At 42.4% G+C, this 72,089-nt stretch overlaps 6 protein-coding genes across 6 annotated transcripts in view; 4 read left to right on the forward strand and 2 right to left on the reverse strand.

The window, feature by feature from the left end:
* Positions 1–2,594, reverse strand: part of stoml2 (stomatin (EPB72)-like 2) — a 3,872-nt gene extending 1,278 nt beyond the window's left edge. Inside the window, exons 1-9 of the mRNA XM_083669813.1 lie at positions 2,469–2,594; positions 1,809–1,961; positions 1,567–1,666; positions 1,419–1,477; positions 1,178–1,279; positions 943–1,077; positions 415–559; positions 184–263; positions 1–28 (exon numbers count right to left, since the gene is read on the reverse strand). The exon at positions 1–28 is cut by the window's left edge and continues 101 nt beyond it. Coding sequence (XP_083525939.1) covers positions 1–28; positions 184–263; positions 415–559; positions 943–1,077; positions 1,178–1,279; positions 1,419–1,477; positions 1,567–1,666; positions 1,809–1,961; positions 2,469–2,510 — 844 coding nt within the window. The 5' untranslated portion in view covers positions 2,511–2,594. The remainder of the gene's footprint in view (positions 29–183; positions 264–414; positions 560–942; positions 1,078–1,177; positions 1,280–1,418; positions 1,478–1,566; positions 1,667–1,808; positions 1,962–2,468) is intronic.
* Positions 2,595–5,627: 3,033 nt separating this feature from the next.
* Positions 5,628–7,035, forward strand: ccl19b (chemokine (C-C motif) ligand 19b). The gene is made up of 4 exons (XM_083669457.1): positions 5,628–5,757; positions 6,042–6,162; positions 6,304–6,428; positions 6,604–7,035. The coding sequence occupies exons 1-4, from the start codon at positions 5,697–5,699 to the stop codon at positions 6,633–6,635; spliced, it is 339 nt and encodes a 112-aa protein (XP_083525583.1). The 5' UTR covers positions 5,628–5,696; the 3' UTR covers positions 6,636–7,035.
* Positions 7,036–28,275: 21,240 nt separating this feature from the next.
* phf24 (PHD finger protein 24) lies at positions 28,276–38,329 on the forward strand (the record flags this gene model as incomplete). The annotated part of the gene is made up of 8 exons (XM_083669824.1): positions 28,276–28,710; positions 30,698–30,883; positions 34,197–34,275; positions 34,645–34,847; positions 35,069–35,235; positions 36,913–36,945; positions 37,849–37,950; positions 38,233–38,329. 8 exons carry the CDS (start codon positions 28,276–28,278, stop codon positions 38,327–38,329), a joined length of 1,302 nt encoding a protein of 433 aa, XP_083525950.1.
* Positions 38,330–43,081: 4,752 nt separating this feature from the next.
* Positions 43,082–48,096, forward strand: prkab1a (protein kinase, AMP-activated, beta 1 non-catalytic subunit, a). The gene is made up of 8 exons (XM_083669402.1): positions 43,082–43,194; positions 43,930–44,109; positions 44,338–44,507; positions 44,644–44,737; positions 44,908–45,022; positions 45,593–45,726; positions 45,920–45,988; positions 47,023–48,096. Exons 2-8 carry the CDS (start codon positions 43,960–43,962, stop codon positions 47,098–47,100), a joined length of 810 nt encoding a protein of 269 aa, XP_083525528.1. The 5' UTR covers positions 43,082–43,194; positions 43,930–43,959; the 3' UTR covers positions 47,101–48,096.
* A 1,075-nt stretch (positions 48,097–49,171) lies between these two features.
* Positions 49,172–49,909, forward strand: LOC310804702 (phospholipase A2-like; the record flags this gene model as incomplete). Its single annotated transcript, XM_083670020.1, has 3 exons — positions 49,172–49,278; positions 49,456–49,589; positions 49,791–49,909. The coding sequence occupies 3 exons, from the start codon at positions 49,172–49,174 to the stop codon at positions 49,907–49,909; spliced, it is 360 nt and encodes a 119-aa protein (XP_083526146.1).
* A 6,038-nt stretch (positions 49,910–55,947) lies between these two features.
* On the reverse strand, positions 55,948–58,057 carry ppp1r3c2a (protein phosphatase 1 regulatory subunit 3C2, duplicate a). Its single transcript, XM_083670621.1, has 3 exons — positions 57,944–58,057; positions 57,557–57,634; positions 55,948–57,404 (listed from the first exon to the last, which is right to left on the reverse strand). The coding sequence occupies exons 2-3, from the start codon at positions 57,568–57,570 to the stop codon at positions 56,357–56,359; spliced, it is 1,062 nt and encodes a 353-aa protein (XP_083526747.1). The 5' UTR covers positions 57,571–57,634; positions 57,944–58,057; the 3' UTR covers positions 55,948–56,356.
* Positions 58,058–72,089: the final 14,032 nt, after the last annotated feature.

A 72,089-nucleotide genomic window follows, 5' to 3' on the forward strand; every position in this document is an offset into this window, starting at 1 on the left:
TGCTGAGGGAGGCTGCTGCATTTCCATTCTGTCCAAAACAAAATCAGTGCCCCATTAGAGACTATGAACAACACTCCACCTCCACCTCGATAACACAAGTTGCACACTGTGTAGACCGTATGTGTTCTGGAATGCCTTAGCTACATCATCCATGATGTAGTACTCGAGCTACAGCTACTTTACCCGTTCAGTCAGGGCGTCTGACAACAGCCGAATGGCCTTAGACTTGGCCTCTGCTTTGGCTAGGACAGCGTTGGCCTCGCCTGGATAAAGACAGCAAAAGTCAATAACAATCCATAGAAACAGCAGTCCAGCCTTTCGTAGCATCTCTACTTCATGAAAGCCATGAGACTCCATCAGGTCCTTATTGACTCATCTCACGAAGTTAACCTGACACGCATATCATCAACCTACCGGCTGCTTTGTTGATCTGCTCTGCTTTCTGTCCTTCGGATGCCAGGATCTGAGCTTGTTTGTGGCCCTCAGCAATGTTAATGGCTGCTTCCCTTGTCCCTTCCGATTCCAACACGGTGGCTCTCTTCTTGCGCTCTGCCTCCACCTGCACAATGACAATGAATAGGAGTACACACGTACACAATGTCTCCACTGTATGATTGATCCTATAATGGTGTACTGTAAACTGTCGTTCATCTGTAGAGCAAAAACTAATAAAAATACTAAAAAATAAAATAATAATCCTTCCTTTTTCTAGCATTGTGACTGCCAATGACACCTGGTCATAGCATAGATTGTTGCTTATGATGAATCAATGATTCACTTACTTTAGACAAATGTACTTGTAAGTCGCTTTGGATAAATGCTGAATGTCAAATGTAAACGTAATCTCAAGTGCACCAATGCACTCTTCATTTTGGTTCACAACTCGCCAACTGGAGTGTGGGGCACAAGGCCCCATTCATTCTCAAGGTCTGCCTCTCTCACCTGCATCTGCATGGATTCTTTGACACGGGGTGGAACATGTATGTCCTTGATTTCATAACGTAGGCAACGGATTCCCCAATCATCTGACGCCTGATTGATGGAGTGAACTATGTTGGAATTAAGGGACTCTCTTTCCTGGAGAAAAAGGGGAAAGGAAAGACAATAAGGACAATAATAAGGCAAATCCAAATCTCAGTGCAACATCCATGATTTGTATACCAAAGGGCTCCCTCACCCTGAACACTTTATCCAGTGTTAGTTTTCCCAGCTCTGAACGCATGGTGGTCTGAGCCAGTTGTGTGACAGCGTATTCTGGGTCTTCCACTCCATAGCTGGCCTAGGAGGAAGCATATCTCTCTTATCAATGTTTTGCCTCCAACATATCCATAACTGTAATCAGTTTAGTATAACCCAGCAAACCTTTCCTTTCAGTTGCATCTTTAAGACTCAGAGATCAACAATCTTGACAGACATACCTTAAAAGGATCCATTATTCTTAGATAGAGGACTCCATCAATCTGTAGCGTCACATTATCTGTGGGGACAACGGGGTAGCAGTTAGGCTAATCCAGGGATGGGGATTGGCAGTGAGAGGGACAGTGACATTACAGAGATGTTACTTACCTAAAGAAACAGAAGACTGCTCTGGAACATCAATAACTATCTCTTTAAGACTTTGCACATAACGAATTTTGTCCAGTATTGGGATGAGGAAATTCAATCCCTACAGGAAACAAAGAACAGAAAAAAACCCACATACATCTGAATAATACAGTGTCACTGTGTGAGAATGTCAGATAATAATACTGCATAACAATCATCAAGCATCAGCAGCTAGCTAGTTAGGAGATGATTTGACAAGCTACCGGTACTAGAATCCGGTGAAAGCGGCCCATCCTCTCCACAACCCAGGCCTCCTGTTGTGGTACAAAGAGAACCACAGTGTTCATGGGCAGGCTGGAGGCCCATCGCTGCTGGGCCGGTGTCACCCACAACTGTGGAACAGTCCTCTGGGAATGCTGCAAGCAAGCAATAACAAACACATTACCTAGACATCATGTTATACTGACAGTTACCTAGCCTGTACTCACTCACTCACGGTTGAATGAAAGCTCTGACAGTTTACTATGAACCATATTAATAAAGGCATAAAACCTGTAACATTCATGAACGTACTCAATATGCATAGAATGGTTGTAACAGATATATATGAAATTATATAATGTATCTGTCTTACTGTTCAATATCACCACTTTCACAGACATTAGTTAGCAAGTTACCTTTGCTACTATATACGTTTTCATAATATGGAATGTCTGGGATGCCAATTTAGGATCTTTGTAATGGTAAGTATTAATGAGGTTGCAGCCAACTTATCCAGCTTGTTGACAAACTTCTCTGGGCATACTTAGACAGACAAACACGTGACAGCTAGCTAGCTAGCTACGTAGTTGGTCAGCTAGCTGGATATCTAAAACCTCACGAAAGTGTCTATATGGTGGCAAAATAAATACCCTGTGCCATACCTTTAGAACGGCACCGCCGGTCCGCAACAATGTTCGCAGCATATTCTAATCCTAAATATGTGTTTGACCTGAAAGAATGAATGAATCTTCTGGCCCGCTCTCTATTCTCATGTGTTTGACCCTCTGCCGAACAGGAAACGAAAGTTACAATATCAAAATATAGTGCACGATAAAACACGCCCCCCTTCTGAGGGGGAAACAGAAGAAGTTCAACAAGGTTCCATGCGCACCCAGACTCAGCCATGCAAGCATCTCTGGTCCACTGGCCAAATTCACTAGCATTTCATCACTCAGATATCATGGACATTTGTATTTGTAGGTATGGGAAATCATGGAATCTTTGTGTTTAGTTTTTTTTTTTTTTGCTGTTGACATTTTTTTGTTGGCAGGACTCATGTCATGATCACATTTTGTAATTTAACATTTAATCACCTTCCATTGTAAAAAACCCTAGAAATTAAAGGGATTCAGTCTGAAATAAAATTCTGTGATTAATCACACACCACTCCAGTCATACACCAAGACTCTTTCTATGATTCCCATGAGCTATTTCTCTGTCTAAACCTGTCCTGAATGTTAGACTACATTGTTTTATCTAAACTTAGATAAAATAATGTAGTCACCCTGTGCGTGGCAATAGTCTGTGCTCTATTTCTCACATCCTTCTTCCTTGTGTAACCGGGTTGAAATGGTAAACTCACTCCTCAAATTGAAATACTTCCAGATGCGTTGCTGATTAACATTGGGGCATTTTGGTGACGGTCACATGTGTTGGCAATACGGAGAACGCAGGTTTGAGACGTGTGCACCTGTTACAATCGCTTCCATCTCAAAATGCATTGTAGGAGAAGATCAAAGGTTTCTCCACTGAGATATTCTCCTGCTTTTTCTCCCCTGAGATATAAGATCAAATGTTTTTGAAGAAGGAAAGAAAGAGGAACAGAGGAAAGACTATTGGGATAGTATTGACATGCAGTAACACAAGATGGACTCAGAGAGGAGCTATCGACTTGTGTTGCACAAGTGTCTGTAAAAAGCATGGAACCACATCACTCCCTGGTAAACTCCATTTAGCTACCACATCTATCCTCTCCTACCGTCTAACATCCATAATTCCACCCCACCTCTTTACATTCCTTCATCCAGTTTAGACAACTGAAGTAAGCACACACATTTTCTTTAGATAAAAATTAGGACTCCCTGTCAGTTAGACTCGGAAAAGCTGCTTTGACATTTTATATAAGCTCTGTAGCCAGCCAACTCAAGGACCACAACGGCTTGAGAGTTTAATGTGTCACTAAAATATGAAACAATGTGTCTCAACATCAAAACAACTGGGCCTATTTCAGTTGCTATATAGATACAATTCTATTGATTAGCACACAACATGCACCATTCACGATCTCCCATCCAGAGCCATGCAGTATATTGCCATAGAGGCTCTGCTCCTATCTAAAAAGCATAGAGAGAGTCCCTATATAGCCTATTTTCACAGCTTAGTTGAGCTGTTGATAGTTTTTTGATAAATCACAGTTGGATCAGCAGTTTCCATGCCATGAGGAGAAGGTTGGGAATCCCCTGCTGGTTGTGTGAGGGAGTCTGGTAGCTCTAGCTAATTGACCCCTGGTCAGCCAGGGTGGTAATTAGGCAGCCTTATCTCACACACTGTTGCAAAGCTAGCTTGGGACTTTCCAGAGCTCTGGCTCTTTATCACCCAGTAGAATATTAACCTTGTGGAAATAAACAAATTATCTCCAGCAGCCTCTCCTTAAGCACACAGTATAAGATCAAATCACACACATTATGACTGACCACGTCAGACTGAAGACTAGAGCACAAGATAATTTGTGATTGAATACGTTGATAAGGGCAAGATAAGCCTTTTTATAGGCTTATCTCACCTCTGGATCAGAGTAAGTGTACCATTGTTCTTCCGCACTGGCAAGATCCCACAAATTCTTGGAACTGCAGGGAATTTTTATTTCGGACTTTTGGCAATCCTGTTAGTAGCCTTTATTATTTGATTGTTTCTGCACTTAAACATTTGCCAATAATCATGAGTTGATTGGACAACTGGGGTTTTTTAAGGTTAATGTTAAGCCACAGCACATTTGTAGCACCGTTAAGTGATGAAAAAGGGAGAGCCTTCATCGGTACTGCCGTCCTCCATTGGACATCATCATCAGCTTTCTGCAGTTCTAGACCTTTTATTAATTACATGCCATTGTCGTTGCAGACAAAACACTGACCTCTTCCTGGATTGCTGCCACTGTGCAATGGGTTACCGAAATATCCTGTCCCTCATGCCAGTACAATATCAGGTTCAGGTTCTCTCTTCTTGGAATATGTTTACCCAAGATCAGAGCAGAGATCTGGCAGCTGTTGAATGAGACTAGGAGTCAAATTGTGAAATTGTGACACAATGGTGTATAGGTGGCAGAGTTTGCAGAGCTGTCACAATGATGGATGCAAGATGGAACTTGATGCAAGAAAAGGTTCATGAGAACTCTTAGATAGGTTGAGCCTTGTCTGAGATGATAACACAAAGGAAACACAAGTGTGCCAGGACAGTACATTCTGCAGTCAGGAGCCAGGATACGTTTTGGGTTGTGATATTCTAACCCTATGAGGAAAGGCAATTACACATATTCTTTGCCCCTTTGATAAAACATGCTAAAAAGGCAACTGCTCTACTCACTGGTGTTGGATGAGTAGACTGTCTCTTGCTTGATCCATAGAGACTTGGCAGTATATAATAGGAGAATGAGCTGGAAGGGAGACAGATTTAGCTCCATGCAGGATCAAAGTAAACACTAAGCCTTCACTTCCTTCTTCATCTGTCTTCATAAGCTAACCTTAGATCACATTGCAGACTGCAAAGGCTTGGATGATGTACAGTACCACTGTTGAGTTTCAGCCTAGACCTCCCAGAGGGTTTAGACAGACAGACGGACACGCATGCACGCACAAACACACACACACACACACACACACACACACACACACACACACACACACACACACACACACAGACATGCCCACACAAGAAATATTCCTTAATACTTCCTGTAAATGTGGGAGTTGAGTTGTGGGAATAACTGGAAATGGTTGTGTAGGAGAGTGAAAGTGAAAGTGTGGGTGAGTATATAAGGTTGTGCCGCAGGACCAGAGTAATCAACTGTTCCCCAGAAGCTTGTCTGACTGATTCACAGATAGAAGTGAGACAGGATGACTCCACGGGTGGCTGCTCTTCTTCTGCTGGCCTCAGTCCTATGGAGCCATGCAGTAGGTAAGTTCTTCTCCCACAGAGTTGCCGCAAAATATTTCAACATAAATGTGTCTATTATAGCTATTGTTTCTGCTGCCAGTTGTGATTATAGTAAACTTCTGTACCAAGCCAATTGTGCATGTTGAGATGCAACTGAAAAATCTTTCCTCATCTCCTCCTGTGATGTGCTGTGATTTTAGTTTCCACAAGTTGTGTGCAGAGAGATACAGAACACAAACAGACAGAAAGACAAATCATCTAACCTGTGTTTTCATTTGTGTTTGTCTTTATTGCCGTCCCCACAGCAAACACAGATGAGGCGATTGACTGCTGCTTGAGAACGACCAATCGCAAGCTCTCCATTGCAGTGGTGAAGTCATACAGCATCCAGAGCATCAGCGGAGGTTGTCAGATACCTGCCACAGTGTAAGCAACCATGTAGATTGTGCAGAACAGTCTTTGGTTTTTATTGAATTCATCAGTTGCTGCTGAGTGAGTCAATGTTATCTGGCTGTGTTTGACTACATGTTTGCCTTTGTATCTGACCTGGGCCAATTCTTCCAACAGGTTGATAACACAGAAGGGTTTAAGATTGTGTGTTCCACCTGCTACCAAAAACAACTGGGTGGCTAAAATCATCAGGAGACTGAATAAGAAGAGGGGAGGAAAAAAGCCCAGAACAAAGAAACATGGTGAGACTAAGAAACGATGATACAACAATAAAGCAGTCTACATGAACTTGTTATTATTTAGCCGATAGATACTGTACATGAAGTCTATCAATCAGAGAAATAGGTACACTGTCTTTACCCATCTGTCTCTGTTTGACAGTAATAACATTTTCCCATGTGTATTATTTCTCCTCAGGAGACATTAAACGTGGAAGAGGCAGTAGGTGATGATGTACTATGGAACCATGGAACCATGAAGACTCTGATCGTTGAAATGTTGACCATTCATTTGACACATTTTGTGTTTGGCAAAGAAACAGAAGCTCAGAGGCTCTTAGATGGATGGACACAAAAGTTGTCATGGACACTGGATGGACTGTGTAAATGAAACTAAAGACTGTTGATTTCTGTGTCACAAAGAAAATAATAGTTCACCAACCTTTTACTGAAATGTGTCAATAGATTCAATAATACACGTACACACCGCTTACCTTTCAGGTGCTATCCACCGTATAGTTTATCACAGTCATTATAAGCTTTATTTTTGTATAAATATATGTTAGAATCAATAAAGTTGATTATTTTACTTGCTGTACATATTCATTAAAACTGTTCAAATTCAGAAAAAGTCTCTCTGGTTGAATTTACTTTGTCTGGCCGACCTATCCTTGGTGTTACACTGGTCTAACATGATTAGAAATAGTTAATACTATTACTACTACTACTACTAATAATAATAAAACAGTTCATACTACTATAACAATGAAGTATGAACACACAGCTTTTCTTCTTCTTCATTTTTTTCTTCTCCGTTTCTTCCTCCTCTCCAATTACTCACACCGGTATGGCCGATTTCTTGTGTCTTGGTGAAGTATTTGGAATCATAAATGCATCCACCTTTTTGGACCCATCTCACCGAATAAGTTCCTCTGGGTGTTACACGCCACCCGTCCCATGAGTATTCCATTACAGGCACTTATTAGTGTTAGATCCTCAAGGGATAGGTAAAATGGCGTGCCACAGCCGTGAGAGCTATAGTCTGTAAGATGTGTCTGAGAATGTGTACAGTATGTACGGTCAGTGAAAACTGATGCTTTCAGTCCTTGGTGTGAATCAGATTCTCTTTTTAAGAGGTTACATAGGGACAATCCAATGCGACAGAGACAGGCCAGAACTGCTCTCTCCTTCATTACATATTATCAGAGACACTTTGGTCAGCCAGTACATTCGTGGGGACAACAGTGTCATTCTTCAACCGTACGAGAGAATCTAGAGTAGCCTACAGTCTGTTAAGCATCAGTAATGTTTTGTTCACCACAGCACACATACTCTCTTTGCACAGCAAATCTGCCCTCTTCTGTTTTTTCCCTCTCCGGCATCACTTTCTCTGATGCTTTTATTTATTTTTTATTTATACTTTTTATTTTATTTTTTAGAAACAGTCATTCTCCTTGCGCTTTCCAAAAGGGCTAAGCACTGAGGTGTGACACGAACACGCCTCCCTGTAACTCACAGACTAATGGTTCAAGAGAAAGTGACACCTCTATAGACGTGTAGGAGGTCTTATCAGGTAATTCCCCTAAATCCTGGCTTCTCACCCAAACCTGTCAGACTAATGGATCTCTCTATTGCATAACTAGGCATAGGCTCCTACAGAACGACAGTTGAAGTACAACCAGTCTGTTCAGCTTGAGATGGAGTGACTGTGTTCCCGTCAGGGGCTATTTATGCTGGTGCCCTCTCATGACAAGGTGAAAGGGTGCCACCTGCTGGTTGATTTACAACGCAAACGTGGTCTTAGAGTAGAGCATCACATACATGCACACACACCCATACGTGCACACGCACACACACCCACACACACACACAAACACACCCACACACACACACAAACAAACATGCACGCACTTACAAAGTTACTTTCTGTCCTTGGGAACATGACATTTTCCCAGCTGGCAGGTAATCCCGTGCATTGGTCTCAGCTGTCCGAGGAGTGAGACTGATTTCCATCCTCTAGGGCTACAGCTAAAGATTTGGAGCTTATACCATATAACACACACGGCTACACACACATCCCAGATGTCCTAGAATCCATCACTGCCTGCAGCGCAGAATGCACTGATTGCTCTCATAAACTCCGAGATAACAAACCAATCTGGTCCGTAATCCAAATTCAGCATTCTTAATGCAACGTTAAACTGCGTTTTCAGCAAGAAGGAGGATGTTACATTATTTGCTCCACCAACATTGAAGATATCCAGGGAATGCTCTTCTCTCATTATGAAATGTAAACTAAGTCTCTTAGTTCTTGTTGGTTCCTGTGTCAACTTTGAAAGAGGGGAACAGGAAAAGGTTTGTAGAAAAATTATGTTCTCAGCTGTTTTTGTGCTCTACTTTCTTGCCTTTCTTGCGTTCAGCAACTTTCAAAGTCACTCAGTATCATCATGTACTGTACCCTGTCTCTGTTCCCACCAGGACTCAATCCTAATGGTAAATGACACACACACACACACACACACACACACACACACACACACACACACACACACACACACACACACACACACACACACACACCTCTCTCTCATTCTCTCTCTCTCTCTCTTTTATCCCTGAGCAGGAGAAATTATTCTCTCTACTCTCTCTCAGGCTGTGAATTCCCCCTCAGCAGTACACTCATGTGGGCCATTCACAGAGCTGCACCCCACCTCCTCACCCCCTTAGACACTCTTAGAGGCGAGAGAGAGTGAGAGAGACAGAGAGAGAGAGAAAGAGAGAGAGAGAGAGTGAGTGAGTGAGCAAGCGAGGGGCTACAAGGGGATACGTATCTACTTTCTCTCAGTTCCCTGGAGACAGTCAGTGCTCAGAGAATGGAGGGGATGTGTGAGAGTGTGTGCATGTGTGTGCTTTTGTGTGTGTGTGTGTGTGTGTGTGTGGGTGTGTGTGTGTGTGTGTGTGTGTGTGTGTGGAGGGGGGGGGTTGTGTGTGTGTGTGTGTGTGTGTGTGGGTGTGTGTGTGTGTGTGTGTGTGTGTGTGTGTTTATGTCTGTCTGCATGCCTGCACGAGCGCGTGCACATGCGTATGTGGATGAGGTACTGAATAAGCCAAAGGAACAACACATTAGGCTAATGGATGGAGCCGGTGGACTGCTCCTTACAACCCCCCTTCCATCCCCAACCTCTGTGCACTAATGCACCATCTACCCTGAACGTGCTGTCTAATAGCTGGACCTGCCTGAGAGGGAGGCTTCTTATGAGTCATTTCTTTCTTAGGTGAATAATGAGTCTGATTTTCAACATAATAAAGAATACTCTGAACTTTGAACCAATGTCTCTTTTATGTCAACGATAATATGAAGAATTCTATTGACATTTTTCAAGGCAGGGCTTTCCTTTCATTACCTGTTTTCACTGGTTTTACCCTTCAGACTCCTGACTGGTTCGGCACTGGGCTTTTTAAAAAATCTACTCCAAACAGGCATCTTAATTTATAAAGGGAATGAATAGTAGAGGACATAAATAAAAGTTCCCAGACAGCAAGTGACCATGTCTGGAGATTTTGTGATTAATTATTATCAGAGGTAGGATGGAGAGGACAGCAAAGCCTCCCTCCCACTCAACAAAGATATAGTCAGAGGCTATGATGGGACAACCATCCATGCGTGTGTGAGCAAGGATGACAGCGGTGGGATTATGGGGTCTGTAATCAGAGCAGAATTATTGATATGTTGGCTGGCTGCAACAGTGAGACCACAGGCTGAAGCCACACAGGAGTGGATTCACCTTCATTCAAGGTGGGCAGTTTCTAATGTCTGAAGGAGAATATTCTGTGTTTTTCAACAGATTTGACACCATTTGAGGGTTCTGACAGTCTCATATCATTCATTTTATACATTCCTGTGAATATGAGAAGAGCACAGCTTTGTTAGAGCTCATGGAAACAAGCCTTTACATCCTGTCACAGTGGCCTACATCTTGGGGGGGGGCATAACATCTGCACTGACAACCATCATTATCAATGCAATGAGAGCAAAGGACAGTGATTGTTCATGGTTCATTTAAAGAGAGAGAGCAGAGCCACACACAGATTACATAATAATCACCAAAATAGGCCTCTTTCCCAGATAGAGTATGTGGGTCATTGTAGATTGCTCCTTTGTTTGTCTATCGAATGCCTCTCCAGATGGCCTACTACTAACAGTGATCTGCTTTTAGGCAAATAGGATGATTGACTCTTTTATGAAATACTGAAGACTTGCCTCCATATAGAGACTCACACCATGTAGTCCTATGGCTATGGGGCATTATGGACGGCAGGAAGCCATGTCTTGCTGTTGCATACTAAATGATGACATACTGTACCCATATCTAGGAGGAGAGTAGATACTCATGCAGTCCCTTATTCTACAATAATCCCTTTAAGTGCTTCTAAGAAGCCTTGTAAGTGCTGGAGGCAAGGCTGGAAGCCTTCAGGGGACCATAATCGTAATAAAGTCTGTCCACGATCACCACTCGTTGGGGGTTAGGTCAGAAAACTGATTCCCAGGGGACTCAAACTTCTGGTGTTGTTGTTGCTGCAGTTCTTGGTAATGTGGACAATGTTCATAGAACAGCAGGGTGAAACCCCCATCTTGTCCTGCCACTCACATCCCGGAACACGCCCGGATTGATACTGTTGGAAAGCATAGAGCTGGAAAAAGAAAAATGGCTTTCTTTGGACGCAGACAGTGTTTTGTTTTGTAAAGTGGTGTGTTTTGGTCAATCCATCTTCCTTTGAAGTGTCCCTAGTCTGCTGTCTTGATTGCTTTCCCTCCAGCCGGATGGCATTTTAGAATTCCACAGCCTTATTTGACCTTAAAACATTTTATTAAAAAATAAATTGTTTTCTATTAGAATGTTGAGGCAGGGATGTCCAACTTCTCTGGCTCAATAACTGAGCCTAAAACAGCCATTGGGCAGCTTATATGTCATCAGATATCAATAAACCATGGGAAATATGTTTTTTCAAATACAAATTTACATATACAAATCACCCAACAGTCAACAGTGCAATACAGCATGGTATAGCTTTTAGCTGACTATCAAATCAAAACGACTGTAGATTGTTCTCTTAAAGATATGAATGAAACATGAATAGATATTTGCCTATGTAGACTCATATACACTAACATAGTGAATGTGTAGTGAATGGCGGGATAGAGTAGCTTGCCCTAAGCAGGGATCAAAGTCACAACCTTCCACTTGCCTACCGGCTGTGCTAGCTAATGCCCCACAAGAGTTAATATAATATGTGCCATTTAGCTGACACTCCAAAGCGACTTACATTGCAGTGAGTGCATACATTTTTCAGTACACGTGGTCCCAGTGGGAATCGAAGCCACAACCTAGGCGTTATTAGCACCATGCTCTACCAACTGAGCCACAGGGCCATAGCCACAGAGTTAACTCACTTGGGTGAGATGCTAATGGGCCTTACACAGGGTTGTTACACTATCCCGTCCATTCAGGACAGCATGTCCTCACGCTTCACTATACCAAGTCCTCTCTCCGATGGCACATGCGGTCACATCCCACATCTCACACCAGTGCAGCAAACAGCAGGGTAGAATACAGTAGCTTGCCATTTCTGTGGTAAGCTCCATGCTAAACTACAGCAGAGTGAGAGGATTCATTATCTTTATCGACGTTTCTCCGCAGCCACTCTCTGCACAACAGAGAAAAAATAACAAAGAGAGGACACGAAGGGAAAAAAAGCGACACAAAATAGAGCAATTATTCAGCATAATTCCGCTATTCAGCTAAAAAAAGGCATTGTGGCTATTCATAGCTATCCTTTGGATAAGTCACATCACCATTGTTAGATCCACCATAAAAACATCACAGAGGAGTCTAAGCAAAAGTAAAATGACAGCATTCAGAACTTTACTACACAAGCAAAGAGAATCTACAATATCTAGGGGTGAATCTACTGACCAATCTCCAAGAATCATCTAACAATATGCACTACAGAGACCATTCTTCATCTATCTGATTCTAGTAGCTGTATAAACTGTCATGTTTAGTACTGTATGTCATGTTGTTTGTTTCCAATTATCCACTTCTTAGTGTTTCCAAACTATTTTCCCCAGTCTTTCTAAACACAAGTAAGTGCATGGACTTAAAACTTAGGTTAATGTGTCCACATTTTCTATTTTACAGAGAAAAACCCCCTGCAGGGTATGATGCAGCAGATATCCCTGCCATCTGTATGAAAAGTGAAAACACTTTAAAATGACTAAAATGAGCATCTCAAAATATCTCTAATCTTGGCCTGATCCTGTGTGGCTCAGCTGGTAGAGCATGGCGCTAGCAATGCAATGTTTGTGAGTTTGATTCCAAAAATGTATTGGATGCGTTCCAGAACTAGCAATGAACCTGAGTCCCTAGCTAGGGCAATAGTTGTATAAACTACTTGTAGGGCATAAACTTATACAATTTCTCATGAGAAAACCCCACTAGCACCATTGCTTGTTGTCAGAACGGTTGCTGTTGGCTGTGTCTCATGCCTATAACCACAGCACAGCCGTTCCGATAGGTTCACGTCCTCTGAGAAGACCATGACGTCAACCTTATTTATAGATTCACCCTCTTGACTCTTCTTTATCTCACTCTCTCTCTCTTTCACATTGTATCCATGCCGACAATGGGATGAGTTCAACCAACAAACAAGCCATCCATAACGGCGCATCTCCCGATAAGTGGCAGTCCATTTCCTTTCACATTAGGGCCTGAAGGCTGAAGGGAAACGTTTTTCCGCCTCTCATCGCACACAATAGCATCTTTCATTTGGCCCAGCGACGCAATCAATTATGCATGCAAGCTGAGCCTGTTTTTCTGACTCAAGTACATTAGAGCATCATCGCTGGAGTGGTGAGACATCCCCGCAGTTTGGGTGTGATGGCTGTACATCTTTATCCCGCATTTCCCTCACCCTCTGTGACCACTCTCACCCTTAAAAACCACTGAACTCTCTGGTGCTGAATCTGATGAGCAACAAACTCAAGTGTACCACATCATGTTGCTGAATCTGTTTGCAAGGTGTCACCCTGCCATACAGAGAGGCTTCATTTTGCTTATTAACACAGCTGGTGATTTGAGGAGACAGCTGTACGGTAATTGCTGAGGATGTGCGGAAGACGGTAATTAGATCATTGCAACAGTGGGGTTTCTCCTGTAGTCTTCTGTTTTCCAGTAATATTTCCAAATGACATGTAAGATCCTCCCTGCCTCGACAATGAAGTGATTTAGTTACCCTTAATTTGAATATGTTCATATGTTAATTAATTGATTCACGACTTGATTTTCCCCCACAATGAAATCAGGGAGGGGATTGTGGATCGGTCTCCATCCGTTTGTATGTTGGTATGTTACACGCGATATCTCAGACACCACTGAGACAATTTTGATGAATCTTGGGTGAATGATAAGTTTTGCCATAGCGATCTGGCATTTACAAAATGACATTGATTGGCCCAAGGGGGTTGCGATAGGAAATAACTGAAATTCCGAGATTACACTGATTGGCTGCAGGGGACAACATGTTTACTGAAGACTTGTTTCATGCTTATTTGCTGGTGTTAAATAGGACAAAGTATTCACATGGTGCTCTACATGTACAGAATATCCAGATGATTACCTTCTTGTACATACAATTCTGTTTTCATTATCATTTAGATGTACCTGCTCTGAAACAATTACAGATCTTAGACTTTTGCCTCATGTTCTGCACAATTAGCCTTTTAACTGAGAAAAGAGCTCCAATCTCACACTGACCTCATACTGATCTCAGACAGATTTCATACTGATCTCTTACATTGGTCAACAACAACAGAAACGTCCACAATATCATCTCTATTGATTCTAGATTTGCAAAGGTAGTGACAGAGTTAAACACTATTTTTCAATAACCTGCTGATCATTGAATTCTGCACAAAATTCGGGGGAAAAAAAAATCAGTTTGTTGTCACAAACAGGTGACATGTGGCTAGGGTTGGTAGATAAAGGCTTCTGAGAGGGTTTTGTGAGAGGGTTTCCTTATGGTTGTGAAGTCTCTACACACACATTTTCCACATCCTATTTTTACTGTAATGCAGAGTCCAGCACCACATACGGTTATTCTAAAACACTGAGTTTCCATTACAGGAAGGGGTGCTATCAAATATTAAACCATGGCAAAATGGCTAATTGGATTGCCACGGTAAAATGGGATCTTTTGTGCTGTGAACAGTAAACATTATCTTCATCTGACATCTGAGTGATTGTCTGGCAGACAGAAGGGGGGCCCTCTCACTCCTGACTCTAAGATAATGCACTTTTGATTCATTACTGTCCAACTTTTAAGAGCATCATGCCCCTTTGTGAAGATACTCCTATATGAAGTGGCCTCACAGTAAATCAAAGATGTGTTGCTGTCAAAAATACATTCTGCAAATAAACTAGGACTGTACATATTAATTGATTAATTGACATAAAAATATATATAGATATATCAGAGCAAGGACAATAAATTACAGCTAGAATGAGTGACATGATGTAGCCAAGTAAACAAGTTTTGTACCAATGAAGCTCAGTTCAAGCAATTGGAACCCTTTGTCTTAATGTATGGCATTGGGAATGGCAATTCACACCTTTGATTTGGAGGCCATCATTTCATTGTTTCAAGTACTGCATTACTCCCCCACTCATTGTTAAAGGACCACTTCTTGGTTTCTTGTCTGGCAATGATTAAATATATATATTTTTTTTTAATCGACTGAAAATAATTGTAAAGCTACTGGAAGAGGGCCCAGTTGAAGACCCATCTCTTCAGGCTACATCTGAACTGTCCCTCCTAATGACCTCTTCACCCCCTCTACGCCCCTGTACAAGTTTCCTTCTTCTAGCATTGTGACTGCCTATGGCCCCTGGTCTGAGCATTGATTACTTTATCTTATGATGACTGATGGATAGATGATTCACTTACTTAAACAAATGTATTTGTTGTAAGTCACTTTGGATAAAGACGTCTGCTAAATGCCATAAATGTAAATGTAACAGAGGGTGTTTTGTGAAGGAGAATTTCTGGAAACAAATGGAACTGTCTTGGTTTCTCTAATGAAAGTGATTCTTTCTTAATATTCAGGCCTTTACCTTACTGCCACTCCACACCCTTTAAGGTACACCATCTTGAGGGTGAAAGTGGAGCCTCTCCAGTCACTTCATGTCTAATTAATTAGCCCAGTCAGGTCTTAAGGGGCTCCAGCGTCAGCCAAACTAGGTTATCAGGGGTGGTCACCATTCACATCTCTTCATCTCCACAACATCTCTTCATCTCCTATGCTTTCAACAGAGATGCTCTTATCTTGAGAAATAAAGCCTTTTGTCAGACTGCTGTCATCTAGTTTTCATCTGCTTATAAATAACTTAAAGTGTAGCTATTTTAGTCAATAACCCTGTATTGACTGTGTCTCTATTTCTGTCACTAATTCTAATTATTGTCAAAAGCAACTTTTCTCTCAACTGAATACTTGGAAGTAACCTATTTTAATCATGTCTGCACATGGATTCAATTAATTTTGAACACACTAATGAATATGGTTGCATATCATTCTGTCCTGACTCAGAGCATATGTTTCTGTTGCTGTGGATTTTAGCTGGCAATTTCCCTGTGCTCAGCATTCAAGGACGGGTAAAAGTGTGAAAAGTTTCTTTTTTGAGTCTGTCAACTCTGACAAAACAAACTATTTCATGCTCTGAATCTAAAACACAAACATGTTCACTATGTGTCTATGGATTGACTATTTTACAATGTATACATATAGCAATGAGATGTCTCTCTCATCAATAATTCACAGGAATCAATATAAAAGCTTCAAAGTACATCGCTACTGAGTGCCAGCAGAACTTCCCTGCCAAATTGACATAGCAGGATCCAATCAGACAAACAACCACTCAAGTGCAGTGTAATCATACTCCATTGCTGTACACAGTTAGACTGTCCATGACAAATCATTACAATCCACTAATTGCATTGCTACCGATGGTGCTAATTTTTAAGGATGCCATAGAGGCAGCAATGATTGATTTCCATTTGACAAATACATACAGCACCAGCCTCCTCCTGCTGCTTCCTCTGTCTGTCTCCAACTGAGGGAGTGGCAGCAGCTAGCCTGCTCCCTTTCCATTTCAGAGGGCTAACATTATTAATCGCTTAGTGTCTCATTGATTCATATTCAATGTCCATCAACAGCCAGTAAGTGAAATCCACATTGTTTATGACCAAAACATGTGTGAATAGTGAAGAAGCCATTGATTTCTTCAACAGAAAGGCCCTTTGCATTCATCCTGTTGTTGGGAAATGAGACAATGGAAAATTGGAACCCTGAAACTCCTCTGTTCAATTACTGTATATTGTTTTGTAATTGTAATTGTAATTGTAATGGTGCTCTGTTCTCTTCTTTTTTGCCCAGACATTTGTGTAAACATACATCATGTTTATCTCCTGTTAAAATTATGTTTGGTACGTTTTCTTTTTTTCTTCCTACGAGAGATAAATGAAATAAATCTCTGTGCTGTGCCATAAAGAGGCAGAAACCTGTGACAATTTTAATTAAATTCACTGCTCAAGCTGTCAGCGGTTCTACCAGGCTCTTCTCTTGTTGGTCCTAATGGATGTTTGTGGTCCATAATGAAAGCTATAATGCTGGCTCAGAGGACTGGTGCTATATTGTTTAGATGTACTGCAAAATCCAGGGACCCAAAACCTCAAGATTAAGTTATGCTTACCCAAGAAAAGACACGTTGCAATCCATAGGGTCTGAGCCGTCGAATGTAAACCACTGATTTTGGAAGATGGAAATGAGGAAGAGATATGGAGTGTTGTGATTGTTTTGTTACAGTCCTATATTCTTCTTCAGAGGAGGCCTCAAAGCACCATAATGTACTGTTTGGAGGTGGCACACATTCATAGACAACTCAGCCCAAAAGGCAATACTGTGAGGCATGTACTGTATGAGGCCATCCCAATATGTACATTTACAGCACCAGTCCTAGACTTAGAAGCTGCACTGTGCCCGTCAGCTTAGTATAAGGACATGACCTGTGCCTAAGTGGGCCAAGGCTGGAACTTGCCCCAAACTTTTAAAGAATAATATTTCACAAATGGGAGCACATCTAAATCAGTCAGTGAGTCTCTCAGTTGCTAGGCAACACTCTTATCGTCAACCCACATCATTTCAAGCTAAGTTGGTATTCATCCTTCCTTCCTTAGGCCTCATTGCACCGGGCGACGTATGAGGCCTCCACAAGGCCCTTCCCTCAAGTTCTGTCTTGGGCTATTTTGGACGCTTCTTTCCAGGTGAGGTCTTGAGCTGAGCTTCGGCAGTTTGTTGCCAGGTCATCTTTGGTTTTCTTCTCTTCCTCTTCCCCTCTACAGTCCAGTAGAGAGCCTCTATTGTGGTTGAAAGTTTTCTTAATACAGTATGTGACCAATCCAGTGACATGTTGGGATGCATAACTGTGTTTATTCAGGTTGCTATATTAAATCATATCTCACCACAAGGAACATGCAATGATTTAGCCCCCTGCTTCCTTCAAAATGGTGCTGAATGATAAGAATGAGAGAGAATTCAGGTCAGAAACTGAAAAAGGAATGCAACATTAGCATTAAGCTTGGAATAGCTCCCTACCCACTAGAATGTTCTATCCAAGCTATGAATGAACATTTGAATAGATTTAGTCTCTAAATTGTTGCATTGTGGATGGATTCGAATAGATTTAACCCTAACCCTGAACAACACCAACTCACTTGGGCAAAAGTTGAGAATTGAGAGTTGCAGCTCTATTTGAAGCATTGCACTTAAAGTCTTTATAAAGCACTATCGTAGAGCCTCAGGTTACATGGTTGTATCATGTTACAGTAAATGAGATCATGCTGGGATGACTAAGTTCTACCTACACTCCTACTATTCTGTCTGTTCAGTCTGTAATTTGGTTTCTGCTATGCCTTTCTGACGTTCAGTATACATATTCTTTTAAAAACAAAATTTAAAATAAATGAAAAGTTTTGATTAAATGATGACTGGAACAGTCCAACAGCACCTTTGAAGTCTGACAGGCAGGGTCATTTATGTAATTGATGAGGAATAGACATGAGAGAGAGAGAGAGAGAGAGAGAGAGAGAGTTTTCTAAGTGATGAGAGGGAGACAATAACAATTGGCTCACTTGATTGGCTTGATTGACATTTCTGAGTATAATCAGATAAATGGGGTGAGGAGAGGTGTGTTGTACCAATAAGGTGAAGAGAAATGTGTTGCAGTGATTATTCAATCATCAACTGACAATTAGTTAACCTGGACATGACATGCATTACTGATAATGAAGGAATGGTAATAATGTAGGAATAATGTAGGGACTGTATGATAACTGTTGGAACCCAGATGACACTACCAGATGACGTCTTTGCTCTGTTTAATATTCAGGACCTCTGTACAGCAGAAGAAGCCTTGAAGTACATTTTATCCTTGAGAAGCTCCACCTTTTCTTCTCTTGTCACATGTCCCAATGTGCCACACTAAGCGTGACTGCTCTTATTTCTTTGACAACGTTCGGGAGTTTGTGAACACAAGAACCAATCTCATCAAACATTGATTTCTTCCAAATTAACTTTTCAATACCTTTTTTTTTTGAGAGAGAGAGCGAGCAGAAGTGCCTGTGGATATGTGAGCTTCAGAGCTTTTGTTGATTTGAATCCAGAGGCCATCATTCAGGAAATGTCATCTACAGTGAGACAATAAAAAAGGTCAAAGAGTCATGGACATCAGGGACACCCTGAGGGATTAAATAATGTTTTTTTTTTTAATGGTTCATATGAGCTGAGAGCTGAGGGTGTATAAAGCGATTTAAAGCGGCACACACGATTTCTGTCACGTATCACGAGCCAAGTTCTCACAACAACATTTACATGTCGTCTGTAGATAACAGGTCATCTGGTTCAGGGATTTACTCGCCTCCAGACCTCAACCGGTGCGACTTTCATGGGAACGTATTGAATGTTTATCTTTAGCCCTTCGTTTATAATCAGCAACTATTCTTTTTTGTGTTTTTTGTAGGAGATGAAATCACCCTCCACAGAAGACTTCACCAGCACAACTACAGAAGCTACACTGCAGAGTGTAAACCACTAGTTAGCAACAGAAACCGGATGGCCATATTACAGTTTGCTAAAAAGTACCTAAAAGAGACTGCAGAGTTCTGGAAAAAGGTCTTGAGACAAAGACTTGAGGCAGAAGGTCTTGAGGCAGATGAGACAAAGATTAACATGTACCAGAGTAATGGCAAGTGTAAAGTGTGGGGAAAAATAGGAACTACCCAACATCAATGGCATACCACCTCATCAGTGGAGGAGGGGGGTGTTATGTGGGTATATGGTGTATGACTGCCACTGGAAGTGGCTCACTTGTCTTCATTGATGATATAACTGCTGACAGCAGCAGCAGAATTAATTCTAAAGTGTATAGAAACATCTTGTCTGCTAAAGTACGAGCAAATGCTTCCAATCTCATTGGAATGGCTTCATCATACAGCAAGACAATGACCCCAAACATACTGCCATAGCAACTAGGGAGTTTTTCAGGGACAAAAAGTGTGAAGTTATAGCAGGCCAGACAAATGCAAATGAAGAGGGAACTTAAGGCAAGCTATAAGGCAGAGCATCTCCAGAGAATATACCCAGCATCTGGTGGAGTCGATGGGTTGCAGATTTCAGGCAGTTATTTCATATTTTCATTCAAGGATTATCGACCAAATACTAAACATGAGTATTTTATTTGGACATTATATGTTTTTTTCAATACTTTTGGAGCCCTGAAATGTGGCAACATAAAACGTAGCCCTTGTTGTTACTTGGTAGGCATTGTACAGTACGTCCCCTGACAATGAGGTTGCTCATCGGATGTTACCAGGTAGCCTAAAGGTCGTCTCCAGGTAGCCTAAAGGTCGTCTCCAGGTAGGCTAAAGGTCGTCTCCAGGTAGCCTAAAGGTCGTCTCCAGGTAGGCTAAAGGCCGTCTCCAGGTAGGCTAAAGGTCGTCTCTAGGTAGCCTAAAGGTTGTCTCCAGGTAGGCTAAAGGTTGTCTCCAGGTAGGCTAAAGGCCGTCTCCAGGTAGCCTAAAGGTCGTCTCCAGGTAGGCTAAAGGTCGTCTCCAGGTAGCCTAAAGGTCGTCTCCAGGTAGGCTAAAGGCCGTCTCCAGGTAGGCTAAAGGTCGTCTCTAGGTAGCCTAAAGGTTGTCTCCAGGTAGGCTAAAGGTTGTCTCCAGGTAGGCTAAAGGTCGTCTCCAGGTAGGCTAAAGGCCATCTCCAGGTAGGCTAAAGGCCGTCTCCAGGTAGGCTAAAGGCCGTCTCCAGGTAGGCTAAAGGTCGTCTCCAGGTAGGCTAAAGGCCGTCTCCAGGTAGGCTAAAGGTCGTCTCCAGGTAGGCTAAAGGCTGCACACTTACATTGTTATAACCCGTAAAAGTATTCATGGGTATGTAACAAGGTTGCCGCTACCATAAGGAGTAGGTTGACACTGGATCAATGCTGGGTAACGCTGAATAGAAGTAGAGATAGACTGACAGATAAACAGATGCACAGACGGACAGGAAGATATGGTAAGACAACAAACAGGTGGACAGACAGGAACGGGAGATGAAAAATTGTTGCACGCTCGACCATCAGGCTTTGCCACAGCATGGCATTTGTTCATTAGGGTGCAGGAAAAGCAGCCAAGGCTATTCTCCAAAATGTAGCCAAATTAATGCTAATGGAAATGCTGTTGCATTGTGGATGGACTGCTAATGGTGACAGAGTCTGTTTCGTTGGACCCATCAGAGCCATTAAATGTGGGGGAAACTGGTGTACACATTCCCATCCTGCTTTGCTTCACCGTTTCCAAGCTTGGCTTTGCCCGTGCAGTTAATCTTCATTGGGAGCCTATTCCTGTTGAGAGCAATAAAATAATGAGCTCTAAAACTCTGTTCTCTCCTTCCCTACTGCAGACAAAGAGTAATTACATTTTACCTAAACAAGCACCAATATGATTATCACAAGATACTAAATAAAACAGCAAGACCTTCGGTTTACTGTGTAAAATGATTTAATATGCATAGCATTTGTGATTGTTGAACAGAACAGTTTTTCAACGGGCCATGTATAATTGAATGTAACATTTCAAAGTTTCAGTAAGAGCATGCACGTCTGCAGTATTCAAGTTAGTTCAACACACGTAAAGAATTGAAAAGTACTAGAAATACATCTTTTATCTTATTAATATCCTCCTGAGAGGAACTAGTGGGACAAAGAGACACTAGAGGGTAGCCAATGGGTCAGGTTTCCTATGTGACACATACAGTAGCTAACCATTTATTTTTATTTTCATGCTGTCTAAAGAAGCCAAGCCGCCAGAGATCCATGGGTCAGTGTGCATTTACCTCTGCATAAATTATGTATGGCCTCCATTTAAACCCAGCATCCTTTGAACCACACACAGGGAGGTTGCAGATGCTATCGCCTGCTGTGGACAGGATAGGATCTGGATATAACAACGGGTGTAAACAATATTGGGTCTTCTGTACAAAACTGTAACCTCCATGTGTATGCCGATGATACTGTTGTATATTCTGTTGCCTCTACAGTTGAATAGGCTTTTTCTGAGCTACAGGCTGCATTTACTGCTCTTCAGAAAACCCTTCAGTTCACCCACGACAGTGCGGCTACGCACAGCTCTGACTCCATCATCAGTGTCAAGGCACTTATACATGACTGAACTGTAGAATAGATTCTATGAGATTAAAGGGACATGAAACATCATGATATTGTTGGAGTTGATGTAGCTCCATCCTAGTGAGTATGGACTATGAGCGGTTTTCTCTGCACAGTCCAGACGCAAACCCTGATATGACGCTCTCAATCCTTCTGAAAGGTTATTGGTTATTAGTTTATCCCAGGCAAACGTCATTTTTTTGAGAAGTGCCGTCCTGGCCAATCAAGACGCTACCATTTTAGATTGAGTGCAAGTAAGGCTTGTCGTTAGTGTGCAATAGTGAATGGCAATTGATTCTTGCTTCAACTTCGCCGTTACGCTGTGCGTTGAGCTGCAGTTTCAGCTGCGCTGTTGCTCTCCGTACGCGCAAGAGGCACGGATAAGATTTCAGCACTGGAGCTGTCCAATGCAAGCTTATTGACGTATTCTCAGCTCACTGTCATCAAACTGGGCGGTTATTGATGATACATGTGAGAAGTCTAGGCTGACGGATAAAGTGAAAGCCTGTTCAGCTCTTTGAGGTAACGACTCGAATAAAGGCGCACATCGGCTACTTTTCATTCAAGCGAAGCCTTGCAATGCTGGGTAACCACGCGTGAGACACAAGCAAAAAGGAAGTCCCAAGTCGCGGTGGAGTGTTGTCCGATTTTATCTCAGGTAAATACAGTTTCTTTGTCTCTTAAGTAGGACATAAACAACAACTGAACTGTCCTCTATTGCATCATGAATATGTTATTTTTTTATTTTTATTTTTTTAATGAACTGTTTGATAGCCTATGCCAATGACGATGCAATTGGCTCGAAGTCAATCTTTATGCCATAGCATTTTTTCGTCATCTGACAATAATTATTGACTATTTTATCAACTAATTCACAGGCGGCAATAAGGGAGGTGGTGTCAGCAATTTTCCACATGATAGGGCTAGGGGTGAAACACACATTTGCAGGTGTGCTATGTACAGGCATACAGTAGTAGGTCAGCGCTCAGACGGGTGTGGATTGGCGACTCGATCGTTTGAGTTCCTGAATTACAAGCCATTGTGTAGCGTATCAGGCTTACTAAACTACCAAATGCTAAATGACATGTATAATATTAGTGTAGGTCTGAAGTCGGTTTTGTTTCCTCCAAACTGATTGGCTACATGATATGTGAATGACTGAGGCACAAGCAAAAACCTGACATGTTTTGCAAAACATACTGAATGGCTGCTCATCTGGATTAAGGTCATTTGATGACATTACCTAGTTTAAAGGCACTTTTTTTAAAATCACAGTTTATGTGTGTGTGGGTGGGACAACAGTAGGTGTGTTATTGCTCACCCAAAAACCATTGTCCTGAGGATCACGATGTGGAAGGTTGGCACAGGTATCCTACCATTGTATTCCCATAATCAGGACCATATTGGCACAATCTAGTTTGTGCTGCAATCCTTTTAACCCCTGTTGTCCTTGACTTATGCCTATTAATACTGCTCTAGTTAATACATAGAGCTGAATTCTGTCCCAGTGCCTGCATGAGAGCCTATCACTAACTAAGTGGTGACAGGCCCATTTCCACGATTGCCTGTCCTAGGTTTGATACAGTCCCTGTATGTGTGTCCTGTCCTGGGGTAAACCCGGGGCCAGTGCTTGCCTGCCTACCTGCCTGTCTGTCTGCCTGTCTGCCTGGGGTGTCAGCCCTGGACTGAGTCCTGCTCCACAGCCTGTGACAGATCCCTGCAGCCTGTGTTCTTCCCCTGCCGTTCTCACAGTGCCCATTGTCAGCTCCTCTCAGCGTTTGGCTGGCCCACACTCAATGCCTGGCAGCCTCTGAAAGCCAACATGGGGGCTCCTCTCTAAAGATGCATTTAGATTTAAATTCCTCTGCATCCAGGCACCTCTCTGTGTGCCCAATGGACAGCGCATGGACAGAATTTCAACTCCCTATATGCTGTTTTTTTTTGGGGAGGCCATCCACGTGGTTGTCAGAGCCCCAGGGGGCCTTGTGTTTGGTTTAGGGACATCAAGCGGAAGAGGAATTGTTGGTGTGACATAGACAAGGAGTCCTGGGGGAGTGTGTTGGTTCTGTTTAAGGCATTCTATACATGCATAGAGGTCTATGGCAGTATGCCTCACTCCCATGTGATTATGCATGTGATCACTGGCTGCTGGTCTGCCTACAGGAATAATTGGCACTGTTATCTCATTTGTGTGTGTGTGTGTGTGTGTGTGTGTGTGTGTGTGTGTGTGTGGTGTGTGTGTGTGTGTGTGTGTGTGTGTGTGTGTTAAAACCGGGCTTTGGTGAACTCGTTAGTGCAATTAGTTCTTTGCTCAGTGGGTCTGTGGATGAGATCTCCGGCTACCCAGGATTCATTCCCATGAACAGGAATGCTTTGTGATGCTTCCATTCACACAATCTCCCCCCAGGAACAACGGATGAAAAGGAGGACTGGTTGGGATTCTAATCAGCACATACCGACGACAGAGAATGTCATGTTTTGTGAATGTTGAAGAAAGCCATGTCAGTAGTCTACAATAAACTCCATAGTCAGACCCAGCAAACCATCCAACACCACATGCAATATAGTGTGTATGTGTGTGTGTGTGTGTGTGTGTGTGTGTGTGTGTATCCTTGACCTCTCCACTCTCCACATTTCTCAAAGTAACAGTCTGCTTGTAGTGACGGGCCATAATGAGGAAGCAGTGTTGTTTGGGCCAGCAGTGTCACCCAATGAGTAGAGAGAGTCTCCTCCTTTACCATCTGATTTGTTAAGACTAATAGTTTGTACATATGACTGAGAGTTTCCTCTGGGAGGATAAAAGGTTTCTATTATATGGACTAAACCCTGATGACTCTACACAGTGACACCTCTGAATATGTGTCTCTCGGAATACTGATGGAGAAGCCAAGGTGTTCGAATTCAAACCCATGATTACATTTCCTGTGTGACATACGCTCAGCCCCTGCCAAAATGTCTCTCTGTGACAAAAATAGATATGCCAACCTCCAGAGACTTTAAATTTTTTTTTTTTAAATGAAATGCGTGAAATTTACAAAATGAAGCAAAAAATAAAATTGAGTGCCTGGCTTTCATCAGAGGAAGAGAAACTGAGCCCCAGAGTGTTGCTGAATTATGCTATTGTTTATTGTATCCAGCCACTGCTGTTAGCGGGCCTTTGCAGTGCCAGACGTGGTCTTGTTCTGATAAATCACGCCTGATCACTGAAGTGTACAGCCTGCAGGCCGGATTACTCCGAGCAAGAGGGAGATCAGAGGGATTTAAAGAGCACCGTGGCGCCATCTCCCTCCAAAATTATCAATATTTCATTTAACCAAGAACAGTGCAGCATGCTCCATCCATCCATCCTGGTGATGACCAAAAAATAACCTTGTTTTATGGAGCAATCAGTCAATGCTAAGAAACAGTAAATGCTTAGAACACACTGTAAACTATGCTGTGAATTATATATTATATATGAAGAGAAAATGTAATATTAGCCATTAAATAGTTTAATAGTTTATCTTTAAACTCCCGACACAGTGTGGTAATATTCAGTGTCGCAATGCAGCTTGTTCAGAATTGTTCCGAATGTCTGCCATATATGGCGGGACCTACCCCAAGGAGCGGCCATGTTTTATTTCCAATCCAGTTCTTTTTTTATCCAGGGGCATTTAAATCATTCAGAGGGGTCTGGGAGCTTGTGCAGAGGAGGAGAGACAGGCAGCTGATCCTGCAGGAGACTAGAGAGCATCAAGCCTGAGGGAGATGAACCACTCCTCTCCAACACATTTATGAATATGTGGAATTATGATTTCTGGGGCAAAAAATAAGGACTAATGAATCTTACAGTTTTTGCTTACATTTATGAATAGATGCAGTTTCTGCAATTGTGCGTTCTGGAGCTCATGCAATCACCTTATAAGGTATAGAAAATATATACAGAGTGAGGCAAGAAAATAGTTTTCAGTAGGCTACATTGGAGCAGAGAGTACACTGGGATATCAAGATCACTCAATAATATATCATACTGTTACTTTAAGGTAAAGCTAACTAATATAGTACTAGGGAATAGTACCAATAACACTAGGGAAGTTGTTACCAGTACTCTGGAATACATTATCTATTACAGTCATAACATGCACATAGTATTCAGGATTCCGGAGTCATGCCAGTCATATCCTGAAATGTTCTGGCAGAAGCTTTGGGCTTGCATACGTTTCCAGTCATCCATGTTGCAGGTTACTCAATTCCCTTTAATGCAGTGAGGTATCAAAGCACTGACCCATTTGTGTCAGATCCAACTTGCCCACAGAAGAAAATAAACAAGGCCTTCATTTAATATTCATAAGTTAACCTCAAAACGTTGAGGTCTCCTACATGCTCGCTCTCACTCTCTCAGAGGCTGGCAGCTCCAGTTTTCCTCTCCATCAGGAAGATGTTACTTGTAAGTTGTGAGAAGCATATGATGTCGTCTAGTGGGGGTTGCCAGGATGGGAGACTGTAGCTCCTGGCCACTGATGGAGCTCCTGGCCTCCCCCGGCTCCCCTCAGATGCCCTGTGAGCTGAGGCGTTCAGATACACTTTGACATCCCATCATGGAGGCATGAGAATCTGACATGAACAGGGGAGCTGGGAATCGTCGTGCCTGTCTCATTCTCCTGGAGAGTGTACTCTCCACTGCAAAGTCCCTTATCTCATTACTACCCTTGATACCCCTTGGCTTTTCATTTTAACCTTGTGCAAGGAAAGCCTATAACACATAACACTGGCTCACAGGTAGTCTGTTATTGTTGCAACAAACGTGCCTAATGTTTGTCCAGTACATTCTGTGAATCTGCGTACTTAAATTAAACAGTACTACTATGACAGTTCTATGAGTTTCCCCATGGGTAGCCTATGTTATTATAGTGTCTAACTATGTCCTTTGGTGATAAGCTTCTACAGATATGAGATATCTATCCTGTACCTTACCATTACCCATGGCTTTGCCTCTCTCATACTGGCTATGGTATAAAAGAAAACATACAGTCCCTCAGACAGTTCCTGGCTCCTGCACACGCTGTGACTGTCTGATGTGTCAGCCACCACCCCAATCAGCCGTCCCTCCTCTGAGCTGGAGGAAGAGCGACAGACACATCACTGGGTGAGATTAATCACAGAACAATAATTTCCCCCCTCGCTGTTCCGAGGGCTTTGATGAGCTTGGTGCTTACAAATCCTTCCACTCCCTGTCTTAGCTGGTGGGTATAGGAGGGACGCAGAAGCCTGGCCTGACCAGACAGCCTATAAAGGGCTGTGAGCGTGAGCGGACTGGACGATGGGTGTTGGCAGAGCAGCAGACAGACAAACAGGACAGGAGTGACTCCTGTTGTACTCTAGATGAATGGGATTGTATTTCACACAACCACTTATCTACAGCGTGGCTGGGATGAGATTGCATTTCAGATCATGATAGATGACCTCTAAGTACCGCATAATCAACTTGAATCCACAACAGCAACCATTATATAGAATTCATGCTCGGGTCTGATCTGAGTGAAAAAACAAGGTTTCAGTAGTTACACTTTTGTGTTTGTTTTTGTGTTTGTTACCGGAGGCACCAGAGCTTGTTTTCTTTGTTTTGTTTGGCTAATCTCTTCCCTCTTCTCTTGATTTATACTTATGGTTTTTCATCTAAAGTAATTTAATGTAGCAATCAGTTCTGATGGATGGTTAGTAATGGCAATAGAGGCTGAGCTCACACTGGTTATAAATCATAATGTTCCAACAAAATCTGACCATTAAAGCAGTCCAACATACAGTTGGCCAGCATATAAGTCATCATTGTCTTAATTAAGTTGACAGTTAACTCTCTATAGGATCCTCTTCCTTAACATTAATGCTACCCTAAATCAACCCAGGCTTAAGTTGACAGTTAACTAGTTGACAGTTAATTAGCTATCCTATAACATCCTCTATCTCAACCTTAATGCTACCCTAAATCAACAAGTTGACAGTTAACTCTCTATTGCATCCTCTTCCTCAACACTAATGCCACGTTTCATCTTCCTCTTCCTCCCCCTCTCTATAAAGCCATGGGAGTGCTCATGTCTAAGAAGCAGCAGGTGGAGAAGGTGCAGAAATGCAGTGTGGTGGTCTCCGCCTTCAAGGAGGGGTTAAGGGTACCCCCAGCCTCCTCCCCAACAAACCACACGGAGGGGTCTGGCGAGGAAGGGGAGGGGCCGGCCGAAGCTTCGACCCCACCCAACCAGGATGAAAAGGAGGAGGTTGAGGAGAAAGGGGCAGACGGCAGCAAAGCTGGACCCTCCACCTCCCAGCAGGCGTCAGCCCCCCCCAGGGCTGATTGCTGTCTTAACAAGAAGTCGTGGTCCAGACTACGGGATGGGAAGGGGGTGGAGCCTGAGGATCTGGACAAGAGCCACCAGCTCACGCCCGCTGCGTTTGTACGTCCCAAGAGGGATGCCGATGATGACCAGCCCGTGGAGGTGGCCCTGGGACAGAGAGAGCAGGTAAGGGCTGGGTAGTGTGAGGCACAAGAGAAGGTCTAATACTTCGACTTAAAATCACACTTTGTTTTTTTAATCCCCCCAGAGGAACATTTTAGGGGAACATCTGTGAGATGTTAAGAAATTGCCATGACAACAGCGTAGTCTTATGTCATGGCATAAGACTACGCTAACCCTAACCCTAACCCTAACCCTAACCCTAACCCTAAAGATGTTCGGTCTGAAAAGGGACGTAAGCTTTAGCTAAGTATGCTGGAGTTTGCAGCATTGCGTCTAGGTGAGATAGGAAAAAAAAAATTGCCTTTGTCATATCAGCGTTTTGTACTCCATGGGCAAACCTTTCTATTTGTGTCTGACTGCTCTTCATAGAAAATGTTCTGTAGGCAGAGAAGGGGCTCTGCCTCAGTGTCCAAGGCCACACTGACTAATTGGGGTCCCCGAGATGGTCAAAGCCATGGGCGGGGTTCAAGGGCAGACAGACACAGCAGGATCAGCCAGCCTTGGCTGTAGAGAATGCTTTATGAATCTCAGAGAGGTTTGCTGTGATACTTTTTTAGCGCTTTAATGTAGCATATCAAAAAGAAAAGAGAGAACAGGGAGTGGTCTATTTGAGATAATTAATTTTTTTTTACGTGTTTCAAAATAGGAGCTGCGTTAAGCTTCAGAGTCAGACGACAAGCTGGAGTAGAGAAGATAACATAGCCTGAATAAAACTAATGGTCATAATAGCAACAACGTGATACCATAAAGAGGAATCTAACACCTTTAAAAGAATGCCGTGATAGATGGCAGACATCAGACCTGCATTACAAAAAGGAGTCACCAAGGAGATACTAAAAATCCTGGTGGATGTATATTTAATGATTTTGGCAGACAATTTAATTTCACTCACTGGCAGTGTAAAATCAATACGGAAAAATCTCCTTCCATTTCAGCTTCCTTTACCAAACAGCTGTAATTATAATCCTTTCTCACAGGATGACTCATACATAATGATACTGACAAAAGATCCATTCTGTGTTAGAAACTGTTGTACAGGTAAAAAACAAGTCTCCCACACATTTGCATAAAAATTATATTTTAGAGAGGATGAGACCATACTTTCTGTGGGATAAAAAATGACAAGCATGAAGTGAGACGTGAGCAGAGGAGGTCTGGAGGTTCTTTTCCCTTCTGGCAAAGATAACCTGTCACAGACCAGGCTTGACAAGGTCACTGCCGATGACCATGATTACAGTAACACTTCCTCCCCACAGGCCAGAGCAGAATAAGAAATAAATACAGGGAGAATAGATGAAGTCTGACTGCATTGGTCATACTTCCTGCTGCAATCACTCTGACTGCGTTGACAGTCCAGTGTTTCCTGCCTCTTGCAGACCCGCGGGACGAGCCTGACACCAAATGAGAGAAGTGGCAGTAAACTGATGTTGGATGAAGGGATATGTGTCACACAGTTCTTGTCAAGTTCTTACAGAAGACAGCTGTGTTTACTCGTTGGCTTTGATCCAGAACTTGATTTTCTGAAGTTTAGTTTGAGCAGATTCCTATTCCTGTACAACAACAATAGGATGTTGAAATTCCCTTTATGGCTTGCACTTGTGGATCAATCTCCTAGCCTCCCTAGACTATAACTTTAAGAGTAGGACATACCATAATTGCACACCCTAATATTTCTATATACTATGCCCTGATTTTGGCTTTAATACGGTGTCAAAACAACAAAGTACAAATGTAGGGTGAGGCAAAGCTTCTCTGGCTGAGTCTATGAGAGCTGGAAGTCAGGCGCAGATTATTTCTAAATTTAAACCCAAATAGAGGAGCTTAATGTGGAGGTATGAAAGTTTGATTAGGAAATTATGTGTTCGTATTAAACTCAAGACGAGACTCCGTCCTGAACCCATCCTGAAGCAATCACGCTGGCTGTCCTGTTTGCTCAAGTCAGTGAATTAAAAAGTTCCCCCTGAGTGACCTCATGTGCCTTTCTCCTCAGCCGGCCAACGATGAGATGTGTGAGGTGTGTGAGGTTTGGACAGCAGATGACCTGTTCCCCTGCAGGACCTGCACACGTGTCTTCCATGATGGCTGTCTGAGGGAGATGGGCCACCTGCGCACTGACGCCCTGCAGGACATGAGGGAGACAGCCCATACAGCAACTGGCTGGAGCTGCTACTACTGCGTGAGTCTGCAGTGCACCAACCACACCCCCGAACAACGAGGGTCCACATTAGATCTACCTTGGTGTGAGTCATACCCACTAGAGTCACACAATAAGTGTAAATATATCCCTCTGCTAACGACACTAAAATAATACATTCTGAACTTCAGCACGTCATGCACCCACACACACCTGTGCATATGTGATAATGCAACGTTTTTATGTCAATAATCATTTTATGAAAGCAATGTTGTATGAGTGTGGCAAGATTCTCATGAAGTCTGTCGTCAACATCGAGGACCCTCTGCTGATCTTTAGAGACGTGTCTCTGGAAGTACAGACTGCAATTCCTAAATCACTCTTCAGACTGAAGTATAGGGCTTATCTTACGCTTGCAGAGTGTGAGCATTGAAGTCGTTTTGCCAGACTGTAGAGAGCAGAAAAACTGAGTTGAAAGAGCCTATTTCTATGTTTTTTCTTCAGTGGCCCAGGATCAGTTTGTGAGAGGGGGAGATGAGAGAGGAAGGAGGAGAAAGAGGGTGGAAAGGAAGAGAATGTCAGACAGCTGGAGACATCTCGTTCAGTACTGTGGACTGTCACAGTGGACAGTGGACAAGAAAAATCTAAACCAACGATTTAGTTTCTCACATTACACTTGTAATACATCTAGTACCGTCATCAGAGATGTCCTGCAAGTGTCCCTTTTGACATTTAATTTCACAGCTTTGGTGTTGTGACATTCATTGCCTCTCCTCTCATTCACAGTCTAACCTTGGAGTTTGGCTATGAGCGGCGAAAGCTGCTGCTGCTGTCACCACCGTCTAGTCTCCCTCACAGTCGAGGGGAGAGGAAAAACAACTCAAAGTGTCACTATTATATTCATGTTACAACATCAGAGTAATTACTTTCAGTGTTTTGATTTGATAGTTGGCACACAAATCCCTGAAGTGCTCAGCTTTGAACTTAAAGGAACATTTCCCAGATGGTCACCATGACTCAACAGCAAGTTATAAATGGTCTTTGTTGTCTAAATAGCCGGAAATTATAAAAAGAATTTGCACAAATAGGCGTGAAAATAGCGTTTTATCAGACAAGGAAGTAATATGTCTGAATGATACATTCTACACCACTCATAGTGCTTTGCATCTACGCTAAGATGGACATAAGTAAACAGAAGTGATAGATGTATGTGCTAGCTTGGTGCTTACGGATGTAAACAAACCATGGGTATCTAATTCGGGAACGTTAAGCTCACTCCTGCCTAAAGCTCCTTGTAGTTTTCAAAACCACGTGATTACCCCCAAGTACGTCACTGAGGGGAAAAATCCTAAACTAGCGATACATAGCTTTTGACAGAACGCATTTGGAAGCCATTTTCACATGCCCACATGTTCGTAAGGTGATTTGGACAATGATTTTGAGATAAACAATCGGTGAAGTGTTCCTTTAAGGTTAAGCACAATAACACCAGCCATTACTCAGGAGATGAAAATATAATCAAAACATCTAGGGCAGGTTGTCAAATTGATTACTATGGATACTGCTGTTGTCACTAGAGGTGTAATAATCCCTAGACATAGCAAATATGATTATTTTCTTCATGAGCAGATTTGAAGCTTGAACAATAATTTGGGCAGCTCAAAAAAAACTGTTAGAGAAAGCAAGGTTGTGGTCCTCTGTGGCTCAGTTGGTCGAGCATGGTGCTAACAACATCAAGGTTGTGGGTTTGATTCCTACTGGGACCATATATACTGAAAAATGTTATGCACTCACTGCAATGTAAATTGCTTTGGATAAAAGCGTCAGCTAAATGGCATATATTATAAGGTGATGTTTAGTTATAGAATCAATTCAACACATTGCACTACTGTACATATTGAGTGTCTCATCCTCTATATTCTACAGTAACATGAAATCAGCTTTCCTCTAGTACTAAGGACATTGACCAGGGTGGATATTGAGTGAGCATGGTACACAGCCATAGCAGGAGACAGCCTCCCCCGCAGGTCAATCAATGCACTCATAATCATGGGATTATCTTGGACAACTATTCAGTCCAGTGCATTTGTGCAATCCTGGAAAAGTACAAATGTCAGGCTGTCTCCAGTCCCCAGACTTGATTTGAACTCGACCCCCACATCCTTAAACCCACCCACACACATGCGCGTGCGCGCACACACACACACACACACACACACACACACACACACACACACACACACACACACACACACACACACACACACACACACACACACACACACACACACACACACACACACTATACTTTCAGTCCTTATATAGTATCTCTGACCCCACTTCCAGGTCCATAGTTCCCATGCTGTAGCAAAAAGGATGAGAGGTTTTATATATGAAACAGTATCTGGCAAGCAGCATTTGGCCTGTTTTGTATACACGTGATGAACAAGCTCTTTAAGGGCTATGCCTGTCTCTCCTGGCTACCGTTCAGCTGTTCTTTCGTCAAGTGCTTCGAGAGGCTGTTGAGAGCACCCAGAAGACATAAATATGTAGTTTTGGCCAGCATACTGTTTTGATCTCCATATTAGTGGGTAATGTTTTAATCAAAACAGCGTTTTGGCAATGGTTGTATCGGAAATCAAACGGGCTATCACCACCTGATCTCCATAAAGCGCTGCTGGTGTTCATAGATCACAGCCAATTACCCGGTCCAATTATTAGTGTCTATCAATCACCAACCCCCACCTCAACCAGAGCCTCTGCATCTTCCACGCACCGACCGTAGATAATTAACTTAATGCACGTTCTAATGTGTGATCGACCTGAACTCTCCCTTGCTGCATTTTAAGTGTAAACAAACAGTGCTTGTAGACATACAGTATGGGGCAAATTCAGACTGACTCACAACCTTGTTTTTCACATTTTTACTACGTGATCCCTGTATTTTCATCAATATGCATTCCATGACACATTTGCAAAATAATTAGAAAAATATATACATATGACAATATAGAGATATTCAATATAGACATAGACAAATGTAGATAGATGTATTTAGGATATCTTATGGAAAGCATAAAACTGCATACCAGGGCTCTGTACAACATGCGTGGGACACCCACCGGACGTAATGCATTCAGACACACCGCCCATGAAATGCATTAGGGCAGACACCATGAGAAATCCACTGAGGCACCCTTCATAAACAGTAATTAGGGCACACTCCATTATAATGCATACAGTGTCACTTCAGACAAGTCTGTATCAGATGAGCGGTCTCCCTATTAAAGGTGACCTTTTCCTCCTTCCTCCTCCCTCTACCCTCTTTCCTCCTCCTTACTCCCTCCTTCCTCAGGACAATGTGAACCTGCTCCTGACAGAGGAGGAGATGTACAGCCTAATGGAAACCTTCAAGCAGTGCAAGATCATCCCAGGTCAGTCACCCAGCATGCTGCTCCACTGAAGAACAACACAGTTTTCTTCTTCCAGAGGGCATCAGAGAGACAGATCTGCATATTGCATATGGAACAGAACAGTAGTTCTGTAGATGAATATGCCCACTAAGCCTGCTATTGTAGCCATCTGTTATCTGTTACAGGTAGCTGTTAAAATGAACACAATTTCATCCCTGTTTCATTTCATACTGTCTGGCATTATTATCTTGTTGTTTGGGTGAAGGCTTATCAATGGGCAAGGCAATGCTGTGTTTGTGAAATTAATGATCATAAGCTAATTATCGATCTGGATCACTGCCTGCTGGTATACATTTTGCGTGACGTGGTTAATTGCTCTTCACTCTGCAGAGTCTTGCCTGGTGTTGGACGAGCTCCTGCAATACCGCCACTTTGTGTCCAAGCAGCTGTTTGAGAAGGACCTGTCTGATGAGCAGGAGGAGGAGGTGCTGGCCCAGTTCGCCGCTCTGGACCCAGAGAAGAGGGGACAAATCGAGTGGTGCGACTTCCTGTACCATGAGTCCCTGGGAGTGCTGAGGAAGTTCCGCACAGAGGTACCAGAACAGAACAGAACCCTCCAAGCCTGTGGAGGGGGCATGTAAAAATAGAACATGATGGTTTGATAGAACTGAAATAAACAAGAAGAAGGTTCTCTTTTGTTTATTTCAGTCTACTGAGAATTTGGGAATAATTTATCTGAAAGGCTGCACTTTTGAGGTAGAACGAAACAGGTCTTAGCTAAACTCTCACATACTCTCGGTCCTCTTGTTCCCAGAACTCGTTGGTGCGGTTGTTGACAGCCAAAGAGAGGGACCATGTGCGCTCAGTGTTCCTAGGTCTGGACATGGATAAAGACAGTGTGATCACAGGGGCTGAGAGCCACTGGGCCCAGCAGTCCTGGTTCCAGAAGCTCAGCAAAGAGTCCCAGTCCTGCAACGTGAGGTGAGCACAATACTGGTGAGACTCCTACACTAGACTTAGACGCCTCTGAATATCCATCCTTCGGAGATGAGTTTTAAGTTAATTAAATTTCCAGGAGTCCCTAGAACTCAATTATTGCAAGGCAATATGACACATTTCTCAAACAACCTGCTCATCTAGATGTAACATAGAGAAAGGTAATTACATACTGTACAGTAATTATGATTCTACTTTTATTTATGCAGGGCGTCCCACTGAGACCAAGGTCTCTTTTTCAGGGGAGCCCTGCTTACAGCACAAACAATCAAAAGTACATTTAAAATGACAAACAATTAAAACAACAATTTACACAATAATCAATTAAAACATATATATTCCTCGGATGACAGATCCTTTATCAAGGTCTTAAATTGACCAAAAAAAAGCAACAATATAAGGTAAAATGGGAGCTTTAAAATAACTGCTTTAAAAAAAGATACGCCCTTCTTAAAGTCAAGGACTAACCCACAGATATAACAGCCAATGGTCGGTGTGGAAACAATGCCTGGATATGAACCGCACAGCAGAGTGATAAGATAAGAACAGTTTGAGAGGCTGCCGTGTGCATTTAAATTGTGTCACATGGACAATCCTCCTCCTCCACATTATCAAATGTGAAGCAGAACTTATTTCTGTACAGAAAACAAGTTTAGTCTACTGAACTGAGGGGGCACAGGAGGAGACAACAGTATCATCAGCATGAATAGCAATTTATGATTGTTTAAGGACAAACCGACATTCATTATGTGCATGATAAACAGCAGTGGAAGTAGAATTGAACCTTGTGGAACACCTTTAATGATAAGTAATCAATAATGATACTGCCTATGTGAGCTGTGAACTGACTGAGACTGCAAAGTGCTCATCAGTATCATTCTTCCTCTGCAACGTGCGTTTTCTGCTTTCCATGCAGGTGCACAGTGAGGGAAAATAAATCATTTCAATTGAGCATTTTCTGAAAATTCGGATGGAGGTTTTTTATGCATAAGCCTGAGTGAATTTTTAGAGAAGTCTAGCAAGCTCATCTGAATATGAAAGAGATCTGACACAGAGGAGATGGAGTTGAGGTAATGAAGGAGGGAGACAAGGAGCAAGATAAGGGAATATGATGACGGAATATGTTCAAATGATGCCTCTTACCCCTATCTGTCAATGAGATCACATTAGTGAGTAATCATGCACTGCCACATTAGGTAAAAACTGTTTATCAAAAAGTGACGTATTGTAGGGCATCAGATTTGAATTGATCCCAGCAAACCCTGGTCTGTCAGACCCATGCTTGTTATCGGGGCTGCCCTAACCTATATAGAGTAATTAAATATTATTATCAAATTATAAATCATATACATTATAATTATAATTTGTTGACATATTTCCTATAATACCTGCCCTCATCTGGACATATTTCCCCATCTCACTGTTCTGAAAGTGGAAATTAGATATTGATTAAGATTTTCTCTCAGATGCTGATTCATGCACAATCAGTAGGTCTACCTAATAAAGTCACAGTCAGTGCGAATGCGTGTGTGTGTGTGTACATGTGCGTGTGCAAATGTGCGTGTGTGTTATGTTGTGTGCTTCTTTTTGCATTGTCACACTGTATGTCATGTCCCACCATTCCATTTCCCTTACCTCTCCCACATGTCGCACCCCTCACAGACTCATGGGATTGTGTTCTCCTTTGAACTGTGGGTAAGTAATACAGAACAGCATGGGTTGTCTATTTTCCCGCACTTCAACACCTTCGATCTCTCAATCCACAATCCCCTTTTGACATTCCACCTGTCATTTCACTCTCACTCTCACTCCCGCCGAGGCTTCTGATGATAAATCCCTCCATAAAAATACTCATCAAAACATGAATCAAAGGCAACACATTTTAATGAGTAAAATGTGACATCTATTCCAAGAGCCTTTCATATGATTATTTCTTGTTGGTTTGAGCCATGGATACGAAAGATCTAGTCCTCTCATTAGAAGGATCAAAAGACAGGCTTTTGTTCTCCTCTGAGAAGCTTTAAGAGCTGCACTCATCAGTTTAAGAGGACACTGGAGGCTAAGTGGACGTGAGAGTTTTTGGCCCTCACGCCACGACTCAGGATGCATTTTAATTAACTCATTAAAGTCAGGCCTGGGTGAGAAGATGAACAGGTTTTGTCTGCAGCTAATAGCTTTTTTATACAGGATTTTATTTTATTTAGTATACTGTACACTAGACATGCAGTACAAACATTAGGCTAAGCCAGTGTGTGAAAAGCATAAAGGAAGATATCAGGAAGGTATTCATCTGCCATACTGTTCACAGAACAGACCTCTAGATTGTCTCTCTGAAATGTAATGGTTTCTGCTCTATATTTTCTGTCTGACCTCCCTAAGATGACTTGAGTCACGTTTCAAAGCAAAGGGTTGCCTCATCTTTCACAGATGTGTTGTAAACTTAATGCTGCCAAATGTGTATAGTAATTCAATCTCTTGCTGTCTACCTGTGTGTGTGCATGTACGTGTGTGTCGTGTGTGTGCATGTACGTGTGTGTGTGTGTGTGCGCATGTACGTGTGTGTGTGTGTGTGTGTGTGTGTGTTCTCTCTCTGTGCAGTATTAGCCATGTTGGCCCCATATCCGAGAGCAGCCCAGTCAGCTCCAGCAGTGAGAGGAGCAGAGACAAGTTCCTGCAAAACTCTGAGAGAGAGGACAACAGGTGCGTACAGTATGTGTGTGTGTGTGTTTGTAGATAACAGGCTTATACGTGTGTGTGTGTGTGTGTGTGTGTGTGTGTGTGTGTGTGTGTGTGTGTGTGTGTGTGTGTGTGTGGGTGTCTGTGTGTGTGTGCGTGTGTGTGTGTGTGTGTCTGTCTGTCTGTCTGTCTGTCTGTCTGTCTGTCTGTCTGTGTTTGTGTGTGTACATCTGCATGCCTGCACCCTGTCCTTCATATTAACCTCACGGGGAGAGGACTCTCTAACCTCTCCTATGTCTTCTTCAGGCCAGTGAGCTGGGCAGACTTTCTGAGGGAGAGTTCCATCTTCATCCTGGCTGCCCGGCCCAACAGCACCGCCATGCACATCCGCCTCCCCCTATAGCCCCAGAGGCCTAACCCTACGCGCTAGGAGAGATTCCCCACAGATGAGAGGTGGAGGAGCAGATAACATGGCACTGTAGGGGACAAACTTAAGATGGCTGGATGAGCTGTAACACTCAGAGACTGGAGAGAACACAACAAGCCATCAATGGGTCTCCTGCTTCACAATATACTGTATATCAATGACCCTCTGACCAAACCAATCAATTAGCCTCCACTGCCGATACACTGACAGTAGCCTGACAACACAAGACACAGTAACAACCCACTCGTTATAACAGTCATGAAACACCTAGAGTAAGACAGATGGGCAACAATCCACTCACTACACAGGACAACAATTCATGTTTTACGGCTGAGTAATTGAATAGACCATATACATCCAGCTAACATCCTAGGAGGCTCACTCTCCCCGAATGACAAATACTATAGCTTAACTTCTCATGCTACAGTAGTGCAAAGCCACGTATGATTCAATGATTTAGTTATAGATTACAGTGACATAGTGTCTGTTATACTATCAAGTATCATACCATTGGTTTGTTTAAGAGTCTTCATATTTGGATCAGCACATGTCACTTTAATTGGTTTGTATCACTTGGTATCATGATTTTAAAAATTATTTTAAACAAAAACATGATATTATTTGTAATTTAGGGAATTAGTTGTAGTCCCCTCATGTCTTGGTTGATGAATGGATAGAGACTTGTGTGTTATATTGGCCATGCTACTGCAGTGCTCAGCACATGTATCAAACAGGAACGAAAGCTATCTGCATACATAATATTATATATCAAGACATGCCATACATATACGTATAATGACATATATTATTATGCATTAAACAGCTCTATTTATTCCTGTACCCTCTGAGTTATCCTCTGTTTTTCTATCCACTTCTTGTTATCCTCAAGTGATGACCGTGATGAATGCTGTACATTTGCTAATGGATGCTACCCTAGTACTGTAGCTAACCTTTAAATACTAAATATTGCCATTTAGTACATTTGCTCCTATTGTACTGTATCAACTGCACATGGAAGCTATGACAAAGTGGAATCATCTGCTAGCATTCCGATCTTTTATTTCAACAGTGACATAGAGATGTGTGTTGTGTTTGAAATTATGTTGGAATTGAAATCATGTATTTGGAAGGGAAATCTCATGAAGGGATTTCGTTGGGGGCCACTCATTTTGCCTCTTTAATAGTTACATAAGTATTGCTTTTGCCCTGACTTATGCACTTTCAGATTACAGACTTCAATCAGCATTACAGTTGTTGTTAGTTAAGGGGATATTATGTCTTTACATTTTGTAGGTGATAACGTATACGGTATAATGCTTATGTTCATAGAATAAAGGTTATGTGTGGTCCTCTTGCCTGAATTATGACTAGAGTCCTTGGAGAGATCAGGCTTGGGGAAATGTGACAGCACTGAAATAAATGCATGGCATCAACTCACCTAACTGAGTAGTGGTAATAAGTGTTTCTTTGTAAAGTGCCCAATTTCAAAAGCACACTTGTATAAAAGAATGGAGTCATATTTACACCAAATGCATCACTGCATGTAAACCACATTTTTGAGGGTCAGTTTTTAATGCTTCATGACATGTCAGATGTGTATGAAGTGTAACCATGACTGTTCTGAGACACACAGGCCAAAGTGATTAGGAGTGACTGCAACCATTGTGTCAGCAGCTGAGTGTGACACTAATAAGTTTTGAGTGGAGAGTAGAGCGTGGAGGCTCCTGTGAGCCTCGCTGAAAGGTACAGAGGTTGGCTCCCGTGAGCATGAAAGCCAAAGACAGGCCCCCCAAAAAATAAATAATAATAATAATAATAATAATAATACATTATAGAAATGATGCAAGCAATGCTATCGAACAAAAATTCTATTTTTTTCAAAGCTGATCTACCGCCCCCTCCAAATCAAGAGTCAAGTATGGAGAGAGAGGGGGTTAGGGTTAGTATTAGTTAGTAGGGAGTATTCTTTCTTTGAAGAGACTGTAGTGTCACAGGTTCATAACTTAGACACTACTGGGACAATTTTGATGAAACATAGGTGAATGATGCGTATTGCCATAGAGATCCAAAATTACACTGATTGACACAAGGGGGTTTGCTACACTGATTGGCTGTGGGAAACAACATGTTTACGGTAGACTTGTTTGATTTTGCCTCTGTCTCGCTATATTTCACTCACTGCATTGCCATGCCAAAAATACCCTCAGAGTGACAGTAGGGTCACAGTTCTCTAGTGTCAGAGAGCATCGACTCACAGTCCCTGGTGTGAATGCATGAGTCTCAATCTAAAGGTTAACCAGTGTCCAACTGGTGTGGCAGGAGGACTGCTGTCTGACCCAGTCTCCCAGGGACTGCTGTGTGATGGGTAGTGCTCCACAGGGATCCAGGACAATCACCCAGCAGTAAACAGCAGCAGTCATCACCAGGGCTTGGGGAGTTGAGAGCAGGATCTGGACGCCTGGCTGCCTGCCTAATGGAGCCACACTGAAAGGTCAAAACATCAGTCATGAAAGGATGTTCATCAGAGAGCTTATCAAGTGGACCCACTGAGGGATTTTGACTGAGACTCGAGCAATTTGTGTGTGTGTGTGTGTGGCGGGTGGGGGGGGGGGGGGGGGGGGGGGGGGTGCGTGCGTGCGTGCGTGCGTGCAAATGTAATGATATTGTACAGTATAGGTTTTGGTGACTGCAATAACAATGTACAGTATCTCAGACTAGACCCACTTTTCAAGATGGCTGTGTTTTGGCAAGCATAAATGAGACCATCAGGTTCTCCCTCTGCCACGATCCTCTAGAGATAGATGCACAACAACACTGTACAGTGCGCAGTAGACATTAATACTGTACCCAAAGCTATACCACTTTCCACCAGATCACATATAACTCCAACATCCCACTCAAACCACCCGTCCGCTAACACAATCGATTTTAACACCCACCCACCCACCCACCCACACAAACAAAACACCACCTCCTCCAACCAGCTCCACTTCATTCCAGCCCAGCCAGTCTACACAGCTGATGTGAGTCCAACAGAGCAGTCTGGCTCCAGGCACTCTCCTCACATCCCTCGCTCTGTTTTTAAAGAGCCCATTTGATGAAATATTGAAGTGCTCCACAGAAAACATTCTCTAATGTTATACAACACACCACATTTCCTCGCACACATTAACAACACATGCACGTGCACACGCACACACGCGCACACACGCGCACACACACACACACACACACACACACACACACACACACACACACACACACACACAGAATGGTGAAATAGATTATATTAACCATTTACGACATAAACAGGCACTCAAGTAGGCACAAACAAACACTATCAATGTTTCAGACACAGCACAGCTCATTTGCTATTAGTGATCAATGTGAAAGCATTTGTGCATTTACTACAATCAAATTATTGTACCCCTTGATGTAACCAGTTCCCAAATAGTATTTTCTGTGGAAACTAAGCCATTTGACAGCTTGACAAGGAAACCAGAAAGTATAAAGAACAACATGAGGGTTAGGTTTATGGCAGATATTCTCACTTTAATTGGATACCTCATGTGGACAGGCATCTGTAACCCAGTGTGATGCAGCAATGGAGCATGGGTAAGCCCATTATCAGGACCGCTGTGTCCTGACATTCCAGATGAAGGCAATGTATGCACTGTAATTGTTCTGGTTTTTTTTTTGGTGACAATTAGCCTCCCACTGTCCATTGGCATCACAACCCAGCATCCAAGAGAGAAGGAGTTTCATGCTCATTATTTATATAAAACACTGTATGGCTCCCTGTGTCATTACAGCCGAGAATTCTCTGGAGAGTGTGGGTGAGTGTCTTTACATGTATCTATGTATGAGAGAGTTTGCGTTTGTATGTTATGAGTAGAGGTTGGTAGGGGAGTAATGGATGCTGGGTATGCAGAGCATGAGAGGATAACGCAGAGGGTAAAGACATAATCTGTAGTCTCCCCTGCTGCTCACCTCACAGCAGAAGACAACAGACAGTGTAGTGAGACACAGGGGGTGGGGTGGGGAAAGCATTGGGGTTGGGATGGGATGTTTTCCAAGCTTTGAAGCGCAGTGGTATCAGCGCAGTTCATCTGCAGTGAAACAGATATTTTGATATTGATTATTTTCACTTATCATTCTTCTTTGTCTCACTGTCGTCATCACTATCTGCTGAGACAACTAGAGTATGTTATTAAAGTATAAAGCAAATCCATTCATGAAACAAGTAAATGGTTGACATTTCTCAGACAGGCACACTGCATACTTAGGGACATGTATGCCTATACCTATTGCCATGAAAGTGATGCTCAGGGTTAGAGTTAGGGTTAGGCTTTAGGCTAATGTTAAGACTAGGGTTAGGCTTGAGGTTGCCAAAAATGCCCCTCAACAAGCGATAAGAGTTGGGGAACCAACCGTGGGGAACATTTCTGACAATAGCCTCAAATGGGGGATTTTGAAATGTAAATCCATTTATTTTAATTCAACATATCTTGACACCGTGCTTGTTCCAAATATGGACCAAATATAGGCCGTGTGCATACACAGAATGTGTAGTCTTACAGAATGTAAACAGTTTATCTATGATCTTGTATTATTTTCCTGAACCAGTTTGCTTGCCGATTGAGTCGACACACATCTAGTGGATAAAAAGAGACACTGCAATATTTCAGTAAATAGGACAGATGAAGGGGGCGGGACATTTTGCAATGACGGCGAAGGTTTTTTTTCAGTTTTCTCTGAACATGGGGAAATGACAAAATGAAAACATCACGAAATTAGGTAGTTTAAACAAGGTACCTCCAGGCATCGAATCCTAATTTCAGGTAACATTTGTTTTCAATTTGCAAAGCGTTCATGCTTTGTTTGTGTATTTGACAACGGTGCGTGGCTGGCTGGCAAGATACTGTAGCGACTCGTCGTTCGCCGCGGTGTGGTATGTAAAGATAGCATCACCACGGCACCAGCAAGCAGCAGCAGCAGAGCAGCAGCAGCAGCAGCAGCAAGCAGCAGTCTTGGCATTAGGGCTGTCAAAGCCGCTCTCTAACAACATGACTGCCTGATATCGAGTACAGGCAGATCTCCACGGAAACTGTTGAGAATAAACGTCAAGCTGCTAAACATTAACATGGAGCTTAGTTCGTTTGCCCAGTAACGAAGAAAGTTGGGCTATTCTCTGCGCTTTTAGCTTGCTTGCTAACTAGCTTTATGGGAAGATAACGGTTTTAGGCTCGCTGTGCCATAGTGACACGTTCACCTCTGTTTGCCTAATCGCACTTTGCAATGGTATTCACCACAATATTATAGCAAAACTAGGCGTGTTGACTGCTAGCGGAGTGCTTTGCACAGTCCATTTAAAGTTAAAACATGATCATGGTAATATAAATAATCATTGAAGTCAACGTGTCACACCCCCCACCACTGTTGGATAGGAATTCAGTCTCCCATTTGACGTGGTTGTGTGCCCATTTTCTGCCCACGGTGTGTTGCTTTGTGTCTTGCAGTGCCAGTGGCCCATCTAAACACTGTGTATAGTATACACTCTGACCCTCTGTCCACAGTGATCTTGCTCCAGTGACACACAAGGGAACATGGGTAACACAAGCAGTGAGAGGGCTGGCATGGGTCAGGGGGAGAAGGCACACAGGCGGGACAGCCGTGGGGCCAAAGAAGGAGACAGGCCAAAAATCTTGATGGACAGCCCAGAGGATGCAGACATCTTTCATGGAGAGGACATCAAGGTGGGTTATAAGTGTGCAGGAGAAACTATCAGTGTCCCTTTTTCACACACACGCGCACGCACGCACAAACGCGCACATACACACACAAACAAACACGATAATCGTTTTTATTATAAAATGGTCTTCTCGGTCATCCCACTGAGCTACACTACTAGTCACCAACAGAGAGGCCAAAGGCCACCAGCAATACTGTGAGGAGGGTGTCTAATCGCTTCCTCTCTCCGACAGGCTCCATTGGATAAAGAAGAATTCCTTGCGTGGCGGCAGGACCTTGAGGCCAATGATAAAGGCCCGACACTGGACCGGCCCACTGTGTTTCGCTGGACTGGAGCAGGGAAGGAGATCTTTCTGTCTGGGTCATTCAACAACTGGGCCAACAAGATCCCCCTAACCAGGAGGTGTGTGTGTGTGTGTGTGTGTGTGTGTGTGTGTGTGTGTGTGTGTGTGTGTGTGTGTGTGTGTGTGTGTGTGTGTGTGTGTGTGTGTGTTTAGAGTCATGTGTACTTTACTGTTGTCATGTGCACTCTCTTTCAGCCAAAATAACTTTGTGGCGATAGTTGATCTGCCAGAGGGAGAGCATCAGTACAAGTTTTATGTGGACGGACAGTGGACTCATGACCCAGCTGAGGTGAGCAGCCTTTTCTGGAAAAGAACCACCCCCTCTGTGTTTACGATGGAGTGCCACAGTTAACAGCTTTGGAATTGTACTGTAATAATACAGTAGTGACTGACTGTGTCGTGGATTTGAGGTTTTATGTATGTTTTAAGTTTGATAACAGTTTTTCTTCGGTCCCCCAGCCTGTTGTGACTAACCAGTTAGGCACAGTCAACAATGTCATCCAAGTGAAGAAGACTGACTTTGAGGTGTTTGATGCGCTCATGGTCGACTCACAGAAATGTTCAGATATGTCAGGTTAGTGCCCCCCAAACATTCCCCTCAATCTTAAACCAACTCTACCCCATTCTGTTATGCTACATGTTTTAACATTTAAACCCTCAATTCCTGTGTTTTTATTGGCTTGAAATGAAGAAACATAGGTGTAAATAACTTATATAATATGCGACTGTATTGGGAAAGTCTTATTGGGGTTTGAGAACTAGAACAGAAGGCATAGAGATTGTTCTTTGGTTAGAAAACTATGGTAGTGATTGGGGAACAAAAATAAAATGTTCAACATCTCTGGCCAAATCATCTCAAATTAATTCTCTGACTTGGTTGAAAGTTACTTTGAGGCAATTTGGCCACAGATTTTTCTTTTTGTTCTCCAGTCACTCCCATATTTTTTGTTAGCGGTGGCTAAAGTTAGCTGAAGTTAGTAATGGCTAGTCAACTCTGAACTCTGGATTATAGTTTCTCCTGGCCCATAGACTACTTTCAAGGCAAGGAACCCTCTGGCTATAAGGTGTAAAATAGTGAACTATCCCTTTAACGTCAAATCTTTGTGTTCGTTCTTATCAACTTCCCCTCCCTCTCCTGAGTTAGACCTGTCCAGCTCCCCTCCCGGACCTTACCATCAGGATGCCTACGTGCCCAAGCAGGAAGAGAGGTTTAAGTCTCCGCCCATTCTACCACCTCATCTGCTTCAGGTCATCCTCAACAAGGACACAGGAATCTCTGTGAGTACTATGTTTGTAAAATGTTTTCCTATGTGAGAACCCTGTCCCCACAAATAGTTCTAGCCTCATTATTACTAGCTTCTGGTCCTGAATGAAAAAAACAACCCTCAGGAACACAAATTAAAGGCCTTTGGAAGACTATTTAATGTTTATCACAGTATATGTGTAATATGTTTTCTCTTTCCTTATTCAGTGTGACCCTGCTTTACTCCCAGAACCCAATCACGTCATGCTCAACCACCTCTACGCTCTCTCTATCAAGGTAAGGCCTTAGTAGGTCCTCTGTGGCTCAGTTGGTAGAGTATGGCGCTAAACAACGCTTAGGTTGTGGTTTCAATTCCCCCTGGGACCATATATACTGAAAAATGTATGCACTCACCGCAATGTAAGTCGCTTTGGATAGAAGCGTCAGCTAAATGGCATATATAAGGCCAGATATGAAGAAAAGTCAGACAGTCAAACTTAAAGGGATAGCTCAGTTGATCTTAGACCTAATTTTCCACTTGGTGTGTTGTAGGCTCATCCAGACACTTTTTTCAGTCATATTTCCATTCATGAGCTTTCTTTGGCTGGCTATGGGGCTAGCATTTAGCCATACCAGGGTGCATGAATGGGATCACCTGTATGCTATACGTATGACTACTTAAAAACATCTCCACAAGAAAGTCTACAGTAATTTCATATCTTTGTGTGCTATACATGCATGTTGATATGAAAACGAATTGTTATTTTCACTATTACAAGTGTAAACGTAGATTATTTCATTACATCTATGCACCGAAGTGTGCAACCTATTGCTTACTTAATTATTATTATTATTATTTCTTTTTAAATTTGCTTATTTGAGCGGAACAACATCATTCGGTTGAAGTTGCTAGTCCGTTCTATTCAAAGGCACAATGACAGATACTTTTAGATTAATGTTATATGTTTTACATTTTGTGTGGAGACATTTTGAAAGGCGTTTTCTATGCTTTTGATAGCATAGCGATGATCTCATTCATGTACACTGGTATGGCTAAATACAAGCCCCTGGGCGAGCCAAAGAAAGCTCAAAACCTACACTGTCCCTTTAATCAAACCAAGGAGAGTAGTCAGTAGATTGATTCACAGTTGCTAAAATGTAATTAATTACATTTGAGAAGTGGTGCTTTGGGAGAGGTGAAGGGATTTGTCAAGTGTGTGCGGATGAGTGTTTTATTTATACCTCTCTCTCCCCCTCCTCTCCCTCCCTCCCTCTCTCCCTCCCTCTCTCCCCCTTTCTCTCTCTCCTTGTTTCCCATTCTCTCCTCTCAGGATGGTGTGATGGTGCTTAGTGCCACTCACCGCTACAAGAAGAAGTATGTCACAACCCTGCTGTACAAACCCATCTGACCACAGGCCTCTGCCTTGGCACCACAGCACAGCTTCTCACAGCAGAGCAAGCCAAGGTTCCACCTGTATGTTATACATATACCTCTGTTTAGAATTGATGTGACTCAATCACCCACAATCTTCCTCAGTCTGCCTTTCTTCTTGTTCAGTGACTGCCGTCCGTCAGCTGATCATCACCAGCCTTGCTTTAGACATAGAGGGGCACTAGTTTAGCAGACTAAATCATGAAGGATGACGAGTTTGGGGGTGGTAGGGAATTCGGACTGAAAGTATTCAGGGTTGTGTTCAGGCCTGTGAGAGATACTTGTCTTGTGCTTGATGATAAGATCTCCACTTAGTGGTTCATCAGACAAGAAGTAGATATAACAGGATGTGGGTGCATTGTTATGGAAGACCACACAGTGTTTGATTCGGGATCGAAATCCCATTGTTGCTGTAAAGTAGTGATAAAGATATTGATATTGGAGTTATTTTCTCCCTTCATTGTGCTTTGCTCTTCAACTTCTGTTACCTGCCATTTGGCCAATGTGCCTGGCCTTTGTATATGACCATGCTCAAAAAGCTAAATCATTTTGCTTAGTATTAGTTTGTTATTGCTGTGTATATTTGCTAAATGACTACATATGTTCAAAAGAGCTCCTCTGGATATGTGACACAATAGTGCAGTTTGGGTATGATAAGATCTCCCAAGGGTGGGATCCCAAACAGATTAAGCCAAGCCCTGAACTAAATCACATGTTCAGTGTTCTCCATTGAAGATGCTTTTTAGTTTAGGAGTAGGCTTTATCTGTAACACGTCGATAGTGGATTTCACGTCGATTTCAGGGAATAAAGGACGGGGGGGGGGGGACTGACTTGGGGCAAAGGGCACACTTTGAGATAAATAAACATCCTTGTTTATGTAATCCCTGGGACCATGCTGTTGTGTAAAATTTTCTATCCTAATAAAGACAAATGATTTTTGCAATCAGATTTTTCTTCTGTGTTATTTCTGAAATAAAGGGGTTACTGATCATATTTTGAGTTGTATTCTTTCAAGTAGAAGTATTGTATGTCATATTTTCTGTTAAAGAATGCAGACCTACACAGTGGAATTCAGATATGATCTATTCTAAGATATGAGACAATATAAAAAGTTAACAGTGAGACCAATTGGCAGTTGACAAATACATGATTGGCTTGGAGCATGCAGTATACAAACCATGACATTATGCAGTGTCATGTTTATGGTTTATATATTATTTCCAAAATACACTGTATATGCACCAGTATGTGCACCATGTTCAGTACCTATGCTGTGTGGAGGACCACATTTATCTGTAAAAGCAATACGCCTCAGGGACCAGTTGGTATAAGGAAGGCAAATGTCGACATACAGTGCTCTCCATAAGGATTGGAAAGCGGAAGCATTTTTTCTTTTAGCTCTATACTCCCACAATTTGGATTTGAAATCAAACAATTACTTTGAGGTTAAAGTAGAGATTCTCACCTATAATTCAATGTTTTCAGATCGATTTCACCATTGAGTAATTACAACCCTTTTTATACAATCCTTGCAATAACATGCACTAACTGCCTGAAGTCTGCAATTTCAAATCCAAACTGTTGGGGTATAGAGCTAATGCGTGCTCACACACAGAAAGAAGAACATGGGAATATACATGTAGCTGTGCAGATGTTGGCAAACATGATACTATAAATACTCCCAAATGTATGCATACTGCACAGTAGCCTGTAGAATGTGGGAGAATACAGGTTTGACCCCATCCAGTTGGTAAAATAGGTGTCTAGAACTTACTTCAAACTATGAACACCCTCCTTGCAGTATTCCTGGTGGCCTTTGTCCTCCCTGTTGGTGAGTAGCAGCTTTATCTAATTAGATGACCAAGAGGACCATTTTACCATTTCAATGACATTTGGACATGCAGATGACCATCATGCTCAAAGATTGTGTGTGTGTGTGTGTGTGTGTGTGTGTGTGTGTGTGTGTGTGTGTGTGAGTGTGTGTGTGTGTGTGTGTGTTTCAGTTCAGGCTCGTCCTAGCTACAGGAGCCTATGGCAGTTCAGAAAGATGATCCTCTGCACCATACCAGACAGCTCGCCCATCATGGACTATACTAACTACGGCTGCTACTGTGGCATGGGAGGCTCTGGTACCCCTGTGGATGAGCTGGACAGGTCAAGAATCAAGCGCTATGGACTGGAAACCACAAGCTAGTCTAGTCTACACAAACCAACTACTAAAACCCTTTCTTACATCGTCCATTCAAACCGCTAACAGGTCTGGACTTGAAAACAGATTATCGCCAGAGTTGTCATCATAGCCTTCATGTGTTCTATGTTATCGCCCCACAGATGCTGTCAGTTGCATGACCAGTGTTACAAGGACGCCAAAAAGCACAGTGAATGCTGGCCCATTATTGACCATCCTTTCTTCAAGCACTATTTCTACAGCTGTGACAAGGACACCAGGACGGTCACCTGCACTAGTAAGTTACCACTCAAGGATCTCCTTCCTTCTTACCTGACCTCATTCCACATTGATTGGCACGATTGGCCTTGAAATGCAGGCTACTAGCCATGGTATTCACACTCACTTTACCTACTTATCCCCCTCTTTCTCTATTTCTTTTACCCTCCCTCTCTACATCTTCCACCTCCTAATCCCTCTTGCTCTCTCTCAAACACAGGCAAAAATGATGAGTGTGAGCAGTTCATCTGTGACTGTGACCGGGTGGCAGCCGAGTGTTTTGCCAGGTCTCCCTACAACCCCGAGCACAATCACCTGCCCAGCAGTAGCTGTCAGTAAAGGCACCACCATCCACAGGACATTAAAAATAAAGTTGCATCGTATCATAAAAAAACTGGTCTACGAGTCATGCTGTTGTCCAATGAGGTCTTGCCATACCAAGAATTAATCATTAAGTGAAAGATCTCGGTTTCTACCATTTCTGATGAGGGTAGTCATGATGGTAAATGTAGGATAGAGGTACATTCATTCAAGAGTAATTACACCCACAATTACACAAATCCGGTGTAAAAACTAGCACATACAATTCACATACACTAGCACATACACTATGCAACCATTGCAAATAATGTTGCATGATTTCAAATCAATGTTAATTTTCGTTCATAAGGACATTTATAAAGCATTAATAATTACTGACTCCTGATTACAAGCTCCCTATGTGGCAAGCACCAAGAGAATATCAAACAATCTAAACTAATAAGTTACAACTGATTGTACAGGTACCTTAATGTTAAGTGTTACCTAGAATTCTAATATTGAACGAAGTATGAACCCAACAGCATTTAGCAGAGATTAATTCCACAAATGTATTTTATTCAATACTGTACCGCTTGGTTTTTGAAAATGAGAGCAATTATTTCAAGCACAAATGCAGTAAATTTTTCCACTGCGTGTAAGGATGAATGTGCAATCACACAGAGTGTATGGGTAGTCCTGTGGTGCCCAAGGGAAGGGGCCATATGTCTATCTGAAAGAGTAAAGATAGCCATATGTCAAGCTAAAAAAAGAACTGCTCAAAGCAATGTGGAATTTCTTTCATGTGCACACTTTCGGATGAAAAGGACACAGAGACCTTGGACAGACAAAGATTACGGGAGAAAATGCAGCCCCTCTGTCTCGATAAGCTTGTCAGTCACATGATAACACACATAGCAGGTGTTTCATCTACAATGCTGTATATTCACAATGCATTGGGAGGGTTAAGTGGTATTGCATTGCTCTTCAAGTGATACAGTGCCCTGCATAAGTAATGGGACAGTGACACACGTTTTCTTCTTTTGGCTTTACACTCCAGAAGTTTAGATTTTAAATCAAACAATCACTCTGAGGTTAAAGTAGAGATTTTATTTGACGGTACTTGTACACATATTGCTTTCACCATTCAGAAATTAGAACACTTTTTATGCATAGTCCCCCTATACTATTTTAGGGTACCCAAAAGTAATGGAACAATTAGCTTCACAAATGTTTCTGGTAAGTCAGGTGTGTTCTCTCACATCATTTTTGTGCAGGCATAAGAGAGCTGGCAATGTGTGTGTTTCAGCTTAGGCTCGTCCTAGCTACAGGAACCTATGGCAGTTCAGAAAAATGATCTGCACCATGCCGGTCAGCTGGCCCATGCTGGACTATGCTGACTACGGCTGCTACTGGGAACAAGGGAGCAAGGGAGGCTCTGGTACCCCTGTGGATGAGCTGGACAGGTCAGGAATCATACTGTAGCTGGAAAGCAAAAGCTAGTTTACTCTACAGGGGCTAGAGAATGATTAGAACACCTTCTATTGTTGTTAGGGAAGATGGTAATATATAAAATAATTATTTCCTTTTCATCCACTAAAGAATCATCTGTCTTTTGACTGCTCTCTCCCTCTCTCTCTCCGTCTGTGTTCTTGCTGCTCATCTCCCCTTCCCTTTTCTCGATGCTCCGTATCGCTCCTCCTCTCTTACCTCTCATCACCCCCCAGGCTGAGTAGATAGTCCCCCCCCCCCCCCACCCCCCTGAGAGAGCAATGTAAGTTGCTTTGGATAAAAGCGTCAGCTAATTAGAGTATATATTAACCCCCAGATGACAATGTTTGTCTGTGAATATGACCGGAGGGACGCTGACTGTTTCTCCACAGCCGGCTACAACCCCGAGAACGAGCACCTGCCCAGAGACCTCTGTCAGTAAACGCCACAGAGAACCACCACCACCACTACTGTTGGTGCAGTACAGTGCATAGACCTGGAGTCACCAGACTTTAGGAAAGAACCCTCAGAAATCAGCAACGACAGACAGCTCTCTGAATGAACACTGACATAAAGCAGCTTGTTCATTCAGTGCAATGGAACACTGCTTTAATTTCTGTATCCCCTTCAAATAAAGACGAGTGCTCATTTTTTCAAGTTGCCCATTGTCTTTCAAATTCTGGCAGTTACCTGTTCTGCCTACCTTTCAGCCACTGCATGGCCTGTACTCGTTCTGTCGCCTCTGGGGGTTGTTTCTCTTGAGGTCAATTGCGTGAACAATAAAGTAAAAAAGATAGAGAAACTCACACTTGTGTCACTTTGCCTCTTTCCCTTGAGGAGGGAAAGCATTTAACCCAAACCACCAGTAGAGGGAGATATTGTCTTCATTTTCCTTCTAGTGAAGGAGCATGCTGACATGATTAATGGACATTATCCCTTGCTGACGTTAGGAGTGTTGGTGTAGGATGATCAATCCTGATCTATCATTTAAAACAGTTATATTCAGACATCTTACAGTAAGACAGCATGAACCTACAGCCTCATACACAGGCACGAAACACTGCTGAAGCAGATGAGGGGGATTAGTCCACATTCAACGGCTGATGAAATAGCCGGTGAAATAACATCAGGCGCTCTAGTCCATAGGTAGACCAGAGGAAAATCTGCATGGGCAGATACAGGTACAAAGAGTGGTGAAATTAACAAAAATAAATAAATAAATAAAGGCCTCTGTTACCACTGTATATATGATTCCTGTGTTCGCACAGTCGTCTGTTGTCAGTTTGGGATATTCAACACATTCAGATTACAGCATATCAATGCTTTCAACATGTTACTTGCGGGAAGTCATTTGGGGGAAATTGAAGAATGTAAGTTGAGCTGGTGCAGTCATTGACCAGACAGTAGGAGACAGTGGCTATGAAGGTCAGAGGGTCCCTCTCTTGAAATGGTACAAACACATTTTTAACACTTGCCGAGCTCAGTAACCCAACATGACCAGCCTTCTGTTTGTCTGCTAAAACCCCTTTGGCACACACCCAAAAGACCAGTCTTCCCTCTTCCTTTGCTTCCCAATGTCACTGTGAAGAGTGGCGGCAAGGCGCAACAAAGAAACACGGCGGTTCCCACAGCAACAGAATCTCTCTGCAATTATATTGGGCTGTTGCTATGAGAGACACCTTTGAGAGAGGTGTATGAATTAAACACTCAGGTGAGATAACACTAGACTCAATAGAGAGCCTTTCAGACAGGCACTGAGATGCCAGACTGGCCTTGGTTGGAATTTATATTTTTATTACTGTATATACACTCACCAAACACTTTATTAGGAACACCTGTACACCTTCTCATGGTGGAGGTGGTGTAATGGTGTGGGGAATGTTTTCTTGGCACACTTTGGGCCCGTTAATACCAATAAATCATCGCTTGAATGCCACAGCCTATTTGAGTATTATTGCTGACCATGTGCATCCCTTCATGACCACAATTTAGCCATCTTCTAATGGCTACTTCCAGCCATGATAATGCACCTTGTCACAAAGCAAAAGTTGTCTCAAACTGGTTTCATGAACCTGACAATGAGTTCAGTGTTCTTCAGTGGCCTTCCTAGTCACCGGATCTGAATCCAATAGAACACCTTTGGGATGTGGTAGAACGGGAGATTCACAGCTTGAAAGTGCACCTGAAAAATCTGCAGGAATTGTGTGATGCAGTCATGTCATCATGGACCAGAATCTCAAAAGAATGTTTCCAACATCTTGTGGAATCAATGCCACGAAGGATTGAGGCTGTTTTGAGAGCAAAGGGAGGCCCTGCCCAGTATTAGTATAGTGTTCCTAATAAAGTGTTCGTGAGTGTAAATGAATAGGCAACTGCAGGACTACACCCATCAAGGACTACACACATCAAGACTTATATAATCCTTCATTATGATTATAATTGCTGGTTCAAATATTGGGTTATGCTATGTACATGGAACATAATGTGCTAGTTTTTCTTGAAGAACGATTATTGCAGGGTTGGACCACTTCACTCTCACACAACCTACCTGTGCTAGCCTGCCAGTCCTGACTTCAGGAGGTGGATCCTGCAAATCCTGTCATTCAATCTGACAACTGTGGATAGGATGACATGTAGGTCATATCACTTTGGAGGCGAATCAAAACATGATGGTTCAATTCTATGTGTCTTTACTATCAAGGAGCGTCTCAAAACGTTGTGAAGGAGCAGGAGGGAAGCGAGAGAATAATTAATCATAAATCGTTTTTCATTTTGTCAATGTTTAAAAGCCTGGTACAGTGCAGTACATGCAACAAAATAATTTCCCTTTTGTGGATTTCATACATGATGTATGTTTGAGGGGGGGGCTTGACCACATGGCTTCTTCATCTTTCACAATGACCATACTGTACATGTGAGAGCACTGTTTACAAACACACAGGCACAGTTTCACACTGATTTCATTAAACTTGCTGAGACAATTCACAAAGGCCTTGGTCCCAGGAGGACAATATTGCCCAAGAGAGGAGTAAGTGAGTCAGAGCCCTTCTGTACACCATGACAACACCATGACTACACCCTTGCATGTGAACACAGACCCTAGCCCTGCCATGGATACCAACTGCTTGCTGTATCTACCGCGAAAGTGAGTCGATATACATGTTGCCCTAGGCACTACAGCCTGATACAGATGTACTGCAGATAGACAGAGTGAAGACATTGGGTGTGTCAGCCATGGAGGCTTAGGGGAAAGGAATGCGGAGCGTATCACTGCACCCAGAACATCCTCTACTGCTCAGGCTGTCTGGAATGTATGACGCAGACACAACAAAGACACCCGGGAAACCTGATCCTGCTGGCTTTATTGAAGGAGAGGAAAATAATATGTCCTTAGATGGTGTGTGGAGAGTGGTGGAGGGAAGGTGGAGGAGGAGGAAGCCTTTGTATACGTGACCCATATAATAGATAGCAGAAAACAATGACAAGGTTATAGTTTATATAGGTTATATAAGGTTAGAGTTTTCAGAGATTCCTCACAGAACAGCCAATGTTATGTATTCCATACTCATTTATCATAAAATAAAATAAAATTAGTAAGGTTAGCTTAGGAGACCTGGTGGATAGCCTACAGTAACCTCTTAAGCTTGTCCTGACCAAAATAAGTGATCTTGACAGTCTTGAGCTACACTATACAGTGAATATATACTTCAATACTATTGATTGATTTGCTCCTGTTTGTTCCTCTTTCTCCATTTGTTGAACATTACATTTTACATTTACATTGTTGACATTTAGCTGTACATTTGTCTAAAGCAAGTGAATCAGTCATCATAAGCAAAACTCTATGCTAGGACCAGTTGCTATTGGCAGTCACAACGCTAGAAAAAGGAAGGATTATTATTATTATTATGAATAATATAAAATTAGTTTATGTTTATTATTAACAGTAGATGAACTGTACAGAGGGGTAGTGGGGGGTGAAGAGGTCTTAGGAGGAACTTGATAATATTTGAATAAGGATAAGATAAGATATGAATTTATTAATCCCCAAGGGGGAGATTTGATTGCACCAGCCAATACATACAACACAAATATTTACACAATAAAACCACAACAATGGACACACAGACACTAAAAAGCAGCACATGAATGAATACAAAAAAAGGTAAAAAGGATTTAAAAAAAAGGATAAACAGTCTGTTTTGCTCTCCAGTAAAATAAATCTGTCAGCTCTTACACTACGATGCTCTAAGCAGACACTGTGCAGGGGGTGGCTAGTATATGTCTCAATGTTGTTGAGCTTCTTGAGGATCCTCTTATCCACAATGAACTCCAGGTTGTCTAGGTAGGTGCCGATCGTAGACCCAGCCTTCTTAATAATTTGATTTAGTCTGTTGCCATCATTCCTAGAGATGTTTTGGGCAGACATCAAAATATCTGAGCTTCCTTAACTTAATCAGGGGGAGAGAGAGCAAAAGATTCTTTAAAAATGTTTTATTAAAACTCATGGCACACATTAATTTGTCCAAGACCACCAATGACACAGTAGCTGAAATTGGGAGATATCTGCATAGCAGTTATAGTAGAAAACAACTACTGGTCTTTTGTGTGTGCGATCAGAACTAATAAACAAAAGAAACTCTCAGATCGGGTGATCTGAATCAAGTTGAAAAAATGTACAGTAAAAGCTGTAGTTCATGACAAACATACAGTATGGCCTAGCATGTGCAATGTTATTTCACATTTCAGTTGGATTCAGTTGAGCATTGGATTACAGTGCAAACACATTGCAGTCACAAGATACAGTATCCACTGGGGTTGGGGTCATTTCATTTCAATTTTATCTGTTTAGGAGATATTGAAATGTAACTTTCAAAAACTAAAATGGAATCGACCCAAACCATGGTGTTCGCACAAAGAATCGTGATAGTTCAAGATTGCACATGCTTTTGGCAACAGAATGTCCAGCGACAAGATGAAAATAAATATCTAGACAATTCAGGTATGCAATAGTCTGCTCTGACAGGAAGGGAGAGAGTTAATAATCATATCTGAGGAGTGGGAAAGATTGGGGTACACAGGCTTCTTCAAAGTGGGTCGCCCACTCCTTGACCATGAGGGTGGTCGTTGGAGGGACCGGTAGATGCGGCAGGGTGTTAGTAGTGCTGCGGGGATTTGACTGTTCCCTGACTCTTCAAACTCCACAAGCACCCTGTAGTTCTGTCCCTTGTTGTTGTCCCAAAGCGGTGTGACCCCTCTGCCGGGCCTAAAGCACACACAGAACTCCAGGCGCTCACTAGGATCCAGCAGGTTCTGGGGCAGGGCCACGTCGAAGGCAAACACGTCCATGTCCACGCCACAGTAGCGCTGCTGCAGGAAGGTGCAGGGGATGTCTCTGTGGCTCCGCCAGGAGTCAAAGGTCACCCGAACGTGCACAGCCTTCTCGACGCTGATGTTGCAGACACGCACGGTGCCGCTCAGCAGGTGCTCCGTCACACTGCAACTCTCCAGCTGCACCAGCGTCTCCTGCAGGCGGGCGTGGAAGGTCTTGATGTCTGCAGAGGGCTGGGGGAAGGCCAGACGTAGCCTGCAGCGCTGCCCCTTGGACCCCGACAGGCCCTGCGGTCTGGCTGGGGAGAAGAAGTCTGCCGCCGGTGCCAGCGTGGTCGGTGGGGGAGACAAGGACTCTTCTGGGATGAACAGGCGTACGGCTGTAAGAGCGAATCCCTTGGTGTCAGCAAACACAACACGCTTCTTCTTCTTAGGGCTTCCGCTGACACTGGGGACACAGCCTCCGGTCTCCGAGCGCTCTGGGGAGGAGGAGGATGACGAAGAGGACGAAGATGAGGAGGAGGGCTGTGGTGTGTAAAGGTTTGCCATCACAGGCTGGGCGTCTCTGGAATGAATGCGAGGCAGGGTTGTCAGAGGGGACATGTCCAGAAGATGACACAGCGGCAGGCTCTGGCTTAGACACAGTCGCATGGCTAGGTCGACTGGCATTTCCGACTGATGCAGGATCGAATGGCCTCCAAACCGGTGAAGCACTCTGAGGAGGGAGAGAGAGAGAGAGAGAAAAGGAGGTCTAGGTTAGTATCAGCTTTAGAGTTTATGCACTCTGATCATAACGATAATACCAAATTAATGTGCATGGTCAATGGATTCAAAAGTAACATGTTTACAAAATGTGAGAACACTTACTTTGTAGAGTTCATTCTCAGACTGTGGATGTTTTAGAATCTGATGCTGAGCGCTAGATCCTAATAAGTTGAATGAAACCTGTAAATCAAAAAGCAACCGTTTAATGAAAAAGTCAAATCATTTGTTAAGAATAAACAAGTAGGCTACAAATTCTGTCGAAAAAGGGGTAAAATAGGATCTCCTCTGAGGTCCACAATATAATGTGTTTTCTGAACCACAGACTGGTGGCCACGGAAGCATGAAATAATAAAATAATGCGCATACGTAGGTCTAGTGCTCTTCGCTGCAAACTGCTTCAATAGGAACAAGTAATACCAACAAATACGACCTATCTAAACATTTCATAGTTGAACCATGATTCAATCAGGAAAGAATTACACAACTTACGTTAACTTCACTCCAAATCCATCAGCAAGAATATAAAGAGGAAAAAAAACACCTCGAACGAACAACTAATAGTTGAAAAATAATGTCACTTGCTTTTTCTTATGTGGACATCTATTTACTCCCTTTCTTAAGTCAACGAAGCGGTATTTATTCAGAAGACACGAGAGTGGGCGTCAGCCTTCACGTTGTTTACACCAATGGCATTGTCTGCCATCTTCCAATTCACCAATGACAGCTGACTACAGTATTCTACTGGACTTCACAGGTACAGTCACCTACCTGATGCATGTGTCGCATAATGTATACCCTCTAAACAAAATACTACAATAAAAATAAAGATTATTGTAAATTAACAGTGTTTAATCTCAAAACTGTTTTCAGTAGCATATGGACTGGGTTTGCCAGTTATTGCAGTTATTTGACATAAATAAGTGGGATTACCTTTTTAGTACTTATTGATGTTCAAAGACCAATTGATGCAGTGTCCATTCGACCATTAGCATGGTCCATTAATTGACATGTTTTAGGACATGTAGTGTAACTTTTCATATTGTTGTGAAATAAATAAATACAGATTACAAGAAAAAAAAATCGTTAAAGAATATAAAGTGAACATTGGTACAGTGAGAAGTGAGATTTGTCTTGTCTGGCCTGCATCCCAGTTTTAAAACAAATGTGGTCAACTGAGTGATCTTGCATGACCCTTCTTCCACAACAGTCTGCATGAAGTCACTCCAGAGACTGAATAAAGTTTAATGGCCCTATTTGAGAATTATTGTGGATAATGTAAATTTTATACTCATACAATACTCAATACTAAATTAATGTACAAATCGATGAAGAATGATCAGACCAATTTCCTGCCAAAAAAAAACAAGGAAGACAATGAGTTTCATAATATTTATATTTTATCTTAATATTGTTTTCATAAAATATATTTCATAATTCATTGATATTATGATATTATCAGGCTGAATTATGACAAGCACTTTTTTATGGGATAACATTTATGTCCCATGTTCCATGTTCCTGTTCTAACCACAACAACAAACACATATTGTACATACATATTGTATATCCATGAGTTATTACATAACTGTATCTTGAAGGCACAGCTTTATTTTACTTATATAACATTGATGACACTAATCCTAATGACAGTAATTATGTCATGTTCAAGTACACACCTGAACTAACCAGGACTACCTATCAAACACATTATTTAAACTAGACCAATTTCAATTACACACACCCATGTTGTCACTCAAAGCCTAGTAGATATTGGAACTGAGCCATGCCCTACTGGCTTCTACCACCGTAATCTCACACATACAAACTAACAGCCAGTGCTGCGATGTTGCCGCAATGTGTCAGACACACACTTATCTGGCGATGTGAGATAACTCCAACAGTGACCCAGTGTGATGGGAGACCCAAGTGCGTTTGGGACATACACAAAACTGGGCATGGTTATGGTTCCCTACATGGGTAGCGCTCCACACAAATGACCCACGGCAAACTGTGTTATACAGTATAACAAAGGCGTATATCTAATGCCAGTCTGACTGCCTGGCACAAACTCAAAACAATTCCACCCACTATCACACTTTCATTGAGACTGCACTCAATGAACCAAACCCTTAAAACAGGTTTAGAGGAGGATAACACAACAGTCTGTTCATGATGTCTTTTTGAAGGGAGATTTTTTTCTCACCTCAATCCTGGCTTGGTGTTGGCAAACACTTTAAATTGACATACCAAGAAAGCAAGCTCACACAAAAACTAAGGAGTTGTTGAAGTTAATGACGAGGATTAAGAGCATACTATCCGTGTGACTCATAGGTGCAAAAAGGGTCATTTACTTGACCGAAATGATAATTAAGAGATTAAAAGTTTCTATTGAAGGCACTTGGGCGTATTAAGGTCTTTAAGGCAGTTGAACAGTGAGATTAGAGAGGACATTATTAATTAAAGTCGTCGCTGTCCTCTGCCCTATGCTTGCTGCAAGTAATTACTGAATCCAGCTTGGTGACTGATATTTGCTTTTGACCTGAACACATTTGTCTTTGGATTCTCTTTTTTTAGTTTGGTCAGGACACCAGTATCTATACAGAAGGTGTCTAAAATGCACACCTATTGGTTGTCAATAGGCGATCCTTAGTGATTCCTCATCTAGGGGGCTGTTCTGTAAGATACTATAGGCCCTCAGATGCTTTAATAATTGTTGTTAATGATAAGCGATGCGACCAAGCAAATGGAAAAAGACACGATTGCATCACAAGCATTGCAAATGATATGGTAAGTTTATGCATCTACAGAAAACATCATCCTGTTTATACATATTTTTTTAAATGTAATTCCTACTTTACTTTGCTAATCATACACATTTGGACATTTAGTTCCAAAATTATCATATCCATCCTCAGCCCTGAAGAGAAGTCCTAAAATGGTCCTCCTCAGCTCATCTGAGTCATATTTAGGCAAAAGTGCTGAAGGACATGAAGACGTGATATCATTGTTGGCTGATACATGCACGTCTAATGCATGCAGACTCTCACTGGTGAGCTCACATAATGCACTGTAGGACCCATGAGTAAGTCTTGCGTCTCTGTCTGTTCATATGTCTGTCTTCTGTGTACGTCTGTCTGCTTATCCTCCTACTACTGCCTCTGTATCAACGTCATGTGTCCTGAGGCAAAACTGGTTCTTGTTTATGCTCCATACGCTTTTGTGTTCCTTTTATATAGTACAGTTATAACAGGTGCTGGCATGGATCCTGCAGTTATATGGTGCCTCTCTTGTCCTGACGTAGTTTGGAATTTAATCCTTTATGTAGCAGCATAATTAGGGTAATTAAGGCTGTGAAGAATTGTGTCAAATGCACAGAGGATCTACTTTGAATTCTTCCAATGGGGAATGTAATTGTTAATGTTGAGATAAGACATTTTACGTAATGTTTATTTATCCAGGTTAGCTTTAATGAGTCTCTATTGATATGTGATTTAGAATGTCAGAAATAACCAGTAATTAATTTGTTGTTCAACTGCAATCGCTCATTCTAAATGTTTGTCTTGACAAATCATCACCGTGTCTGTGTTTGCCAAACACAGATTGTGGATAAACTTGAGACCCGTTAAAGATTTTGGATACCCCCTTGAGTGGAGACAGTACTAATCACCCTGGACCTGCTCGAAACCAGCCACACAATTTTGAACTGGGGGCACAGATTATCTCACTAAGATTTACTGTGTATCTGCTGTTTGAGATCCCAACTTACAATATGATGCAATACAATGTAATATAATACGACACAATAGCTTTATTGTCCATTTGCATGGAAATTCATGTTGTGAAGTCAGCATACAAAAACACAAAATCACAAAATCAATACACAAAATGACTACAATACAACAACACTGGAAAGTAAGGGTTAGATGCATATGCCAGGAATTAAGATGGCCCTGCTCCTGTTTTTACTACCTTCCATCTTCTTCCAGAGGGCAGTAGCTCAAAGCAGTGAGCAAGGCTGTGTGTGGGGTCCTCTATAATTCTGTTGGCCATGTCCCTGACCCGTTTCTCATAGAAGCCTCCTGAAGCCCCCTGCACATTTTATTTACGTTCTCAGTTTAAACCTCTGCCATGTTTTCAAAAGTTGTGCGTCTTTTGGACTCCGCCCACAGCACAATCAGATGTGCTCTGCCCTAAATCAACCAGATTCTTTCTGACCTTAAAGTTGACTACACTTTATGTCGAACACAGTTCAGCACCTCTTGTGTCAACCTCTGTTGAGCAAGTTGACATTGAAAGATGACGACCCATGGTGGTTCCCAGATACTGGTTCCCCACTCTCTCTAAATGTTCACCACAAAGAACCAGCTGGCTGACTGAGTCATTCCTCCTGAAGTCAATCAGCAACTCCTTTGTTTTCTTGGTGTTCAGTATGAGGTAGTCATGGTACCAGTCATGAATCTAGATGATAACTGCATGGAAATGTGTCATCTGAAGTGTCATCTGAGAGGAAGACAAGGGCGGTGTCATCTGCATATTTCATTTCCAAGCAGTCCCTCTCTGAGCCCTGTCGAAGAGATGACAGTTCCTTGGGGGGCACCAGTAGATGTACACAGAGGGAGGGATGTGTGGTGTTGTTCATCCTTAAATACTGTACTGCCATCTGTTCAGCAGGAAGTCCAGCACCCACAAAGAAATGCTGGCGTCCACATGCAGATGAGAGAGTTTGTCATAGAGATGGTGAGGCTGCGTCAGTTAAAAGCAGAGGAGAGGTCTAGGAAAAATATGCACACATTAGAGTGAGCCCTCTCCAGATGTTTCACAGTCCTGTGCAACACCGTCAGGACTGCATCATCCACTGATCTATTCTTCCTCTATGCAAACTGCATTGGGTCAAGGGATCCATCCACATGAGACCAAGCGCTCAAGGCACTTCACAACAACTGACGTTAATACACACGTACACACACACCCACACACACACATTGCTGATCTGCTGTTTACGCACACACTAGTCAGCTCACGTCCTGTAGGGCCCATGGGTAAGTATTATGTAATCTTTATTTATCTAAGTTAGCTTTATTAAGTCTCTATTCATATTTGATTTGGAATATCAAAAATAATATAAGTCAACGTCGCAGCTGTATGTCAAGTAACAGGGTTTGTTAACCCTTGGGCTCCCAGCCAAATTGTATGTTGTGGTCATTTTACTCCAGGCAGGGAGCTACACAGAGCAGAGTCAAATAATTACACCAAGCTTAAATGTATTACCATTGTCATGAAATAAATGGTTGAACTGACATGACCTGACTAAACCAATGATTAATTTGTTATTCAGCTGCCACATTCATGTTCCACAATCATTAAATACATATTTTTCTTGACGAATCACCGCTGTGATCGCCAAACACAGACTTTGGATCAACTTGAGACCTTTTAAATATGTTGGCAACCCCCTTTACAGGAGACAGTACTAATCACCCTGGATCTGCTCAAAACCAGCCACACAATTTTGAACTGGGAGCACAAATTATTTCACCAAAGACAGAGATCCCAACTTAACAGAAAATAATGAACAAAGAGGAGTCATACAGTCTATCAAGGTGAGCAGTAACAGACAAAACCAGGGTGCCAGAATCATTGAACACAGTACAATTTAGCAAACACAAAGCATGATAACCCCTGACCCCAGAACACAGACCCTTTTCTAAAGATTATCTCTAAAAGACTAGAATGAATGCACTCTCTGTTAGCCTTTGTAAAATCTCATGCCAACACATTTAATTTACATTTACATTTATGGCATTTAGCAGATGCCTTTATCCAAAGCGACTTACAACAAATACAATTTGTTGTAAGTCATTTAATTGTTTGCATGCCAGTGCTGGCATTTTGCCTGATTTATCATTCATTTTCTGTTTCACCTAAAAAGCACCAAACATACAAAGGAGGAACGTTTCCTCTTCAAACAGGTTAATGACCTGAAACTCAAGTGTCTGGGGAAAACCAAGAGTTCCGCTTTTCTCATCTCAAGAGCAGCAGAAATCTATGGTCTGAGAATAGCCAGAATAGCCAGTTGAGATTCTTATGTAATAAGTTCTTATGTTATTATGTAATAACCTTTACAAACAATTAGACTGTTGGCTATTTAAGCTACCTGTGTATACATGTATGGGTGTGTAGGGTGGACAGGCATACAGGCATGCACACACCCGCAGTTTTTTTGTGTTGCACCTTAGTAGTCTTGCCCAACACAGTAGTGAAACACAAGTGTTGAGAAAGATCAAGTCAAGTGCCAAGTCACAGAGAGCCTTTATAGTGAATGCTTTTATCAAGGTTGCCCTCTACTGGTGAGGCACTGAGAATTTACTGTAAATCAAAGGTTGGTGATGCCATGTACATTTTCACATTTACATTTTTTACGCTTTTATCCAAAGCGACTTACAACAAGTACATTTGTCTAAAGTAAGTGACTCATCTATACATCAGTCATCATAAGAAAGTGGCAGTCACAATGCTAGAAGAAGGAAGATTTTAATTTTTTTAATTTTTAATTTTTATTAACAGTAGAGGAACTGTACAGAGGGGTAATGGGGGATGAAGAGGTCTTTAGAAGGGACAGTGAAGATGTAGCCTGAAGAGATGGGTCTTCAGTCTAGGTAGTGAACGGTGGAGTGAGTGCAGAGTAAATGAGAGGAGCAGCATACAGAGCTCTCCTACAGTCCAAGACAAGCACATTCTCCATTTACAGGGAATAGATTTTTACTTTTGTTGAGTGGTGCAGGGGAGGCTGGTGGAGGCAGAAATCGGAGGATGGGCGCATCGTAATGCATTCCATTCCATGCATTACAAGTCCTCCAATTTCTACCTCCACCTTTCTCCCCTGGAGTGGTGGTGTTGTTGAAAACAAACCAATAGGTTTGTTATTAGAGAGCAGCAAGAGCCGAAAGGTCCTGGAGTTAATATCCTTCATCAGCATCACAGGATGGGGAATATGAACATAATGGGAATGCAGGTAATGTCTGGGCAGCAATCGATACAGGAATTAGAACAAGGGCTTGAATAATGAGAATGTGACGTAGGCCCTGATGAGTCTACACGGTCCTTTCAGTAAATGGGAATTCTCTGATAACAATGTATCTGTTGAGCCAAATAAAAGGTCCACATTTGGTCAAGTAATCCCCATTGATTCTCCCAAACCGGCAAATGGAATTGATTACAAGGTGGTTTTACACTTTAAAATCATTGATTTCTCTGAGCCCATATACTAAATTGCCCCTTATTGTGTGAGTGTGTATGTGTGTGTGTGTGTGTGTGTGTGTGTATGTGTGTGTGTGTGTGTGTGTGTGTGTGTGTGTGTGTGTGTGTGCCTGTAAGCCTGCGTGGAGAAAGGGCTATTCACAGAGTTTTGAAGGACACCTTGTTCTTGATTCTTCAGTTTTTTAAATTATTATTACAATCATCATTATTCATGTGACGTCCCTTCTATGCTTGCTCTGCTTCTATTGCAACGTGACATTTTATGGTGGCACAGAGGACCTCATATACTCAGTTGGGTGAATTTCTCAAATCTCTGTGAAAAAGGCTTTTATTTTCAAGTAGCTCCACTTGATGGCAGTGGTGCACCAGCGATGAATCCTAATCTAACAGTGTTGGGGGCATTTTCCCCTTCGCCATCCAAAATACAGGACAGCACAAGCACAAGCACACCAAACATGTTACCTTTCATAATGTTAGCCCACTGGGCCACTGCTCATGTGTTTCTCCTGTCCTGTTCTGGCATCAGACAGACAGACAGACAGACAGACAGACAGACAGACAGACAGACGCCCTTGAAATATCATCAACAAACAAAGTCACTTCTTTACTGTACCTTGCCCAAGAGAAAATCAGCAAATGATTTACTATACGTCGCTGGGCAATGAACCTGAAACCACCATCCCTGCCAGACAGAGAATGAGTCTCTGCCCAATGTGCGTGGACTGAAAAAGCAGGCAGACACACCAGTTCGCCACTCACTACTCAACTACCCACACTCAACGATCCAATCTTTTGACATTCAAATACAAGCTACAATTAATTCACTGCTACATCCTCCATGCTGTTCTCACTACCTGCAGAAACTCCACTGGTTGCTCCCGGCTCATAAATGATGGACGCTCTGGGATGTCTCAAGAGTCAAGAGCAGTGCCTTCATCTGGCAGTAAAATGCAGCACATAGTACACCATGAAGATAAGTTGGAATTTGAGAATGTGCGACTTTGACTGGCTGCCCTGTTACTGTCAATGACCCAGTGAACGTTTGACATGAACATGCCTTTACACAACGAGGAGATAAAGACATCCCAGTGTGTCTTTGCTGTCAGTGTTTCCTGTTTAATAGGATCATGTATTGTTACAAGAGAACACCGACAGTACTATATGTTTTAGTCCGGGGATATCCAAGACAACTGACTTTACTATGATCATAAGATACGATCAGATAAGCATCCTGTCATGCCAACTGTTTCAGTTTCATTCATAATACACCGATGGGTAGGTACAAAACACAACCCTCAGTTCAGTGATTTGAAACACAGCCCACATCCTACACTATTTCATAAGCATTCATATCAAGTACACAGATCATTTACAGTGCGTAAACAGAACAGCGATATTTGGCTATGTGAAACCAACTCCCTGGAGCTGTGGCATGACACATTGCTCCATGACTGTATAATGAATCCTCCTCACAACAACAGTCCCACATCCTACTGCATACCGTAACTCATCATGGCCCATTTTTCTATTGCATGTAACGTTGACCCTGGAGACAGCACATGGGATAGCCTATTTCCTTTTGATGGATATTATGATCCCATAGCTATTGCATGGTTTAGTCTCACATCTCTGGAGCATAGCACTGCTGTAGCATCTCGTGCATTTTGAATTATTTAAGCCCATATGGCTTCCATCCCAGAGGAGAACACTCTGTTTTAATTAAACACCCTCTCCATCCAGGTCTTTACATTGTGCCTGGCTGGACTGCTGTTCTTCCACATGCCATGTTCTATCTTTGCACCGAGAGAAGAGGGAAATGATGTGAAAAGAAAACTCCAATTTGATATAATTGCGTGATTGCTCTCATGTGTGGAGCACTGGCGTTCTCAGCATGGCTAATGTCTTTGGCTTTCTCCTTTGCTATATCCTCTGTGAATGAATCAGGCTGTGGCCCGAGTAGGAGATGAGGCCTGCCCTTTCTTGCCCTCTCACTGAAGAGAGGGAGAGTTCATTAGTACATTAGCAGTGCACTCTGGGAAATCAAAACCATGTCCTCTTGAGTACTTCCGTACTGCTCTGTTCGCTGTGATGAGGTTGGATGTTGTTTGATCTCACCAGCTCTTCCTCTTGTAACTGTCTTGGATCCCAGTGGAAATGAAGGGCATGGTTCAGGTGTGTTCAGATGAGATACATTCTTTTCCTAAGCGATTATCAGAATTTCCCACGTTGACATCTAGGCTCTCCTCGTGTTTGTTAACGGACAGGTAATTCATTTGTATTTAAGCGTGTGTATGTGTGTGTGTGTGTGTGTGTGTGTGTGTGTGTGTGTGTGTGTGTGTGTGTGTGTGTGTGTGTGTGTGTGTGTGAAGAAAGCCAAGCAGCTAGCAAGATATTGCTCCATGTCAGCTGTTATCGGGAGCTTATTGTAGCTGTGTAGAGAAGACAGTGCTTTTTGTTTCCATGGTAAATATATAGTATTGATATATTCTGGGTTCTTTGTTTATGATGATTCATTCAACCATTATAAGAGAAATCGGTCTGTCCAAAATACTATGAAAATCTAAATCATTATGAAAATAATTAAGTTTGAAGAAGCACTTAGTTTATTGTCATCGTATCAGCATAAAGTTCATTGTTAATTTTGCGTTTTCTTATTCTCTCCATTGGAATTTCAATCATTTCAATGTGTCTACTTAATCTGCCCAGAAGCCAAATGATCTCCTAACATTTCATTCTTTCATGAATATTTGATTGTCGAAAATTGCCTAAAGAAATGGACAGGGCCTTTGGATTTGGTTTTGATTTGAGATTAAACTATCAAGAAATCAATTTCTTCTGCTTTGAATAATTCAGGGTTTAATGGGATGAGAAATGGCAAGAGGGGCAGAGGGTATGAAATGATTGGGAGGGGTGGGGAGTGAAGGAGGAGGAGGAGGAGGAGGAGATGGGTTTGCAGACAGACATGCCATTCAAACACTGAACAGAGCCCAGGGACCCAATGTCCCTCTGTGCTGAAGAATTAATTGAGACTAGTGTTGTTCAGCCCCTGTCATTTCTCCTGCCTGAGCCTCTGGTCTGCTATCATACTGGGGTTTAATAGGTGTCTGATTGATTACTAGTTGACACCATTCTTGCTTGCTCTTGCTACAGAGGGATGATGATGGCAAGAAAGTCAGCAATTGTGTTGACCCCTTACAAAGGAAATAACAAAATCAAATGAAACAATTCAGAGAGAATACATATCAGAGTTCTTTTTATGTTTTTATTTCCTCTGTAATTGCACCCTGTAAGGCTTTCTTGTTTTGCAAGCCACTGAATTCACCCACAACGTTTAAATCCCACTAATGAGATTGGGAATGTTGTTATACTGTACTGTACACTTCAAGTTTTAAGACTCATTTAAAATGTTCAGAGGAGAATGTAAATACATTCCGACTGTCGAAAAAGAAAGAGAAAGAAAGAAATTACATACAAGAATAGATATAGTAGAAAGAGAAAGAAAGAAACAAACAAAGAGAAAGAGAAAGGGCAAGGCAAGTGTAGCTGAATCACTGTCTGGATTACAAGAAATGGCAGTCACTGCTTGTCTCCTGGGTGACCAGCAATCGACTGGCCATTGAGGGCTGCACTCTGGGGGCACAGGATAAAATCATGGCATAGACTTTCTATCCAAAAGCACTCTCCTGTAATAAAGACTTGCCAGGGGTCATGTAGCAAAGGGACTATGCTCTGAGATTTGGATAATATGCTTGACAAGAATTGTGTGAGGTGAAAAAAGAATCAGTATTACATGAAGTGTACACTCTACCCTCCCACCTACTGCCTGTCTCTCTCTCCCTTTCTCCACTCACTCCTCTCATCCTATTTTGGTCTCTGTCTTCCTATCCAGTACGATCTTCTTTTGTCTTTCCCACCCACTTTCCCCTTCGCTCTCTCTCTATTTTTGTTTCCAAAAAGCTGTCCTGGTTTCCAACACTATGTCTTATCTTCTCTTCTGTCGGTCTCTAAATAAAGACATGCAGACATGTACACTGATGTTACATGCATAACTTCAACTGTACTGAAATGGTATGTAGCATATACAGCATGTACTGCAGCTTTCCCAACACCTCGATCAAATCTGCTGTGTCATCATCTTTACTCAGGCAATTTCTGACCCCTCGCCACCACATTCTTTCGCCTCGACAGCTAAGAATAGAATGATTAAGGGGATGGGGAGGCTGAAGAACAGATGCTAAAATCCCCATTGACAGGAGGGTACGATTTTAAAAATTACTGATGCAACTCAGGAACAGTTGGGAAAAAGACTGACAAAGAGACACATCATCAAACTGAGACCTAGTACTTGAATAATTGCTTTGCACCTAATTATATTAGAGTGCCCTCTTGTGTGTGTGCGTGCGTGCGTGCGTGCGTGCGTGCGTCCGTGCGTCCGTGCGTCCGTCTGTTTGTGTTGGGAGGAGGATCCGTCCGTCTCAAGGAACCCGCTGCATTTGGTTTCCAAGTGATTCTATCAAATTCATGTCACAACTCCGAAGAATCACAATTTAATTTAAAAAGTTTACAATCACGTTAAGGGAACCTTAGAGAGGGAGAGAGGAGTGCTGGAAGGGCAACCTGGTGTTGTTTCTCTGAGCTGCAGATAAGAAGGCAGACTCTAAGTGAGCTAAATGAGGAATAACGCCATGACAGCTGTTGTTCTATTAGGGTCCCCCTGAGGAGGGTTTAAAGGGGGGGTCTGCCAGTAGACGATACTGGGAGTTTGCCCACAGACCTTGCCATGTCTGCTGCCGACTCAAACCTTTCATTTGGTCATAAAATCCCTAATCTAGTCAAGAGACCTGTTATTGTTGCCCCCTGTGCTATTCAACATTCATGTATGGATCTGAATGTGCTTTGAAATGCGTCACTATCACACTATCCTGCTTTAGAATTCACCACTTGTTGAGGGCTTATACTTCAGGGGCAATCAAGTCACCTCTCGCCGTTGGACCGATGATGGAAATAAGCTGTGTGGCTGAATCTGGTGCAATGTATTGTTTGTTCTTCATGGTTCCTGACAATATAAACAGATAATCTATCCATCACAATCCATTGTGAGCCGGCCTAAAGCCAGGGAAGGTGTTGTTGGATTTGTCTCAGGCTTGTACTGTTGTTCTGAACTGTGGGATGGTATTTCCATTGTCCCTCTGACAGGTCGAGAGACATACATAGAGGGTGTCTGAGAGAAAAGAGAAACACATTAGAAAAGGGTCAGAAGAAAAGTGCTGCACTCTTTCTTTTGACAGGGCACGTGGTGGTAGCCTCTTGAACTGTACAGCAGCATCGATTAGAATGCACTTCAATGGCACTCATTCAAAGCAGCCTAGGTTTGGAGTCTGGAGGGCTTTTTCAGGCATATGTTTACAATTCTTGTGCAATTCATGTTGACTCACCACCCTGCATCTCTTTGTGTTGTGTGAATGTTTTGGCAGGGTTTGGCTTTGTTGGATTAATAGCTGCCTGGAAGAAGCAAGTTGCTCCTGGTGAGGAAGTTGTGTGGGAGATCCAGTAAGGGGATGGAGTCATTACCCATGTGAATGGATAGGTTATATTCTGGTGCAAACCCAAATGGGTCCCATACAACGGTGGTGCCAGGGGCTGGGTGACGCAAATACAATGTAAAGGCCCTATAAACCGATAGATGAATGCAATGGCGTGCACACATATTTCGGGAGAGGAGAGATGATTTACAGACATTTGGCAAGGCAGAGCTCCTTAAAGGATAGGGATGCTGCCACCCCATCTATGGGTAGGTGGTTTTTGCGCTCTCTGCAGAAATACAAGTAATTGCCACTTTGCACTTGTTGGCAGCAGGAATAATACAGCAGTGTAATACTGATGAGGAGGCCCAGGCATACTGTATCAGCGTAGCGTTAACCCGAACCGTAATGAAAAATCATGAGAGGCTATGTAGTACTATTCAAGGCCTATACCAAAATAAACCATACTGTAAACACGATTGACCCTCAAGTTAAATAAAAAGTGGTATAATGCTTGTGTTTTTATTTTAAATGATGATATAGTTCCAGAAGGAACTTCTCTTTTGGTAATAATTGTAAACCAGCAGTGACAAATGAGACCATGGCTGCATTTGAAATTCAAAGTTTGTAACAAATGAAGGAACATCATCAAAACATGTGCGTAGGATATTTGATAACGCACTCCCACTGCCTACTCTGAGTTATGAATTATTTTACTCATAACTGCGCTTTTAGTTTTTTCTGAGAGGCTTGATATCCACAGACCCTGGCCTATGCCTGACCTCACTACCTAGCGTCCCACTTCCTATAATCCTAATGATTGTCTCTGTGCAACCTGCATTCATATTCATAGTACTTAATGTGTGCATATTTTAATGACTATGTGGGTTATTTTGGATTCTTCCAGCATTACTTCTGAGAGCATGGCTATTCTGAATTGTTCTCACATACCAAGAAATGACCTTTAGTCTGATAAAACAGAAGTGTACTATATATGGCCAGGTAGTTAAAGCCAATTCCAGTATCTTTTGTCAGTAGCAGTAATGTCTTTTTTATGTGCTTTTACTTTGCTTTTCACTTGGACAACACTCTGATCTGTTTGAGTCCTCACACCAGCGTAGTTTTGAACCACAACAAGTATTTATTCTGTATTTATGGTTCCTTTCTTCTCCTTGTTGTGCATCATCAGGCTGGGGCTTTTTATACCAAGACGAGATCCATTTAGATAGATCTGGCAGAAATAAGTCAGGCTTGACTGGCCCCCAAGGGTACCTGGCTCCATCTATCTCACCTTGTTCTCTCTGTCTTTCTCTCTCTCTTTCTCTCACAATCTTTTTCATGGAAATATACAGCATTTTAATAAGAGCCAAACAAAGCATAAATACATAACTAACTGGAATAACTACTTATTCAACATGGCCTAAAAAACAAACGTATCTGATGCGCTCTCTCTCCTTCAGATGAGATGTCGAAAGCCATACTTTACTGCATAGGATAAAGATAGCAGGAGGATAAGAAGAGGGGGAATGAAGAAAAAATAAAAAAAATAATTTGATGCAGGGTCCTCCTTACCGTCGCTTTAGGCAGGCTGCTGCAGTGCACAGGCCCAGCGGTGGCTGAATTATTTAGCCTGCACTGCTAGCCCTGCTGGGGATTAGCCACGGTAATAGGGTTTTCACGAGAGCTAGGGTTCCAGATCTGGAGCGATATAGCACCAGGGGTAAACAGCAGCCCGGGGGAAAGGGGGATTTAGCGTACAAGGCTCTCCCACGTGTCCCTGGTATCGCTGCTGCGCCTAAAGTACACCATTTCCCACGGTCATTTGCTCAAGCACCTCCGGTGGGGATTTGGTTATC

Source organism: Argentina silus, assembly GCF_951799395.1.
Source record: "Argentina silus genome assembly, chromosome: 5".
In the NCBI taxonomy this organism is placed as follows: domain Eukaryota; kingdom Metazoa; phylum Chordata; class Actinopteri; order Argentiniformes; family Argentinidae; genus Argentina; species Argentina silus.

Coding starts and splice junctions, on each gene's coding strand:
- ccl19b (XM_083669457.1), top strand. CDS start 5,697: ATGACTCCACGGGTGGCTGCTCTTCTTCTGCTGGCCTCAGTCCTATGG. Junction 5,758..6,041: donor CCTATGGAGCCATGCAGTAG/GTAAGTTCTTCT, acceptor CCGTCCCCACAG/CAAACACAGATGAGGCGATT. Junction 6,429..6,603: donor GCCCAGAACAAAGAAACATG/GTGAGACTAAGA, acceptor ATTTCTCCTCAG/GAGACATTAAACGTGGAAGA.
- prkab1a (XM_083669402.1), top strand. CDS start 43,960: ATGGGTAACACAAGCAGTGAGAGGGCTGGCATGGGTCAGGGGGAGAAG. Junction 44,738..44,907: donor GGACTCATGACCCAGCTGAG/GTGAGCAGCCTT, acceptor TCGGTCCCCCAG/CCTGTTGTGACTAACCAGTT. Junction 45,023..45,592: donor GAAATGTTCAGATATGTCAG/GTTAGTGCCCCC, acceptor CTCCTGAGTTAG/ACCTGTCCAGCTCCCCTCCC.